The sequence below is a fragment of the Ixodes scapularis genome, unplaced genomic scaffold (genome assembly GCF_016920785.2).
Source record: "Ixodes scapularis isolate PalLabHiFi unplaced genomic scaffold, ASM1692078v2 PGA_scaffold6__148_contigs__length_123643588, whole genome shotgun sequence".
In the NCBI taxonomy this organism is placed as follows: domain Eukaryota; kingdom Metazoa; phylum Arthropoda; class Arachnida; order Ixodida; family Ixodidae; genus Ixodes; species Ixodes scapularis.
This window is the reverse complement of record NW_024609881.1, coordinates 73,896,777-73,968,865: the sequence shown is the minus strand read 5'-3', so window position 1 is coordinate 73,968,865 and position 72,089 is coordinate 73,896,777. Positions and strand designations below refer to the sequence as shown.

Here is a 72,089-nt window from a genome sequence, read left to right as displayed (position 1 = left end):
CGGCAAGATTCCTCTTGACAATGGTCCGAGATATGAAAGCTAACTGTGGTGTCATTTACCCACGGTTGTTGACAATATTCGGCTATGTAACTATATTAACAAAATACCAACTTTTTTTCTTGCGGGGCGAGGGGCATTGGCACTTCAAAATTCGAAGCCTATCCGATAAATTCGAATTGATCAAAATTTTTCCGACGGGTAATTTTCGGATTTACCCGAATACAGAGAACCCTGGTTAAAAGATGTTAATTTATTCATTTGGTCGGCGGCCTGGCTTTAAAAAGCCAGCCACCCAAATATGGCACACGAATAGAAGACTGCGTGTACGGCTGCAGCGATTTTGCACGTACCGTGTCACACCTAGTTTTCTGCCGCGTCTCTCCTAACCTTGTGAGACAAAGGACTCCTCCAACTGAAGTGGCGAAGCGGGTGAGTTGGTTCATGACTTATAAAATGAAAAGCGTTAACAAAGACGAGGACAAAGAGGAAGGCGAACAGTACAAGCGCTTACTCTCAACTGAACATTTATTTAAAGAAGCTAAAGCAAACTACCCCCGACAAAAATACACTGAATCACTGAGTGAGGTCACTCATCACCACGCGTCAATCAAAGCACTCTCTTTCTGATGCAGAAAGATTGACGGCTGGCTTACGCAGAAATCAGTGCCCTCTTTCTTTATGGCATGCGGTTCAAGCACTTCCCTCGCAGCTTTTTCACGGGTCCTCTTCACGATTGTGGCATTTTAAAAGTTGGGCTGGCACAGACTGTCTCTGTAATGAAGAGGCAGGTGTCCTCCAGTTGTTGAGCGCGAAGACAGGTCATTCTCGCAGCATCCTTCAATGGCGCCTGGAGTACGTCTCCAATTGGTGTGTTTGCCCTGTCCTCAGATTTGGTCTCTCAAATTTTGTCCGATAGTGTTACATAAGTTTCAGGCTGTTGCCTCTCGCAATCCTGACGCTGGCAAAGCAGCAGATATGGTTGTGGCAAACACGTGAAAAAAAAATTGGGTTGTGTGTATGTTTATACAGCCTAGAACTTGGTCTGCCTCACAGGGGCGACGAGTCTCCCAGCTGTAGATGAGAAATTTTGCCAGTGCGGCATAACCGCTAGCCTGGGGTCTTTAACGTGCACCACGCAGTAGTGATACACGACCGCACGCCGGTACGATGCTCATCCAGATCGAAACGGGAAGGGGTGGGGGTCAAACCCAGGACCCCTGGGTTCTGCAGCGCGAGCTTTCGCTCCACGTGCTCCGAGCTGGTGTGCGCTAAACCACTCGGCCACCGATCCTTTTTTTTTTTCTTTATTGCAAGATTTTGACAGTGAACAAAGATTCACAATGCACGATAAATTTCACTTGAACATGTGCAATATTATATTGACGACGCTAGTGAAGGCGACGATAGAACGTCGCCTGTAAGGTTTGGAGAGGCGGTGAGAATTGTTAAAATTCTCTCATCATCGACAGCTTCAAAAATGCAGGCAACCACTCCAGTTCCAGACATACTTTCTCGTAGACAGCTGCTATCAAGTTTATATTTTCAATTAAATAATACCGTACTGGACGGGCATCCAGATCCGCGTGACGAACTGCCATCCTACATCTCCAAATAGCATGCAGGCCCAGTAAAAATACAAGGTCATATGGGAAAGGCGTCCCTTCCACAGACAAAAAGCGTATTCCCCGAGCCGTGAGCGGTAGGTCTTCTTTAAGAGTGCGTTGGGGCACGTCCCAGAACAGGATAGCATCCCAGCAGTCCAGGAACACGTGCTCCACGGTCTCCGGTTTCTTGCACAAAATACAATCCTCGCTCCATGGTACAAACATGCCCTTTTTTGCTAACCATGTCTTTACTGGAAGCGTGTTGGTATGTAGTTTAAAATAAAAGTTTTTCACAGATCCGGGAACTAGCATTCTTTTCACGCGGAAAAGCACATCACGGTCAGTACTGTCGGAGAACAAAGAGCGATACAATGGGACGGGAAACAGGCATTCAACAAGATCTCGCTTCAGACGCTTTCGTGTGACAGAGTTTAAGTACTCTCTTGAGAATCGCACACTAAGAAATTGGTACGCAGAAACAACCTCTCTAAGAAAGCCCGTTACTTGGCCTTCACATGTGTCACACGTCGAAACAATGAACTCGGGTAACTCTCTGAACAACCGTACTTGAATGACAGTTCTCAGAAACTCGTCAGCCTGGTCTCGCAAAAAGAAAAACCTCGATACCAGCTGTCGTATGCAAAAACGCGACAAACTAAGCATACCCGACTTCACGCGGCGAAAAAGGTTATCTCGTCTAGTCCTTTCCCAGGTAGACTTCCATATGTACACGGCCATCACCCGGTGCATGCGTTGCAAATGCACACGAGAGCAGTGCAGAACCTGTAACAGGTACCAAATCTTTGCAACAAGAAATAAATTACACACTGTTGCCCGTGCGAAGATAGAAAATTCCTTGCCACCCCACTTCGCGGCTTTAAGACTCATCTCCTCTGTTTTGTTACGCCAGAGCTCGTTGCTTTCACGGTAATAGTTCAAAGGCACTCCCAAGTATACACCTGGCTCTGTAGACCACTGAATAGATTCAAACACACGCGGAGTCACGTCCCAGTGGCCGTGCCAGATCCCCAAGCATTTCGCCCAGTTCACAGCACACGCTGTCTGGGCGCAATATGATCTCGTGAGTTGAACAGCCGCTGCGACGCTTTCTCTATCACTACAAAAAAATCGCAACATCATCTGCGTACGCTAATATTTTAATATCACATGCATTTAAAGATAAACCACGTATGTTCCCACTCCTTATGACACTTAGGCAGTAGGGCTCAAGAAATATGGCGAACAACAACGGCGAAAGTGGGCACCCTTGCCGATCAGAGGATAACACAGAAATCCGTTTAGTTACTTGTTTGTTAATTACAAGACTAGTCGTGCAGTTACTATAGGCCATCTTTACTCCATCAAAAATAATTTTACCCACGCCAACATGGTTTAGAATGCAAGAAAGAACATCATGGGGCACTCGATCAAAAGCTTTTTTAAGATCGACTTGCAACAGAGCAACTTTCCGGAAATTAGCATCACATAGTTCCAACACACTACGCGCAACATGAATGTTACTCATAATCGTACGTCCCTTGATACCGCACGTTTGATGTTCTCCCACCACATCTCCAATCACCGATTGCATTCGTCTCGCAAGGATTTTCATTCGAATCTGATAGTCCGTATTAGCTAGTGTAATGGGCCGGTAATTGGCTACATTATGAAGTTTATTAGTGTCTTCACTTTTGGGGATAAGGACTGTGTGGGTAAATAAAAAGGAAGGGGGAAAAACTTGGTTTTCATAAAATTCGCGATACACTTGTAACAAAATACAAGCTAAATCTTTTTTATACTTTTTATCAAAGGCAGCACCCAAACCATCAGGGCCCGGTGATTTTCCGCTTTGCAAATTATCAATGGCTCTTTCTACTTCGGACACACCTATCGGCTGTTCTAACCATTCTTTTATTTATCTTTGGCAGAAGGGGCAAAAAATTTTCTGTAAAACCTTCTTCTTTTGGGGCCTTGTGGCTCAGTAAGTTTTCGTAGAATTCAAGAAAGGCTTTCTCAATTATGCTAGAGTCACGCGTCGTGGTACCCTGATAATCAATTTCAGTTATTTCATTGGCGCGTGCGTATCTCTTTTCTGTGGCTAACGCTCGTTTTGTTGGTGCTTCACCCGCGAGAAACTTTTCTGCCCGGGCACGTATTATCGCACCTCTGTAGTGCTCAGTATCTATGAGCTGTGGCTTGCTTTTTATTTTATTAATGCCATCTATAAATAACCCCGGGGGTTTACACTCTTCTAGAACAAGCTCCTTTAAAGTTGAGCGCAGCTGCTTTTCCTCTTTCTTTTTCTCGTACTTTAGAATGGTTGATCTTTCTATGGCGTCCATTTTAACTACTCGTTTAAATTCTTCCCATTCTCCGGTCATCTCGCTCCCGCAGAAGTTCCTAAAATTTTCAATCCTTGCATTTATCTTGTCGCTAAACACCTCGTCGTCAAGGAGCTCATACCCAGGATTCGAAGACACGAGCGCGCCGACACTACTTGCGCCATCTATCGGCAGCGGTGGCGGGACGGCCCGTAACTCAATGGGACGAACTATATATTTTTTATTTCACGAAATTCTAAGCGTCGCATTATTTTGCTCTCAGCGACCTTTTTTAGTAGATACCCTTTTTGTTCATTGTGCTAAATTTAAGGGCTGTATGTCTATCATAAATAGAGCCAACTGGCAATCGGAAAAAAATGCATTATCCTTATGGGGGTACTGTGATTTACAGAGAAATATTTGAGTTCAAACTTGATTTACAAACTAACCACTCCGTATCGCGAGTTGCTCTCTACGGTTATATAAGCTCCAGTTCCCCAGCTACATCATGGTACTATTTTCTTTGCGATCCGATAATTCTACGAAGTGCCCTCGTCATTAAAAGAACAAAAGGCAGGGCTCTCCAAATGAATTCAGGGCCGTTTAGAGTAGTAAAAAGCTGTTTCTCGCGCATAATGACAAATTAAATAAATTAATCTTACCATGTATACTACATGATAAATGTGCATCATTCATTCCAAGCACATATTTACCAAACCCCGGGGTTTGAACCTGGAGTTTCTGAATAAAAAAAAATATAAATGAAATTTGAATTAGTTTTACGGTGGGGCAAGAACGTTTCTCCGGAAGGTAAAAGCATTTCTCTGTAAGGAAGATACGATATTACATCTAATTTCTCAAATCAAGGTAAAAAATATATATTTACCAAGCAGCACTAACGCCACGCACACGAATAGAAAAATTATTACGCGGACTTCAACCACGCAGTTATAATAATGATGTGATTTTAAGTGCACTTGAGAATACATTTTTGACTTGCCGTTCTTGAACGAGTTATTTAAATATGATCTTAATATAATTAATTAAAATTCATCTTAATCCTTTGGGCATACTCAAGACAGAAAATGAGCAGCGTGTTATGAGCTGCGCTGGGTATTTGAGATTTTTTAAAACCTTTCGTAGGTACAATATGTCCGATGATCACGTGGTTGGGGCACGTGATGTCACAGTGTCGCGTCATAACGTCACGTCACGTGACACAATGTAGAGTTATGTCATAGTATCTTGACATCTTGACATCGTGATTTTTAGTGTCACGCCCTGGTGTCAAGTCACGTGCATTGTGTAGTATTGCGTGACGTTGTCAGATGGTTAGTATCACGGGACGACGTTATGCTGATGAAGTAACGGGGTCACACCTCGCTTATAATGTCACGTGACGATCGTGCGCTAAATTTGGCGGGTGATTTAGCATTTCTGCAATGCATTCTGTAACTTTTACATAGCGGGACCTAATTAGCTATATTTTGTGGGCGTTTGACGGTTTTTAGAGGCGGTTCTCGTGACAACTTGTCACGCTTTCTGAGCACAGCGGGATTACACGTATGAAATTGACCGCCTAAACGCGAAATCGCGCGAGCCGCGGGAGGTGTTGCCTTTGAATATGTTCTCGGCGAAAACGCTCCGCGCTCGTGACACGCGCAAGATGGTCGCTTTGCATGTCAGCTTCTTGGCAGTAGTGGCAATACAGATCTCTATTGTGTACTCCGTTCACCCCTGGGGTATCCACACGAAGGAGAAATCCCCCACTTTCCCCGAGGATCGCGCATCACGTGAGACATACGTCATCCCTTTTTGACGCCTCGCGTCGCCGTTCTCCCGTTTTCCTCCGTGGCGAAGGCGCGGAGGCTTCGTGCTGTCAGCACGAAAGCTACCGGCGTGCGGTCGTGTATCACTACTGCGTGATGCACGTTAAAGACCCCAGGCTAGCGGCTGTACCGCACTGGCTAAATTTCTCATCTACAGCTGGGAGACTCGTCGCACCCGTGAGGCAGACCAAGTTCTAGGCTGTATAAACACACACCGAACCCAATTATTATTCCACATGTGCACGCGGCAGAGCCGGGGACGGAGTTTCCCGGGTGGTTGACGTCACGACATCCGTCCGCGGAGTTCTCCTTCGTGTGGATACCCTAGAATCTCCGCCTTCAGCACGAGCTCGCTCGCTTCCACAGAGCTTTAGTTGCGCGTTGCGCGTTCACACTTGTGTTAGCAAGGGCAGTAAGCTCGCGCGGAAGGTGGAGTTTCTAGTCTCAGCTTAAACGGCGTATAGTAGGCTGGAATGCGGATCATGGGAACTTCGGTGGCGCCACAGGTGGACATTGATTGACCCCAGGTGATACACACAAGTCTAAGGGAGAAACACAAAGAAGGGGAATATTGAAGCTTGTACGCGGTGCTCGAAGGCAAGTATTTTATGATGTGCTGCGATCATTATATCAGGTGTTTGGAGATCGAATCGGTAGAATTCAAGTATTCGAGCGCAGATTACAAAAAAAGCGCCAGAGCACCACCGATTGTGCCGGCGTCGCTTGCTTCAGTTGCTAAATAAATGACACGTTCAGCAAATGAACGGCACGCTCCGAGCTTTAAATCGTCAAAGAAGCCCTCACTGAAGTTTAAAGCAAAGGCTCGCCCCAGCAATAGTCTGTGCAAGCTCCCGAAACGATGCAAATGTCCTCAGCAAAGGCCAACTTACCGCTTGCTAGCCTCTGACGACGTCCAGATCATGAACGGCTCCACATTGTCTGTCGGCAACTCTTGTCTTATTGAACCGCATCACAGTTTACACCCAACAAAGCCGCAACCCTCTACCCTAAACCACAAATCAGTTATTAAAATATATTAGTATTGTATCGCTTTTGATAATTGCGACGAGAATATTAACTTTCATTCCCACATAACATAAAAGTCTCATCGTCGAGAACAGCTTACTAAGGTAAGAAGTAGAAGTTTTCCCCGTTTTTCCCGTAAAGTTTCATGCATTCCCTTGTGTGAAGCAATAGTTGACGGTGGTGCCGCTCGACCCCAGCAGTAAATAACGGTAGAAAAGGGGGCGTGGTCCGCAAATATTGGGAAAAGGTACCGCTTTCAGGAACCTAGGGTCCTACCCTGAGTGCACTCTAACTCCCCACAGATGATAGCAGGCTTCGTCAAATTTTAGAATCCCGGAGAGCATTTTCGCAATTGCTTTATTTCTTGAGTTACTTTAATCGGAACATGGTCTCTCACATCAGAAACGGTCAAAAAAGTGCGTAGTTAAAAAATATGGGCAAAGGCGCCGCTTACAGGCACCTAGGGCTCAACGCTCAGATTACTGTAACCCCACACATATGAGAGCAGACTTGGTCTAGTTTTAGAATCCAAGGGAGCATTTCGGGAATCGGATTACTTCGCGAGTTATTTTATTTAGAACGTACTTTCTCCCTTCAAAAACGGCGAAAAAGGGGGCGTGGTCCGAAAATTTGGGCAAAGGCGCCGCGCTCAGGCACCTAGGGTTCAACCCTCAGAGTACTCTAGCCCCACACATATGAGAGCAGACATGGTCTAGTTTTAGAATCCAAGGGAGCATTTCGGGAATCGGATTACTTCGCGAGTTATTTTAATTAGAACATACTCTCTCCCTTCAAAAACGGCCAAAAAGGGGGCGTGGTCCGAAAATTTGGGCAAAGGCGCCGCGCTCAGGCACCTAGGGTTCAACCCTCAGAGTACTCTAGCCCCACACATATGAGAGCAGACTTGGTCTAGTTTTAGAATCCAAGGGAGCATTTCGGGAATCGGATTACTTCGCGAGTTATTTTAATTAGAACATACTCTCTCCCTTCAAAAACGGCGAAAAAGGGGGCGTGGTCCGAAAATTTGGGCAAAGGCGCCGCGCTCAGGCACCTAGGGTTCAACCCTCAGAGTACTCTAACTCCACACATATGAGAGCAGACTTGGTCTAGTTTTAGAATCCAAGGGAGCATTTCGGGAATCGGATTACTTCGCGAGTTATTTTAATTAGAACATACTCTCTCCCTTCAAAAACGGCGAAAAAGGGGGCGTGGTCCGAAAATTTGGGCAAAGGCGCCGCGCTCAGGCACCTAGGGTTCAACCCTCAGAGTACTCTAGCCCCACACATATGATAGCAGACTTGATCTAGTTTTAGAATCCAAGGGAGCATTTCGGGAATCGGATTACTTCGCGAGTTATTTTAATTAGAACGTACTCTCTCCCTTCAAAAACGGCGAAAAAGGGGGCGTGGTCCGAAAATTTGGGCAAAGGCGCCGCGCTCAGGCACCTAGGGTTCAACCCTCAGAGTACTCTAACTCCACACATATGAGAGCAGACTTGGTCTAGTTTTAGAATCCAAGGGAGCATTTCGGGAATCGGATTACTTCGCGAGTTATTTTAATTAGAACGTACTCTCTCCCTTCAAAAACGGCGAAAAAGGGGGCGTGGTCCGAAAATTTGGGCAAAGGCGCCGCGCTCAGGCACCTAGGGTTCAACCCTCAGAGTACTCTAGCCCCACACATATGAGAGCAAACATGGTCTAGTTTTAGAATCCAAGGGAGCATTTCGGGAATCGGATTACTTCGCGAGTTATTTTAATTAGAACATACTCTCTCCCTTCAAAAACGGCGAAAAAGGGGGCGTGGTCCGAAAATTTGGGCAAAGGCGCCGCGCTCAGGCACCTAGGGTTCAACCCTCAGAGTACTCTAGCCCCACACATATGAGAGCAGACTTGGTCTAGTTTTAGAATCCAAGGGAGCATTTCGGGAATCGGATTACTTCGCGAGTTATTTTAATTAGAACATACTCTCTCCCTTCAAAAACGGCGAAAAAGGGGGCGTGGTCCGAAAATTTGGGCAAAGGCGCCGCGCTCAGGCACCTAGGGTTCAACCCTCAGAGTACTCTAGCCTCACACATATGAGAGCAGACTTGGTCTAGTTTTAGAATCCAAGGGAGCATTTCGGGAATCGGATTACTTCGCGAGTTATTTTAATTAGAACATACTCTCTCCCTTCAAAAACGGCGAAAAAGGGGGCGTGGTCCGAAAATTTGGGCAAAGGCGCCGCGCTCAGGCACCTAGGGTTCAACCCTCAGAGTACTCTAGCCCCACACATATGAGAGCAGACTTGGTCTAGTTTTAGAATCCAAGGGAGCATTTCGGGAATCGGATTACTTCGCGAGTTATTTTAATTAGAACATACTCTCTCCCTTCAAAAACGGCGAAAAAGGGGGCGTGGTCCGAAAATTTGGGCAAAGGCGCCGCGCTCAGGCACCTAGGGTTCAACCCTCAGAGTACTCTAGCCCCACACATATGAGAGCAGACTTGGTCTAGTTTTAGAATCCAAGGGAGCATTTCGGGAATCGGATTACTTCGCGAGTTATTTTAATTAGAACATACTCTCTCCCTTCAAAAACGGCGAAAAAGGGGGCGTGGTCCGAAAATGTGGGCAAAGGCGCCGCGCTCAGGCACCTAGGGTTCAACCCTCAGAGTACTCTAGCCCCACACATATGAGAGCAGACTTGGTCTAGTTTTAGAATCCAAGGGAGCATTTCGGGAATCGGATTACTTCGCGAGTTATTTTAATTAGAACATACTCTCTCCCTTCAAAAACGGCGAAAAAGGGGGCGTGGTCCGAAAATTTGGGCAAAGGCGCCGCGCTCAGGCACCTAGGGTTCAACCCTCAGAGTACTCTAGCCCCACACATATGAGAGCAGACTTGGTCTAGTTTTAGAATCCAAGGGAGCATTTCGGGAATCGGATTACTTCGCGAGTTATTTTAATTAGAACATACTCTCTCCCTTCAAAAACGGCGAAAAAGGGGGCGTGGTCCGAAAATTTGGGCAAAGGCGCCGCGCTCAGGCACCTAGGGTTCAACCCTCAGAGTACTCTAGCCCCACACATATGAGAGCAGACTTGGTCTAGTTTTAGAATCCAAGGGAGCATTTCGGGAATCGGATTACTTCGCGAGTTATTTTAATTAGAACATACTCTCTCCCTTCAAAAACGGCGAAAAAGGGGGCGTGGTCCGAAAATTTGGGCAAAGGCGCCGCGCTCAGGCACCTAGGGTTCAACCCTCAGAGTACTCTAGCCCCACACATATGAGAGCAGACTTGGTCTAGTTTTAGAATCCAAGGGAGCATTTCGGGAATCGGATTACTTCGCGAGTTATTTTAATTAGAACATACTCTCTCCCTTCAAAAACGGCCAAAAAGGGGGCGTGGTCCGAAAATTTGGGCAAAGGCGCCGCGCTCAGGCACCTAGGGTTCAACCCTCAGAGTACTCTAGCCCCACACATATGAGAGCAGACTTGGTCTAGTTTTAGAATCCAAGGGAGCATTTCGGGAATCGGATTACTTCGCGAGTTATTTTAATTAGAACATACTCTCTCCCTTCAAAAACGGCGAAAAAGGGGGCGTGGTCCGAAAATTTGGGCAAAGGCGCCGCGCTCAGGCACCTAGGGTTCAACCCTCAGAGTACTCTAGCCCCACACATATGAGAGCAGACTTGGTCTAGTTTTAGAATCCAAGGGAGCATTTCGGGAATCGGATTACTTCGCGAGTTATTTTAATTAGAACATACTCTCTCCCTTCAAAAACGGCGAAAAAGGGGGCGTGGTCCGAAAATTTGGGCAAAGGCGCCGCGCTCAGGCACCTAGGGTTCAACCCTCAGAGTACTCTAGCCCCACACATATGAGAGCAGACTTGGTCTAGTTTTAGAATCCAAGGGAGCATTTCGGGAATCGGATTACTTCGCGAGTTATTTTAATTAGAACATACTCTCTCCCTTCAAAAACGGCGAAAAAGGGGGCGTGGTCCGAAAATTTGGGCAAAGGCGCCGCGCTCAGGCACCTAGGGTTCAACCCTCAGAGTACTCTAGCCCCACACATATGAGAGCAGACTTGGTCTAGTTTTAGAATCCAAGGGAGCATTTCGGGAATCGGATTACTTCGCGAGTTATTTTAATTAGAACATACTCTCTCCCTTCAAAAACGGCGAAAAAGGGGGCGTGGTCCGAAAATTTGGGCAAAGGCGCCGCGCTCAGGCACCTAGGGTTCAACCCTCAGAGTACTCTAGCCCCACACATATGAGAGCAGACTTGGTCTAGTTTTAGAATCCAAGGGAGCATTTCGGGAATCGGATTACTTCGCGAGTTATTTTAATTAGAACATACTCTCTCCCTTCAAAAACGGCGAAAAAGGGGGCGTGGTCCGAAAATTTGGGCAAAGGCGCCGCGCTCAGGCACCTAGGGTTCAACCCTCAGAGTACTCTAGCCCCACACATATGAGAGCAGACTTGGTCTAGTTTTAGAATCCAAGGGAGCATTTCGGGAATCGGATTACTTCGCGAGTTATTTTAATTAGAACATACTCTCTCCCTTCAAAAACGGCGAAAAAGGGGGCGTGGTCCGAAAATTTGGGCAAAGGCGCCGCGCTCAGGCACCTAGGGTTCAACCCTCAGAGTACTCTAACTCCACACATATGAGAGCAGACTTGGTCTAGTTTCAGAATCCAAGGGAGCATTTCGGGAATCGGATTACTTCGCGAGTTATTTTAATTAGAACATACTCTCTCCCTTCAAAAACGGCGAAAAAGGGGGCGTGGTCCGAAAATTTGGGCAAAGGCGCCGCGCTCAGGCACCTAGGGTTCAACCCTCAGAGTACTCTAGCCCCACACATATGAGAGCAGACTTGGTCTAGTTTTAGAATCCAAGGGAGCATTTCGGGAATCGGATTACTTCGCGAGTTATTTTAATTAGAACATACTCTCTCCCTTCAAAAACGGCGAAAAAGGGGGCGTGGTCCGAAAATTTGGGCAAAGGCGCCGCGCTCAGGCACCTAGGGTTCAACCCTCAGAGTACTCTAGCCCCACACATATGAGAGCAGACATGGTCTAGTTTTAGAATCCAAGGGAGCATTTCGGGAATCGGATTACTTCGCGAGTTATTTTAATTAGAACGTACTCTCTCCCTTCAAAAACGGCGAAAAAGGGGGCGTGGTCCGAAAATTTGGGCAAAGGCGCCGCGCTCAGGCACCTAGGGTTCAACCCTCAGAGTACTCTAGCTCCACACATATGAGAGCAGACTTGGTCTAGTTTTAGAATCCAAGGGAGCATTTCGGGAATCGGATTACTTCGCGAGTTATTTTAATTAGAACGTACTCTCTCCCTTCAAAAACGGCGAAAAAGGGGGCGTGGTCCGAAAATTTGGGCAAAGGCGCCGCGCTCAGGCACCTAGGGTTCAACCCTCAGAGTACTCTAGCCCCACACATATGAGAGCAGACTTGGTCTAGTTTTAGAATCCAAGGGAGCATTTCGGGAATCGGATTACTTCGCGAGTTATTTGAATTAGAACATACTCTCTCCCTTCAAAAAGGGCCAAAAAGGGGGCGTGGTCCGAAAATTTGGGCAAAGGCGCCGCGCTCAGGCACCTAGGGTTCAACCCTCAGAGTACTTTAACCCCACAGATATCATAGCAGACTTGGTCTAGTTCTAGAATCCAGTGGAGCATTTCGGGAGTCGGATTACTTCACTAATTATTATAATTAGAACATACTCTCTCCCATCAAAAACGTCCAAAAAGGGGGTCGTGGTCCGAAAATATGGGCAAAGGCGCCGCGCTGAGGCACCTAGGGTTCAAACCTCAGAGTACTCTAACTCCACACATATGATAGCAGACTTGGTCTAGTTTTAGAATCCAGTGAAGCATTTCGGGAATCGGATTACTTCGCGAGTTATTATAATTAGAACATACTCTCTCCCATCAAAAACGGCCAAAAAGTTGGCGTGGTCCGAAAATATGGGCAAAGGCGCCGCGCTGAGGCACCTAGGGTTCAAACCTCAGCGTACTCTAACCTCTCAAATATGATAGCAAACCTGGCGCCCAAAACTTTTGTCAAAGGGGCCGCGCTCTAGAACCAATATTGAACTGGGGCCCAAAGCCCTGAACGCTCTAGAACCAATATTGAACTGGAACCCAAATAAATGCAGAAGATTATTTAAAAAAAAGAAGATTTCGATGAACGGGTTAGTTTGCTAGTAATTTTATTGTGATAAAAGGGGGATTTAGAATAGCATTGCCTCCCTCGAGGTATTGCTGCCGTTAGCACGCACTGTGACTTTGAAGCGGGCCCTCCTGCACGCGCCAGAAACCGTACCGAGGCCAGTGGCCACTGTAGCCCGCAGTAACGCTCTGCTAAGATCTGCATATTCCTTATCACGATAAAAACAAATTAGAAAAAATTCATACTCCGGCTCTACTCACTATTTAACTTAAATCATAGCCTCTTATATCGGATGTTTCTGCAAATAATTTAGAAAGCTTGAAATCTTGTGAAGTTATTAAGATAATAAACTCTTTTCGGGGGAACTAACTGAAGCCACAGCGGACATTAAAAATTGCATACAAAAAAACATACTAATTAGCAAACTAATTTTTTTCCCGATTGGCTATCTAATAAGTGAGATTAAAGGGGCGGTGCAGCGGTATTCATTTGAAATATTTTTCACTTTAGATTAGCTTACTGGCACTAGGGGGACTCAGTAATACCCGCACTCAACGCCATTGTCTAAGAAACTTCCTTGTTATGGTGTAACTTCAAGGGTAAAAGCGAGCGTATTCTTTCAATCTCTCCTTCGCAGAACTTGGCGACGTAGCTGGGGGATCGCAGTATCCCCCAGAGACGGTAGTTGAATGCGGCTCATAGATGGGACCCGATCACTGCGTCAGCACTTGATTTGGGCTCTATAGTCGATAGCTCGACAAGCATTCGGGTTATGGTCCATGTCCAATCGCTGCAAAGGCGACAATAGGCGAACCATAGCAATGTCTGGAACTCAACACTTGTCTCCTGCTTTGTCGACTCCAGCGCGTGGCTATGATCAACATTGGCGGCATATAATCGGCTCCAGATCACGTGGCCGCTTGTTCTAGCTGGCAGTTGAGGGGGTCAACGCTGCTTGTTCTTCTTTATTTTTTCTGCGACGTTTATTACGTGCGGAGAAAAACGAGCGCATGTTTCATCGATCATAAACGTTAGGGATTCGCTCTATGTGGTATTCACGGAAAGTACAAAAATTGTTGCACCGACACTTTGAACGTTTGTTTTCTATTAGAGACTTTGTGAGAGTCATTGAAAATCCCTAGATCAGGAAATTTGAGGACGCGTGGGAGGCGCGGGAGTTCGCTAAAGTTAGCACACGTTCAGCTTGCTCAAGGTCGGCGATGCGAAATCACGAATGGCTTTAATATCGCTTATATCCTCGCAGACAAATATACGCACACACAGAAACGCACACGTGCATACACACACAGGCACACACACACACTCACATGCATATTCAAAGACGGGATTGTTGATGGACATGCACACACGTAGATATCTGAGCGGAATCACGGAAAGACAAATAACCAAAACAAAACAAAATTAATCTTTTCACCATAAACTACAACATCCGTTAAATCCGCCCCCCCCCCCCCCCCCCTCTCAGTGCAATAGTTTTGCACCCTCTCATAAACGTGACCTCGTCAATGCAGGATGGCAGGGATTCAACCCAATACATTTCTTGGTTACTACTCTCCCTTTGAGTTTTCTTCTTTTTTTTTTTGCTATGTCTCTACCAATAAAGGTGTACTGACAGACTATATCTCTACACTTTTAATGTCGTAAATGTGGTCAAACCCTTTAGTAGATCGCGGTTTCAGGCCACACGATTTGTAGCGGGAGCTTGCGCTGTCACTTCGATGTATGCTCTGAAGCAGGTGCTGGGAACACGCGTACATACTCACAAACGCAGACGCACATACGCACGCACGCGGATGCCGGACGCCTGGCGCAGGTCCGTTCAAGAAAGAACGTAAGGAGTGTGTGTATGGGGGGAAGGGGGGGGGGGGGGGGGCGGGTTACGAGGTCGCAGAGACTACATCAGTCGCTCACTGTTTCTGGGGCAAGCGGTCATGTTCGCCGCCGGCCTCGCCAAGGTCAGGCCTTGAGCTTTTTTGAGCTGAGCCACCTGGTCTCAAACGAAACTAATCCTAAACACAAGGGCACAAGGAGAAAAAAAACGTATTGTTAGGCAGCAGGGCGTGTACTCGAATAATGCACTTTGGACTCATCCCAAGCCGCGTATTTCGTTAACCCGTCATCACGTAAAATAATGAAAAAAGCAAATCTCAGACAAAATGGATTGAAAGCACTTCAGACTGACTGCATAAATTGGTTAACTTGTCGCGTTGGGATTTACTAGAGACGTGCTCGAAGCTGGTGTATTCAATAATTGAGAGTATGGATGCATGAAATCTCCGGAGTCAAAAGAACAAAAAAATAGAAACTGGGTTTGTCTATGAACAATTTATCGCGAAGCCTTTTATCTCAAAATCATAAGACCATCGTTGTGGGCTATTCTGGCGTTTACTACGATTGAAAAATTTGTCAAGTGGAAAGAAAATATTATTGACTTACCTATTCTTCACTTCGTTTTGCTGAAACAAGCGCCACAATAAAACTTAATTTTGGTGCACCTGCAAAGTATAATGAAAACATAGTTTTTAAAATTTTTTTACTTACTCGGGTGATACAATCTTTCCACGATTTTACCGAAAGCCTCAACCAACTTAAGGCATCTCTGTAGTAAATCCCAGCGCGATAGGTTAAGAAACCTATTTATGCGGTCAGTTTAAAGTGAGTTCAATCATTTTCGCCCATGCTGAATATACACCAACACAGAAGCCGAAGTGTGCTATGCGCGAGGCTCTCAACGCAAATAAACATTGCTGTTTTATTTTTTCTTTCCGAACTCGAAAAATGTCATCAAATATGTTAGTGCGCACCTGCAGAGCCGTATATGTAGCTGTGCGCATCTGGGCACTACACTAACCGCTTATTCACCCTGGAAGCGGATCCGCGTTCGCAAAGCAGTTGCGAACGCGGTTGTATAAAGATCCAGTACAATTGCACGCGCACTCGATGACATCAAGTGAGCGTGCAATTGTACTGGATCTTTATACTAGAGTGCCTTCATACACACACGCGCTTTTGCTTGAGTGGTGACATCTCAGCCATTTTTCCTCCCAATCGTTTTTTTATGCCTTTTGAAGTGCGCGCAATCCGGTGTCGCTCAGCTCGAGCGCGTAGCTTTGGCTAATAGATAGATGCCATTTTACCGCCCAAGTCACGCACCGAGTGCGCGAGAGCGTTACGCGCTGGCACATTCAGGGCAACAATGGATGTCTTCACCCTGAGACAGACAGACATGTAGGCACCCTACTTTATACGACCGCGTTTGCAACCGCTTTGCGAACGCGGATCCGCTTCCAGTAGGAATGAGCGGTAAGCGATACAGTGTGACGCCCCACACAATACCCTTTCAGAGTAAAATTCGAAGATGCGCCGTGGCAGTGCCCTTCGCACTCTTTTTAAATTGTCGAGATCCAGAAAGCCACATCGCGTGGTTGTTCGAACGAGTTCGGGACCGCTTCAGTCCGGTTTCATAAATTAATACGCATTAAAATTGATATTGCTTTGCGTAGATTACGCTGGCAACCACCACTGTAATTTTACGTTGTACTAGACGCTTTATTTCGCCACTCTCTGGTTTATGAACCGTCAATATCTGGCGTTCGATCATGCGCTTTTATTCAAATTTTTACAAAAAAACTCGCTGCATCTTCAGTGCAGTGCTGCGTTTGTGGTTGTGCATAGCCACATGACCGCAGACTCAGAGTCAATCTTCATTAAATCATGGTTGAAAAGAATTGCCGAAGCACAATGAGACACGGGCCATGCTCTGTGATGAGTAAACGCAAGAACAAGCTACCGTTGAGGAGGCCAGCACGTGCAGTGCGTGTAACCATACTCCATCTCATGAGTTACGTGCAGCAGAGGCAAAAGCACAGACGCGAGGGCCTGGCTTTCAGATTTGCTTTCCTTTCACGAGCACTCGCGAAGAGAAAGCAGATCTGAAAGCCACCTGCCCGCGCCAATGCCTTTGCCTCTGCTGCACACAACTCCTGAGAGAGTATACTTTCGCAGCATGCTCCTTGATTCCTGGGGAATTGAGAAAAACGTGTGCACCACCTAGAAGACAAGGCTTACGCCCCCGTCTCATGGGTCATTGGTGATGGATCCAGGCAGCCCCATCTCCTTGCGTCAGAATGGTCGTTAGCGCGTCTTGCAGCGTTTCCAAGGAGCGCGACGCTATCACGCAGTGACGCCAAGACGGACGCGTGTGCCGCTTTGCGGTCGCTCTTGTCAAGCGTGTTTGCCGCACGCGGCGGGTCGGAATCAACGTTATTTGAATAACGTTAACTAACGATAACGATAGCTAGCTATGACCTCCAACGCACAGCTTTTATTGATTACGCCCATGCGCTTGATTGAGCAAATAGGCGCCTGGACGGCTCTACGACGACGCGAACCCAGGAGAAACTTCCTATCGTGAAGGCCGGACGCGCTTGCACGAATTACCGGAAAAACTGAGCTCGCAGCTCCATGACGTATCAAATGAAGACTAACTCGAAATTAACTATTACATTTTGCATGAGACAAGTTCGATTATATGCTAGTCCTAAGCAACGACCGGTAGTGTTCCCGTGTGATAACATAAAAAAAAAAAAAAAAAAAAAAACGAAAGGCAAATCTCGAATATGTTTACGCGACTACCGTGGGCCCCAATATATTGTTTTCATATAGCCGGTCGTAGCATTTCAATCTGGGTATCTGCCGTAGTAAAAGGTAGCTCAGAGCATGAAAACAGATATTTAACCTCGGAATTTCCAACCAGGCTCCAAAGGGCGCTTTAATTTCAAAGGCGTGTGCATCGCGCAATTATGACGTAGTCATCTTCGACACCAATTTTGTCAGGTTTACGTAAATGCCTAGCCGTGAGAAATTCGGTTACACATACAAATTTCAATTTATTTGATATTGAAGTTCGAAAAAAAATGTAATATTTCGAATTTTTTTCTAATGCAAAGTCGAAAATTTTAAAAGGTTTGATTTCAAGTTCCAAGTCTGAATTTCACGGATGAAAATCGAATTCTGCACGAACTAAGTTTTCATGAATTCATCTAGAAAGTTAGCGAAATGTGTTCCAAATTTTACTAAAAACGTTGCCCAGATTATTATAAGCTTACATCAGCTCACTCGCGCCCTCCACGTTGTGTTATAAAATACTCATTCCTTCTCAGTGCTGTGGTACTGACGGTATTATCTGTATTGCTCGTTATTTGTGGAAACTTATGAAACAAGCGTTGAACTGGTTGAGCGGTTCATCGAAAAAACCCGACGCAGTCGGGTGAACGTACTTCCTACTTGCGAACTAATAGCAATCTGTTGAAACGTCGCCTAAATGCAACGCTGGCATAAGACAACTAAATATGCGGTACAACGCAGTCACATGAAGGCATCCAGGCTTCTCAAATATTTTCAGTTGCACTGGGCGTTTATTTTCGGCAGGATGACCCGTGGGATGGAGAAAACACTGAACACAGGCACAGCACCCTACACTAGTCAGGGTATAGGATGCAACCAGGCTCAATTAGGGATCCCCAGGACTAATACAACTGATCAGGTCACGATCGGTTGTTCTCGACCAAACCATAATGCCGCTCCCTGAATGGAAATATTGAACGCCCTAAAATGTAGCCGGTCACTAATGATAATGAAGTAAGCGCCGGTTCAGCGTTCACTGCAGCGCATCGGTGTCACTCTCCGCGCGCGTCTTCCCTTGACGCGAGGGAATCGAGGGACTCGCGTTCAAAAGCAACTAATGCTACGAAGGACGCTCCCAGCGAAGCGCCCCGGTTGAATTTTGAGCATGCAGATAAAGGATCTGTTGGCCTACAGGTTACCTCGGGGCAACCTACGGAGTTGTGCGCGCGAGAGGCTGTGCGCGGAAGTCAAAAGAAGAAGGTGCGGGGTGCGAGGCCACTCTAAAGCGATGAATCGGCGCTTTACAAGCATTTCGTTAGTGGCACGATCAGTTAAGGGTAAGAATCTGAGTGCAATTTCAACTTCACTTCATACATTGACATCTCGCATTATTGATATTTGTTGCCTCGAACGTATACGTTCGAGGCAACAGTTCACCCCTATATATAGGGGTGAACTGGGTTGGAACTTTCTCGAACTTTTGTTTAAAAGTTCGAAGTTCGTTGAACTTTTGAATTTAGCAGGGTCGAAAGTTCGGAAATCGTCGAATTTCTGAGCGTAGTAAATTCGAAAATTGGAAGGTTGAAAACAATCGGAAACCTCAGCGCAAAAAAGCCTTTGCAATCCTTTCGAAGCTTCGCAAAAAGTTCACGGAATCTCTAGTTCTAATGTCGCATACATGATGTGCTCAGATTACCGCCGCCGAAGCAAAATGGCCGTTCAGCCCGTCATTAGCCCTCACAAGTCGTAACAAATATTTTCACGCGAAGGCCTTAATGATACCACGTGGAAGAGTTTATTTACTCTGCGTATGAACTTGTAAACCGAACAGGAAATGCGCCTCCAATATAAGCGGTGAAAAATGCGTATATTATTTGTTTTTCTCGTCATTTTGTTACCTAAAGTAAATGCCTACTGATATAATATTTAGTGTGCCATCATCCATGGCACGTCTTGTGTTTAGCTTGAGTTTCTTTTTGTTCCGATCGGCTCAGTGACGCTCATGCTCAGTGTCGTTCTCCTGAACTCAATATGGAGGGTTCGAACCGCGGGCGACCCATGGCCAAGCAGTTTTGTGAGCGTCACTCACAGCCTCGGTATCCTTGCAACTTATAAGGTCCTCATATCTTGTCTTTTTTGTTGTTGTTATTTCTTTATTATTTAAATAAATTATGTATTTCCGGGCGTTTATTTTGAAAACTCTGAATAAAACAATGTAATATTGTTACATCGTGATAAAAATCGGTGGTGGGAAGAAAAACAATGAATAAAAATAAAATATACTTGGCGCACTCATTATGAAATTAATAGTTTGTGCGCCTAAACACCGCTCCAAGAAGTTCACATCAAATCTATATGCATTGAAATGACTAAATACACGTCCTACGGCGAAAAGAAAATTGGCTTGCTCTTTATGTTTATACAGCCTTGATGGAGATGCGCCTCAACGGGTAATCGGTCTCTTAGCTGTAGATGAGAAATTTAGCCAGTGCGGTACAACCGCTAACCTGGGGTTTTTAACGTGCATCACGCAGTAGTGATCACACGAACGCGTGCCGGTACGAAACTCATCCAGATCGAAACGGGCGGGGGCGGCGGGGACTCGAACCCAGGAGGTTTCCAGGTCCTACGGCGAAAGAGTCTCAGATCGTTTTTACTACAGCGGTACAGAGCATCTGGGAAGGGTGCAGAAAAAAATGTGCATCCGCTCCAAACTGCTTGTAAGAGCAGAAAGCAGACTGGCTGCTTCGTTATCTATTTTTTTTTTTTTGTTGCCTTTTCTTCCTTCGGTTATAGTCAACTTCCTCCGATTGTGGACACACGTATTGTACAGTCAATAATAGATAATTCACAATAGGGAGTAAGCACAATAAAGCAAAAGATTATGTCAACGTAAGCTCTAAAGCTTAAAAATCGACGTACTACCTGGGTTCTACTCTGTTGACCCTTACGCTGACAGTACGGTGGAAGCGACGGGCTTGTAGAATCAATCACCCGCCTTTCTTTCCTCACCTGACTCCCCTCTCTGTGCGTGAGTATAGACGAGAACGTGATCACGTGGCAAAGAGATGACGGTATGAGTGGTTTAACAAGCGCGTATCTTCCACCCCATTTTCAGCCTACGGGGTGAATAGGGTATCGGGAAAACAATCCGCTTAGCGTACACCGTCCGTCGGGCCAAGGCTGCGAAGAGAACCGACGAAGCGAATTTCACCCCCAGTGGTATTTCCGAAGAGAGGAAGAGAGGGTGCCCTCCTCGGGCGACGGGACCGCTTCTCAAGTGTCGAGGTGGGGTCGCCATCCCTGAAACCCGATGTCCTTGTGAACAGAAATTTGGCGTGGGATGGCTCTGTTGCAATATCCTTGGTGGTTTAACCCCCCTCCTTCGTTTCGCTCTCTGCTACTCTGAGTACATGATTATTTGCGTCGAAGGGCCATCCGCGTCCAGAAGCTCCTAAAGTATGAAGTCTCGGCAGGGAAGTCGTGGGCATAGCTAATGACACCATAAAAAACTTTGAAACTTGGGCTAGTTCAAATAATCTAAAAATAAGTGACAATAAACCAAAAGCTCTCTTCTTTCGCCCCAAAACTAAGTATTGTGACCTTCCATGCGATATTATTTCAAACTCCTCTCCTGTCGAACTAGTAAGTTCCTTTAAAACATTGGGGGTGTTATTTTCGAAGTACATGTCGTAGATCAAACACGTCGACATAGATCGTAGACCGAAAACGTCGAACGACACCGGCAAGTTTCTAAACTCGCCTGTGTCGTTGACACAAGGCGTGGTTAGACACTTGGTAGCACTCCATTTGATGTCGAACATGTAAAAACTTCCTGGGCCTACATATTCACATAGTTGTCTCGATATTATCTAAAGGGGAGGGAGAAAGAGGGGTGTATCTATGTGTGTGTGTGGGGAGGGGGGAGTGGGGAGGCGCCCTACCAAGTCTGAATTACCCGGCTTCCATATCAGGGGTGACAGTGGCAACGGCCATTGACGGTGGTGATAATGTGTGTGTACGTGTGAGGCGAGTCGAGAGCGTTTTTCTGGCCGCTCATCGCATTGTTTACTTCGAAATTTTGAAATTTTTAAAGGAGGAGAGGGGCGGGCTATCGAACCCGTCCCCTCTCCCTCTGTTCCAACGCCACCCCCAAGGTACATAAAGTTTTTGTTGTTTTATTCAATGTCATATTCATATGTTACGTTCAGTCGTCACAATACAGGATTGTTGTTAGCTCTTTAGTCGAACTGGCCGTTACCCTTTTATAGGCTTCATTAGGCATATTAGCTGTTAGCTGTTTGCAAGCATAAGGAAGGGGTTTGCTTTGTTCCTGTCCCGTAGGAAAGTAGGTTGAGGACAATGTAACCCTAAAAGTCTCAAAAAAGCGTTGTGTCTTGTTTGTCTTTCTTTTTTTTACAGCAAACTGCTTTTCACCCTGGAAGAAAAACAATTAGGCAAACTCGCGTCTTAGTTTTGGATAACTGACCGCGTATCAGAAAGTTTTCTTCAACTTCAGCGGTCGCAACTGTAAAATTCAGATGTAAAACTTTCTTGTTATGTGCGAATGTTTTTTTTTTTTTTTTTTTTGCCCCCTTAGAAGCTAATTACGAGTTTTGATTGTTTACTTCCATCCAGAAGAATGAAATGTGAATAGAATAAATACTAAAATTTTGTGCTCATGGAAACTACGTAGTGATCGTCAGGACATCACAATTTGTAGCGCGTGATAAAGGGGGCAAAGCTAGTTCTTTTAATGTTGAGACGTGAATCTGATAAGCTCATATAATATTCACAGCGAAGGCCTAGAAATCCGCTTTGAAATTGTAACGTTTACAAATTTCCTAACCTGAACATGAATAAAACAGCGTTAAGCGATTACTAAGTTATCCGATGAATCCACGTTCAGTAGAATCTTTAGTACCCCTCTAACACGAACGTTATTCATTGGCCTCTTTATGCAGTATAACAGCAGCGACGTTACTAGTGTTCTCTATACAAAACACATGCTTAGTTTGCAAAGCTTTCGGAGTCGAATATTTCAAGTGCGGCCCCTGAAAATCTGATTAAGAAGGTCTTGCGTTTTAGTTGCAAACCCAGGTTAGATGCGTAAGCATATACGCATATATTCGGAAACAACCATACTGCATCTTGATCTTCAGACCGATACACTCGAAAGTCAATGTTGCTATGATATTTTTGAAGTTTTGTGTTGCTAGGCACGTATTATTTGCCTTTAAATTAGGAAAATATAAGTTTGTCAGAGCTGACGGACCTATATCAAATAAAAGTAATATTCTTTTTCAACATCAGCAAAAAAAAAAAATCCCTACCAGAAACAGTAAGCGACTGGTTGCCTAGAACACCTCCTTTTTGAAGCGATATGCTCCTGTGCCCGACGGCTGGACCGCACGACCAGCCGACCCAGTTGACCACCGCCCACCCCACCCGCAAACTTCTCTCTCACTTCGAGGGGAGAAGGAAGGGGAAGACGAAGGGTGCCTAGCGGCGATCATCGGCTCAGCGCGTCCGACCCCGCTTCCCGCTTCTTCGCTTGTAGTCCGCTCATCGCGCCATCTGGGAGTTCCTGGGGGAACTAAAGCAAATGTCTCCCAATCCTGGCCTTGTGTAATTCATTTTCCAGTTGTGCCAATCAAATCGGTGTCGTTCTTTTCTTTTTGATCCTAACCCGAAAGTCACAAGGCAGTGGTCGCTAAAGCACACCTGCTCGACACTATAGTGTCTACACAGCGGAACTAGCTCAACTGACACGTATGCTCTGTCTAGCCGTGCGTGGCTACTTCCTTGGAAATGTGTGAACTGCACGCCCTTCGTGCCCTTTCCGCAATGTGCCACGTCTTCCAAGTAATGCTCATTTACCAGTTCATTCCTGACATCGCCACTGCTATCCCTCCGGCGACTATGAGGGGTCCTGTCTTCTGGAGCACATGTACTGTTAAAATCCCCCACCACCACAAGCAGTCGTTCGCACTTTAAATATTCCGCTATACTTTCAAAAAAATAACATCGTTCCGTCTCTACAGTCGATGCGTAGATACAAACTATACGAAACTTTTGATCTGAAAAGCAAATATCACAGTACACGACTCCCCCATCTTCACGCGAAGCAACATTCTCAACAAAAATACCTAAAGCATTTTTCAAAAAGATGCATACACCTCCCGACCTCCCTACCGCATGGCTTACGCATACATCGTATCGTGACTCAAATTGGCGCACCATCTGCTCGGTCTGCTCCTCGCTCTCAATCTTGGTTTCCAGGACCGCTATCACGTCGAGGTCGTTTTCCAAGAACAACCTTCTGAGCTTACACTGCCTTCGCCTTGCAGACAGTCCTCTTACGTTCAGGGTAGCTATACGCAGTGCGACCTCGAGCTGTTTCATAGCTTTAAAAACTTAGGAGCTTATGACCTTGCGCCAGCAAGGTCATAAGTAGCGGGGAACCAGCTTACTGTGACAGCCGGTCTTCACGAGCCCTCGACGGCGAGCGGCTGCGTGTCGTATAGCGTCCTTTTTTCCCGGCGAGCTCCCACTGATATTCCAGGCGTCGCAGTGCCTGCTCGCTGGCAGCAGCACTGCGTGCACCCAAGTCCTCTAGGCGCCGCTTCGAAGTGATCGCGTCCAGGGACATTTCCTCGCTGGGGCTGTTCTCCGGTGCCACTTCCTTTTCCTTACACGTAGCCGTATTCTCCGCTGCTTCCTCAACTGTAGCTGCATCCGAACCGGCTGAGCGCTCGAAATCTCCCGTGGTGTCCTGGAGCTTCGCGGTCGGCATCTCGGTTGGCGCTGTGACCACAAAAGGCTCCTTTTCTCCGTCAGGTTTCCCTTCGCACTCCTTGCTAATGGTTACCGTTGCCTTTGAAGTCGCCGACGCTACAGACGCTTGCGTTGAGGGCGCCGCCGCCTGTTCCGCCTCTTGTTCGTCCATCACAAGCTCGTTCGTTTCTTCCTCGGCCTGGCGTCCTCCTGCAACACGAGCGTAGGATCGAACGCAGTCTTGGCGTTCGTGACCATATCCCCTCGTCGTTGAATTTACACGAGTTTCCAAGCTTATTGGGAGCAGTAAAGACGACATGGATGTTGAACTTGTTGGCGATGCCATGGGAGAACCTGTGGAAGTATGGAAGCACGACAGGTCTCGTAGATCTTTCTCTGGCTCTTAGGACTGCTGCTTGTAGTTCAGTTTGCATTTGTTGTTCATCTAGGTGGTCGCTAGCTTCAGTCCATATTGTAATGTCATCTGCATAAATAGTAAATCGTGCCGTGGTGTCCCGTTCCAAGGCATCCGCTACCCTTGCCATGGCGAGATTGAAAAGCATTGGCCCGAGTATAGAGCCCTGGGGCACGCCTCTGTCAAGGTAGAATGTGCATGGCGTCCACCCCGGTGCGGTTCCGTGAAGGCGTATGGGTCTACTGTGAAGAAAGGAACGAATCCAGTTGTAGGCTCGTTGGCTGGGTTATCTCTGAGCCAGTTCATGAAGGATGACTTCCTGCCGAACGTTGTCAAAGGCCTTTCGCATGTCAATGGCCAGGACATAGTCAGGCATGAGTTTCCGGGATTTCCTGTTGATCACTCGCCGCAGAAGCCAGAGGCAGTCGTGCGTACCCATGTTGGGACGAAAGCCTGCCTGCGCCGGGTGAAGGCCCGGTTGGACGTATTCGAGGTAGTGTTGCATCCGGGCGAGTATCATTCGTTCGATAAGTTTGCATATCGTTGGCGTAAGTGATATGGGGCGTAGGTTCTCGGGCTTGGTGGGGTCCTTGTTGCCTTTAGGTATCGGATAGATGAGCGAAAGCTTGAGTGTATCAGGCACAGAGCCCTGTTCCCAGGTGTCATTAATGATGTCAAGTAGCTTTTGTTGTGCTGAAAGAGGAAGATTTCGAAGGTCTTGCCAATTGACGTTGTCGTGTCCTGGGGCTGAGCGAGCCTTACTTTTCAATAGTGCCGCGGTAAGCTCCCCCAAGGTGAAGGGAGCGTCAAGCCCTGGGTCAAGGTTTGTTATTGTTCGCTCCGGAAGATCGGGTGCTGGGCTCTCGCGAGCGTGCGGGAAGAAGGTCCGTATTACCTTCGTTTCCACCTCCACTGGGTTGCCTTGCAGTAGAAGGCCTTTCAGTGGGGGCTGTCCTTTCTTCTTCCCGAGCATGCTGCGGAGAATGCCCCATAGGCGCTGAAGCCCAGGAATTTCTCCAAGCTTCGCGCAAGTGGAGTGCCACGTCTCCGTCTCAAGTAGCTGCTGGTGGGCTTGTATGGTTTTATACTGATTTTTAAGCTGCATGAGATCGCGGTGGCGCTTACCGCCATAGCGGTACCGGTGCGTGAGTTCATGTACTCTTTTCCAGAGGTTTGCAAGGTGTGCGTCCATGCACGTTGTTGTCTCGTCGCATTCAATCATCTCTGACGCATTACAGGTTCGTTTGAACGTTCGAAGCGTCGAGTTTGGTTTCGTTGCTCCTCCTTTGCTCGCCCTTACGGTAAAATGGACTACACATTTATACGAGCTCCTGGAGAACCCGTAGGTTTCTAATGGTTGCCCCTGGGATGACAGCAAAAATATTTGGCATTACTCAATTCTGTTGTTCAGTTGTCCCCTTTTTTTTTCTTTCACTGTTACGAGCAGCGGTTTTTATTTTATATTGCATATTGCGCAGCATCTGTTGTGGAATTTAAAATTTACGCGTGCAGTTAAGCAATCGGTTCCTACCTAATTTCTAAATTCTAGTTAGTCACAGCAGACTAGATGGCGCAAGCTACCACCTGATACGAACGGAATCAGTCATACTACTTATCCACCCATTCAGACATCAGCCATCTATGTCTGTAGCCCCGGTATGAACGGAAGCGCCTATACAGAAAGCCAATACCCAGCTCCACAGCAGCCACTATAGGTGAACTGAGAGTCAAGTTAGTCTCTGCGGGTCTATCGGAGTGGCCACACTTTACGTTACAATATATTGCTCTACCATGAGGCCCCAAAAAGGGCAATTTTTTTCTGACATCAAAAAGAAGCTTAGAAAAACTAGTAGTATATGTAGAATCAATACGCCCCCCCCCCCAAAAAAAAAAAAAAAAAAAAAAAAAAACGGAATTTGAAGAAGACAAAAACAACCACGAAACCCTATAAGAACTCACAGGTTAAAAGAAACGCAATACGTAACTTAGAATAATCCCACTTCGTGTTTTCTTCTTCACTGTCCGTATCGGCTAATGGCGCAATCTGATTGGCTGAGAAGCCATGATGAGAATCTCTGGACTCGCCGCGCCCCTTCATTTCTACGGCATGCCATTGCTAGTGTGATAATAATTTCGCTAACTTAACGCGATTACCGTTTAGCAGGCTCCTGGTCTCATACATGAATGCTTTGTCAACAATTAGCGAATTTTTCTCAAGTAGCTAAGAAAAAGAATCCCAAATATTTGTTGGAACTCCGATAAACGTACACAAATATTTGGCGCGACAAAAAAAAAAAAAAAGATTTTCGTAACATTATTTCGCGTGGGAAAATATTGTCTTAAAAATGCCAAGTCAAGCAATATTTTATTTTTTTTTCTTTTTGCGCTTTGACGTTACTGTTGTTGCTTCACCAAAGACCCGCGATTGCAGACACTTTTATGCCTGTTGTGACATGTCCCTTATTAGTAACTCCAGGCTCGGGGCCTTTAAAAGCAGCATTGCGAAAATGGACGTTGGTAAAGCGGGTGTCACGAATAACAGTTAATCGATATGGCAGTTTACGTCAAGCAAAGAATAAAGTTCTCTTATTCATTTTGTTTCAATCTTTAGAGAAGAGAAGGACACGCAGCTGGCTGAAAAGCGGCACCATCACGACGTGGATTGTAATTTAGGTTGTAGATAATAATAAATAAATAATGGTGCTTTGAATCAAAACTGAATTCTTTAAAACGCTCCAATAGTTCGGAATGTGAAAGCACATTGTTAAAAGGCCTAAAATTATTCGTTTTTTTTCTAATTTAGGTAAGTGCAAAAATGAAAGATTGGCCTAAAAAGTGCCAACTGCCAACCCATTCAAATGGTTATGCTAACGCCTACAAGCCATCAAGCTAACGCTGAAAAAAGAAATGCGCATGAAAATATATAATTTAAAAAGCAAGAAGAAAAAAAGCGACATTCCGCCATCTCTTTTTCGTCAAAGCGAGTGGCCACAGGTAACGCCGAGATTTAAGAACAGTACTGCTCTGCTACAAGGTCACTTCGCAAGCACCGGTCACAGTGACCTCAATTTTGTCACTCCTAAAAAAAGTTCCCTTTCTTTCTGGCACTCTTTCAAGCATTGTTCCACCCTTCTTCTGCTGCAATGCCCCATTAAGGGGACACAACCGACACCCACTCCCTCCTTAAGCGCGGGGGGAAAGGGTAGTGGCCGGGCCACTCACATGACTCAATTACCGAGGTTCAACGGTGACCTCACATCACTCAAGGGTCATCACTTTTATGGAAACAGGAGACTCGGCCCAGTACGATTTCTTAACTCGACCCTCGAGTATTTAATGGAGCAAGACATGATGACACCGGAAAGAACGTCACGCCCGTGCCCGTACCCAAGCTGTTTCTACAGCTCTGGCAGGACCTTCAACCTGCGCCGACATCTGGACAGAAAACACCCAGGTTACAGGGCTCGGCATCCTTGCAGCAGCAACGGCTGCGCGGTGTGTCGACTTTACGGTACTCCCGTGGAGTACACCAAGACCATCCCTATGACACAAGTGGGATCAGCGCAGGGCAGCCCTTGGAGCGAGGGGATCTTAGGATTGACACCGGTGAGCAACCAGCCGATCTTCTTTCAATGCTGCCCGCTGGACTTGACGGTTTCTCGACACTTGGTTTCATCTCAATCTGGAGCCGAAGACCAGCCCCTCGATCTTTCCACACGGAGCGTAGACGACTGCCGCGGTGTTTTCACTCCGCGTCCTCAAAATCCTGGCAAGTGCAAGCCTTCGACGCCGCAACACGTATATCCCGGAAGCTACCTGCAGACGTCCATGATTCAAGAAGATGCGAGAGGAGCCACGTTGCCTAGCGATGAAAGGCACCTCATGGATGGGGCCTACATTTCCGCTTCGGATCCTCAAGCCTTCGGGGAATGTTCTGCTTTGACCTCCCAACCGGTGTTTCCGATGTGGAAGCTGGACGTTTCCGAAGCGGAACCTTGATCGACGCAACATTCCTTGGAGCCTTGATCGAGGCAACATTTCTCGCCATGACTATTATCCAATTTTGTATTCCGTGATACTTCATTCTCTATTGCATGCCTTCCTTTTTTGTTGTAAGCGAGTGAGATACGGTCTACGGCGATTTGAGTTCATTTGTGTGCGTTTCCAGTTATAATGTTCCGGTGAGTCGGCATCGCAGAGATCCGTAAACCTCTTTGTCATGTGCCTCTGTTGAACCAGAAATAAATACGCTTTTTGGTAATGCTCTGAAATCCTGTGTTGCTCGTTTGTCAATTCATACTATGCACCTTTCCCAACAACGATTAGCCAATAACGGTGGTCTCGACAGCAAAGGAATCTTTGGAAGGGTTAATTTTCACCTCTACGCCTACTTCAACGCTAAGTGGCGGAGAGAGATCAGCAAAAACATGAAATGAGGAATTCACCTGCACACCTGTAAACAGTATCTGTATTAATTCGTTACCAGCCTATCCATGACTGGGCAAGTGGATCATGACGAGCTAATCGAAGGTGGTAATTCGCACTCGGTAATGTCCGTACAGCAGGCACTCAATGCTCCGTTCTCGACAATCCTTTAGTTGACAAGAATTAGCTAGAGTAATATCAAAAATTGATGATGCCGGGTATTTGAACCCAAGCATATCCACACGGTTCCCACTTCTAAGGCGTAAGTTCAGAAGTAATGAAGCAATTCCTGAATAATAACCAATTAAAGATACATGGCTTGTTTTCAAGTTGTTTCTTTTGTGCTTCGTGAGGAGAAAAAGCCCTCTGAAAATATTTTTTGCCGAAAAATTTGGTAGGCTTTGGCATACGTACGTTTCATATACTGAGACATCCTAGAGGTAGACTGGAGAGTTTCAGTAATAAAAATGAAAACAATATAAATCCGATTTAAGTTACACACTTTTTTTCGCCACTAGTGGGATCAGCGCAGGGCAGCCCTTGGAGCGCGGCCATCTTAGTATTGACACCGGTGAGCAAACAGCCGATCTTCTTCCAATGCTGCCCGCTGGACCTGACCGTTTCTTGACACCTGGTTTCATCTCAATCTGGAACCGAAGACCAGCCCCTTGATCTTTCCACACGGAGCGTAAACGACTCCTGCGGTGTTTTCACTCGGGTTTTATTACCATGAATCATCACCAGCTCGCTTGTTTTTTAAGTATTATTTCAGTAACACGTATATCCCGCAAGTTGCCTGCAGACGTCCATGAATCAAGGAGATGCGAGACAAGCCACATTTCCTAGCGGCAAAGGTACCTCATGGATGAGGGCTACATTTTCGCTTCGGATCCTCAAGCCTTCGGAGAATGTTCTGCTTTGACCTCCCAACCGGTGTTTCCGATGTGGAAGCTGAACGTTTCCGAGGTGGAACCTTGATCGACGCAACATTTCTTGCCATGGATGGCAAGAAATGTTGTTCACGCTAGCTCGCTGAAACAGTTCATGGATGATGTCGAAACGCTCATGATGTGAACATACCATGTCTCATCCACTCCGTTTGTTTCATATACTTTTTATCCTCTGTATAACTGTTTTTTCTGCACTATGGTTATGCATCTGTGTTTTTTGTACCACCCTACAAAAATCCTCCTATGAGGATTAGTAGTATCGATAAATAAATAATAATAAATGGTTATAATCCACTTTTGTATTCCGTGATAGTTCATTCGTTTTGAGGTCATTTGTATGCGTTTCCACTTAGTGTCACGGTGAATCGGCATCGCAGAGATCCGTAAACCTCTTTGTCATGTGCCTCTGTTGAACCAGAATTAAATACTCTTTTTGGTAATGATCTGAAATCCTGTGTTGCTCCTTTGTCAATTTATACTTCGCACCGTTTCCAAAAACGATTTGCCGAAAACGGTGGTCTCCGCAGCAGAACAATCTTTCGAAGAGTTAATTTTCACCTCTACGCCTACTTCAACACTAAGTGGCGGAAAGAGGCACACCGTAGGAGAGAGGTCAGCAGCAACATGAAACGTGGAATTCACGTGCACACCTGTAAACAGTATCTAGATTAATTTGTTACCAGCCTATCCATGAGTGGGCAAGTGGATCATGTCGAGCTAATCGAAGGTGGTAAGTCGCACTCGGTGATGTTTGTACGGCAGACACTCAATGCTCCGTTCTCCACAATGCTTTGAGTTGACAAAATTTAGCTAGAGTGATATCAAAAATTGATGATGCCGGGTATTTGAACACAAGTATATCCACACAGTTTCAACTTCTAAACTGTAAGTTTAAAGATCATGAAGCAATTCCTGAATAATGGTAATAAATGGCTTGTTTTCAAGTAGCTTCTTTTGTACTTCGTGAGGAGAAAAAGCCATCTGAAAATATTTTTTGCCGAAAAATTTGGTAGGCTTTGGCATACGTACGTTTCATATACTGAGACATCCTAGAGGTAGTCTGGAGAGTTTCAGTAATAAAAATGAAAACAATATAAATCCGATTTAAGTTACACATTATTTTTCCACCTGATCCCCTCAAAGCTGGACATACTTGGTCCAGCGTTTCTCCAGCCTTTCGATTCCATCGCGGCAGTTACTTTCGTCGAAATCCCAAAAATAACATTTCCCGGTATCCTTTACCTCTTCACACGACAGCAATATATTTCCAGCCAGGAAGGTTTTGAGTTTCGGCTATAGCTTGAAGTCCGAGGGAGAGAAATGAGGTGAATACGGTGGATGCGGCAGGATCTCGAACTTTTGTGCTGTCAGCTTTTACGGAGCGGCTGCACAGTCTTGAATGTGCGGGTGCGTTAGCGTGGTGAAACAACACCTGTTTCTTCACCACTCCCGGGTGTTTTTCTTAAATTCCTTCATTGCAGCTTGTCCAGAAGTCTTATGTAGTATTTACCAGTTACAGTTGTTCCCTTTTCAAGATAATCAATGAGCAAAATTCTTTTGGCTTCCCAAAACACTGACGCCATCACCTTTCAAGCCAACTGAATGGTCTTTGCCTTCTTCGTAGGCGGTTCACCTGGCCCAGTCCACTGTTTCGATTGACTTTCTGTTTCCGACGTGTAACGATGGACCCACGTCTCGTCCATAGTTACAAATCATCCACTGAAGTCTATTGCATTTGTCTGAAACACAGTTGCAAACTGTCAGCTGACATTCGAGCTCGAACGTGTTTTTTCTCCGGAATGAGCAAATCCGGCACCCATATTGCAAAAGGTTTCTTTATTACCAATGCATTGCGTATGTAACGTGATGGCCAAGAAGCGACAGCGTTCCGTCTTAGGCTACCATTTTTATATCTGTCAGCGTTCCCCTGGCGCGCGCTCCCAGAGCGCGCTTCTTCTTCTTCGCCGTGGAGATACTAGCGATCATCACACTCTCCCCCTTCACGAGGAAGTTGCCGTCCCGGCACTAGGAGTCTCACGCTAGAAGCACTCAATCGCGATACCGCGCGGGTAGACTCAATGTTTCTCGTGGCCAAAGGACGTATCGCTCTACTGGCTTTGCCTGCTGTGGCACGTCTACAGGCATGTCCGTTGGAGTGACGTCATCAGGGGGCAAAAGAACGACTGAAAGTTTATCGTCGTCCAGGAGTTCGGCACCGTTCGCTGGTGGCGTATTTGATGGCGTCCGTCAGTGCCCTGGTCACCGTTTTCTTCTACTTGGTCGTCAACGTGAAGATCGTTGTCGAGGGTGTGCAACAGCGGTCGGTTCTCATAAGCGTCGGCCAGGTTCGGATCCTCAGCTGCGTACAGATCACCTTCAATGTCTATTATGTCTGGGACTGCTGGGTGAGTAGGAGTCGGGTCGTCATTTTTGTTTTTTGTGATGATTATATCGGGGAAGTCTTTGAGTGCTGGTGCAGATAAAGGCAGGTCGTTGTCCATGAAGTGTGACACGGCCACTTGATCCCCCCTGTTGGTGCGGCTTGCCGATGTTTTTCCGAAAACAAAAGAGCGCGCGTGAGAGGAGAACGTCTCCCGTTTTCCGTGGAGGCGCTGCACATTGGTGAGCGGTCTTGTGAGCTGAAATCTATACTTTGTTTCACCTTATGTTGTACCGCAGGAAAGGTTGTAAGTGCGAGCTTCTTGCTCTGGGGCAGATCTTTGCGGTACAAGCTCTCGTGCAGTAAGGGCAGCTGTCAACGCTATGAGCTCGCGCTTCCAGCCTTCGCTGCGGTACAACATAAGGTGAAACGGAGTATAGACAATTGCAAGCATGGCGCCAGAACTGGTGCCCCATGCATGCAAGCGCGTGCAACGCGCGGGTGAACGTAGCTTTGGCAAGCTCGTAATCGCACGGGCGTACATGCTCGAGCAGACACATGGCGGCGGCCAGTCGCCCAGCTTGCAATCGTCTATATAGAAGATGCCCAACGCACTCTTGCTCCGCTACCCAGATAAAATATCTGCCTGTCATTAGGGAGTTTTCGTAGATCGTTTTCGCTGTCCCGCAAGGCACTCCGCAACCCGCTACGATAGCGGGAACTTCACAGTCAAGGCTGTCGGCGCGCAGGCGCAGTAGCAACTTCTTCGTTGCGGAACGCTTAGCGGAGGGGGCAGCGCGGCCTACGAAAACTCCCTATTGGCTTCGTCGATACCGAGGCGCTGCCGCGGTTGCAGAAGGCAGCAAAACTGGCTTTCCCCCCACCTATGCACCGCTGTGCTGGGCAAAAATATCGCAGTGTCACTCTGGGCTCGTGTGTGTGGTTTGCGTTGGTATTTTGGAAGCTGCCGGAAATGTAAATGCGCGTTCTAGTTCTGAATGCCAGACGGCGATGAAATGTGCCAATTCCACTCGTGAAACAAGAAATCCTGCAGTTGATGAAGTACAATGAAGTCTCTTCCGAACTTGAGTTCGCACCGCTGACTTACAAGGCTGGCGCCTTCGTTTGCGAACAAAAGGTGACCATTTTTATTTGTAGAAATGGTCGTAATTTTAAAGTAATTAGCTGAAACATTCAACCTAGCAAAGCAATAAGAATTTCTCAGTGAAAGCAAGGAAGGCTAATGTATAGAACCCGCTAAACTTTACAGGTGACGTGTCCTGAATGCAAGCGCAACTTAAGGGAAATGCATCACATGACGGAGCATATCAGTCCATGTTTAGCCTTGACCAAGGAGGACTCAGCTATCCACGAGCTAAAGCTTTCTGGCTGTGCAAGCTCGTCTGCACCTTTGTCGAGAGGGCTCTACAGTCGGCAGAGATTCATGGTTGTGGAAAGATCTGCAAGGTCCTCTCGAGCGCTGTGCTTCCACACCTTATGGATTGCCCGCTGATGTGGTGTGTTAACTGCCGATACCCCTACCACAACGACGACCTCTGCGAGCTCTTTCTCAGAAAACTCCTCAGACCTTTTTTGGCGAACTGGGCTGGTGACCTAAACAGCACACTAGAGGATATATTGAGGCTTTCGCGGAAGCCTCTTTCCCGAATGGTACTCCGCTTGTGAACTACATAGGACTCCCTTGGTCTGTTTCTTTGTGAGCAATGAAGTTTATATTGCTGAAGTTATGCACGCAGAATCCGATTTTATATTGTCCTTCATAGACAAATAAATGGCACAGCTCGCGCGTGCCAGAGCGTCGGTTAAAACCGGGAATCATACGGCCTAGCTATATCCAACTAAAACTCCTATATTACAGTGGTGATAGAAACGGGGCGAAAGTTACGGGAACAAGAAATTGACAATTCGCTCATACTGCCAGCAGAATGCAGCTTTAACGCGCAGCCTGCAGCTGAGTGAGCTTTTCGCAGAAAGAATCAAGTGCTTTTATTCTACACAGATGTGTCACATCATTCATGCAATTTAGCACTCGTTTCAATTGTGACCTGCGGCTTCACAAGAAAAAAAAAAATCTAAATAGCCACTCCGGGCCCGGCCCGGGCGTACTGCTCCTCTCTCACTATACAGGGTGTCACAAAAGAAAATTTACACGGTCTTTTTTACCGCAAAAATAAACTAGGCAACGCCGAACGCTCATTCTCCGCCCAAAGGTAGCGCTAGAGGTCACAACCAGATGCCAAAGTTTCAGCCCGATCGGATAACTTAATCAAAGTTATAAGTGATTTTCTGAAAATTTCAATGGGAAAATGGCGGCCGACGGAGTTTTCAAACACATGGGGCTCTATGGCACCAGAAACCGAAAACGGGCAAAAACGAGCGCCATGGCTGGCGCTGTGGGGTAAAGTAGAACTATCGCTCTCACCGGCGGAGTGAGGCATACGGCAGGCCGCTCCCAAGGGGGAGTCCTAATCGAGTGGCCGTGAGTGTGATAATGTCCTGGCAGGCAACAAGACTAGCTCCTTCCCATCGGCTACCCGCTTCAAACGGTTGTGGTGTACAAGCCGCCGCTTCCTTTTTCCTGTTTCTTCCTGGATTCTGTACACGTTGTTAGGAAGCTTCTTGAGGATTACATAAGGTCCCAACCATGGCAAATATAACTTCGAGGATTGTCCTCGCGGCACAGCGGGAGAATGTAAAAGAACCCTGGTCGTGCTGTTGTAGTGGCGCTTCTGTGCACCCTTCGCTTTCATGCCGTTTACAATTGCGTGGTCGCGAGCCCTTTGTAGTGTTGTCAGTGGGCGCGATGCGTGTTGTACATAACTGGACGTCGACGCCATGTTAGTATGGACGTGCACGTCGAGCAGCATGTCAGTTGGTATATTCATCTGTCTACCGAAGAGCAGATAATGAGGACTGTAACCAGTCGATTCATGCACGCTCGCGCGATAGGAGATCATGACGAGAGGGAGCTTGATGTCCCAGTCAGTCTGTGTGTCATTGACGTACGCACTCAAGCTGTTCATCAGCGTGCGATTGAATCGCTGAACCAATCCGTCCGACTGGGGGTGGTAAAGGGAGGTCCTTGTCTTTCGGATGTCCAAAATTGAGCACATTTCTTGAAAGACGTTGCTCGCGAAAGCTCTGCCTTGGTCAGAGTGTTGTGCTGACGGTATCCCGTAGCGACTGAAGAAGTTGTGGACGAGGCTATTGGCGACCTCCTTGCTTTCTTGAGTCTTCAGAGGGAACGCTTCAGCCCATCGAGTAAAATAGCCGCTCACCACCAAGATGTACTTGTGGCCTCTTTCCGTCGTTGGAAACGTACCAGTGATGTCAATAGCAACTCGCTCAAAAGGGAAGGTGGCCGCTTCCTGAATCAGTGGTGCTCGTGGGCTGGGGTTTGGTGCCTTACGAGCGGAGGACTTAACACATCTCGAGCACCAGTCGGCTACACTGGGTGCCCCCCCCCCATTCGAATCCAGAAAAACCTTTCTGCGGCCTTCTTTAGTGTCTTGGCGCGCCCAAGATGTCCGCCCCCCGGTGTATCATGAACGGAGTCTAGGGCCAGCGGTATTCCTGTCTCGGGGATCACGTGAACAGGGGTTGACTCTGGTGTTTTTGCCCACATGAGGCAGCAGTCGACGAGCCTTAGCTTCTGCCGGTTGCGGAAGAGCACTCCCGCGCTACATCGACAAATTTCTCCTACGGCGTGCCTGCAATCAGGGCGTCGATGATGGGCGAAAGCTGCGGGTCACGTCGTTGTTCTTCTCGAAGTTCTGTCGTGGTGAATGAAGACTGTGCAACTGTGAATAGCGCGACATGTTGGCCTTCATTCGCCGGGGAAGGCCGTCGGGACAGCGAATCTGCATTTCCATGTTGTTTTCCCGGCCGATGCGAAACAATAAAGTCATACTCGCTGAGTTGGTCACTCCAGCGGGCGACAGGGCCTTCCGGTTCTTTGAAGCTGCGTAGCCATTGAGGCGCGCTGTGATCCGTCCTGCATGTGAATCGCCGTCCAAGCAGGTAGTGCGTAAAGTAACGGACAAAATATACCAAGGCCAGCATTTCTTTCCTGGTCACACTGTAGCGGCGTTCAGGCTTCGTGAGGGTACGACTGCCGTAGGCGATTACCCTCTCCTTCCCATCCTGTACATACGATAGTTCCGTGCCGATACCGTTTTCACTTGCGTCCGTGTCGAGGATAAAGGGTAGGTCGAAATTTGGAAACGCCAGAACTGGAGAGTTCGTGAGGCGCTGTTTGAGCTCTTCGAAGGAATCTCGGCACTGTTGCGTCCGGAAGAATTGAACTTACTTCTCCAACAATTTGTGAAGCGGGGCCGCGATGCCGGCAAAGTTTGCAACAAATTTCCGGTAGTACGAGGCAATTCCTAAGAACGAGCGAAGATTCTCGACGCTTAAAGGCTGTGGCCACTTCGAGACCTTTTCTGTTTTTGTCTTGTCGGTTCCGATTCCTGTAGCCGAAATTTTGTGGCCCAAGTACAAAACGCTGTTGCTGAAGAAGCGGCACTTTGAAAGTTTCAACTTGAAACCTGCATCTCAACGGCTTCAGAACTTGTCGAAGATGCATGACAGGTTTGGTTTCCGTTCTGCTGAAAATGATTAGATCGTCGAGACAGCAAAGACAGAAGTGAAATTTTCCCACGATTATTTCCATCAACCGTTAAAACGTCGCAGGAGCGTTGCACAGCCCAAATGGAAGGGCATTAAATTCGAAAAGTCCTTGACGTGTGGCAAACGCTGTTTTCTCTCGAGACCCGTCGACATCTCCACTTAACAATATCCTGACGCCAGATCGATGGTGCTGAAATATTAAGCGCCGTTCAGGGCTTCGACAGTGTCGTCGATCCTAGGCAGTGGATATCAGTCCTTGTGTGTGACCTCGTTGAGCCGATGGTAATCTACGCGGAAGCGCAAGTTTCCGTCCTTCTTTTTCACCAGAACGACGGGCGCAGCCCATGGGCTGTTAGAAGGACGAATTACTCCCGTGTCCAGCATTTCATGCGTTTTCGTGGTCACAACTTCGCGGCGGTTTGGAGGTAAGTGGCGCGGGGATTCTTTGATTGGGCCGGCCGCACCAGTGTCGATCGAATGCGTCAGAACTGACGTTCTCCCCAAGTCCCAATCACCTTGAGAAATTACATCCTCGAAATCAAGAAGCGTACCTTCGATCAGTTTTTGTTGATTACTCTGGAGGTGTTGTGATGCGGCAAGCTCATCTTGCAGCGGGGTGAGTGTCCATTTCTCTCTTTTCGTCGCAGAGCAGACACTGTCTCGCGCCGCCTAGACGTGCCTCTTGTCAAGTGGAGCAGCGGAGTACTCACCTTCAGGGTGGTCAAAAGCGTGCAGGGTTCCGAGACTTGTACCCTTGAATAGATGACCGGCTCTTCGGAATGGTTGATGACACATACTGGTAGCTTATCGGACAGTGTCAACACGCTCCAGGTGACTTCAGTATTCCTTTTCACGAGGAGAACCGGGCGAAGTTCGAGAAGCCCAGTACCGAACTCTGCCGTATTCGGTGAAATGGTCCCGAGAACGATGGTTGCGGTCCTCGGTGGTAGGACGGACATAACAGAAAGCTGAACTCTATGGGTCTGGGCACACGGGCTCTCTACTTATCGTTCGAGTTTTCTTTCGCTGAAGTCAACCCGAAATCGGTGTTTTATTAAAAAGTCAAGTCCCAGGACGAACTCATGTAGGATGCCGGGAATAATAATGACAGGATGGCTCACAAAGAGATCTGCAACCTCAATGTTTAAGCTGCATGTTCCCCATACTTCGAAGGCGACGCCGTTAAGGCCAATGACCCCCTCTCGGTGAGTGAACTCAAGGTCAGGGTGGTCGCGCGAGAGCTCAAGTCACTTGTCGCTGACGACCCGGAGTCGACAAGCATGTTCATGGAAATTCCGCCCACTTTCCCCTTCACTGTTACTTGGGGGTGCGGAAGAATTTCCTGATTTCCACGTTCTACAAATGTAGGGTTGTCACTTCGCACTGGCGCACGCTGGTCAAAGTTTGCGCACGATCTTGCGAGGTGGCCAGTACCGCCACCCTAAGACATCGTGGTCGCTTCCTAGGCGTGTTTCCGCGGGGAAAGCTTTGGCTATGCTCCCGGAAGTGACTCTGCGACTCGATGAAACTGTTCACTGTGGCGCGAAGGTCGGCCACGCTGCTGGACAACGCTGCAATGGCATCGCTCGTGGGTCGCGTGGTGGCTTCTGAAGTGTTACCCACGGCGACGCACAGTATTGGTGTCCCCGTAGCCGCAGACAGATGCCCAATGGATGTTAGTCTTGAGGCTATATCAAGAGCTTTCTCAAATGTTGGAGGGTCAGCGGCGAGGACTTTGTCACGCAGCTTGGATTGGAGACCCACAATAAACTGGTCCCGTATCATCGAGTCGCCCACCTGTAGGGACACCTCTGGATAAGCCTGTACAAAGAGGTCCACGAGGTCCTACGCATGGACGTCTAGGGCTTCCTTGGGTTGATGGCCGCGGAACCGAAACTGTGCCGTAGACACAGCACGCTGGCCCGCCGACGCCAAACGAAGTGTCAACGCCTTCACTAGTGCGGGAAAAGTGGCCTTGTCTTGGTCGGGAAAATGCTCGAAGACGCGGAAGGCCCATCCTCGGAGGCGTGTCGGCAGGTACACCAACCTTTTGGCGTCGTCCCAACCGTTGGCTGCCGCGCAAGTGGAGAAGAGCTTTGCCCATGACTCTAAGCTTCCCTCACCGGTGAGGACGTCCGGGAGAACGGGGTGTACAGGTTCGGTGGCCATCCCACCGCTGCCACCAATTGTAATGTGATGGCCAAGAAGCGATAGCGTTCGGCCTTAGGCTACCATTTTTATATCTGTCCGCGTTTCCCTGGCGCGCGCTCCCAAAGCGCGATTCTTCTTCTTCGCCATGGCGATACTAGCGATCATCACACGTATGATATGGACACAGCTCGGGGGATCGGTGGCCGAGTCATTCCATTTTCGAACGCACGAGCGCAAGGAAGTGAAATCATAAGCTCCGAAGGAGCGGCGATGATGGCCCTCGCCGGCCGCGGTGATACTGTTTTTCCCGGCTCAAGTGAGTACAGGTTTTTGTTGCCCCAGCTTCCATCAGGTGATTCAATGAAGAAAGCGGTCGTCCTTCACTGCGACATGGCCGGAAGGCCCTACAGGATTGAGGATTTCCGGCAACCGCTCGATGAACTGGGGGTCTTCAGGGAGGTAGCCGGAATTGGGGCGTACCAGATGTCCCATGTCTGGCTGCTTGACCTGAGGTCCGACGCGGCCAAGCTCAAGCTGGTGAACGCAGGGCGGCTCGCTGTCAAAGGACGCACCTGCATCGTCGTGGACCCCTCCAGGCAAGAGGTGCGCATCAAGTTGCACTGGGTGGCGTTCGACGTGTCGAACGACACCATTCGCAAGGCTTTCTCGGAGTACGGCGAGGTGAAGGACGTTGCGTCCGATCGCTGGAAGGTGCCGGGCTTCGAGGGAGCCGAGTCTACCACCCAGATAGTGCGGCTGGTACTCTGGGAGGGTGTCAACCTTGACAGCCTCCCCCATCAGCTGCGCTTAGGAGGCGGCTTGGTATTGGTCGTCGTGCCTTGGAGGGCTCCAGTATGCCTCCGGTGCCGTAGGACGGGGCATATACGTCGAGACTGCCGGGCTCCCAGGTGCTCCGAGTGCCGCGCCTATGGCCACGAGCCTGACGACTGTGTCCGCTCCTACGCCCGAGCCGTGGGACGAGGAGTCAACGAAGACCACGGCGACGACATGATGGACGAGGAAGAGGCGGAGAGAGCGGCCGCGCCCGTGAAAACCCAGGCCGAACAAGCCAAGAGCGACGTCGCTTCCGGCACCTCCCCCGAAGTGAGCAACCCCGTGCTGCCGGACAAGCCGTCAACTGCGGCTCCTGCAGATCCCCCTGCAGTCGAGCGCTCGACGGTACCTCCAACAGGGAGCGCCGGCGGCGCAGCTGGTGCTTCGCCATTGCCAGACGAGGTCTCCATCACACCAGAGATGGACGTCGAGCTGGGCTCTGCGAAGCGTAGGTTCGAAGACGTCACGGACACGACTGGTCAGGAACTTCGGCTGCGTCAGCTCGAGCGCAGGTGGAGAATGGTGTCGGGCGGGAGCGGAGTGGATGGCCACCAGCGGTCCGGCGCAGACCGCGGAGGACCACGCGACAAACTGTCGCAGTGAACGGCAGTGTAGGCGGGTTGGTCCTCACTAACCCATGGTCTCCTTACAAAGTCCTGTCCGAGTAGCGATCCTTAAAGGGACACTGACACCCCCCAAAATTTTTTTTTTTTTTATTTTTTGCCAGGCGCTTCAATATGGTGTCGGAGGACTACCCAATTAATATTTTGCAACAGAGTAGCGTATTTCTTTAATAAAGCCAAAAGACGCAACTGCTCGAAACCGAAACCGAAACCCGACGGAGGTCGGAGAAGTGGAGAGAAGAGAGTGACTGGCGGAAGTCACGTGGCTACACCCGACCGTGCGTTTTTTTTTTTCTCCTCTCCGGTAGCAGACAACACGACGTGCGATGCGGTATGCGGGAACTGCTTGCCGTGAGATTCTTTTGCAGTTATGTTTGTTCCGCTCGTTGTTATGTACTCCAAGATGAGTTGTTTTGTACATTGAGGAGTTGGAGATGAGTAGTGAGTGCCCGTGGTGAATTTCCATGATCGGCTCCGAAAAGAATAAACCCAAGATGATGCGTGAAGAGCTGGCTCACACGTCCTGCATCCGAAAAAAAAAGTGGCATTGTCGAACGATCAACGGGATCGGGACCAATGGCTGGCTGCAATTCCTGTAGAACATTTACGGGCACCTCGGAAAGCGGACGCGACCTGATTTATATGCTCCTTGCATTTTGTGGAAAGTGATTACATTGAGTTCGCAGGTGTCAAAACGGAAATCCCATACCGTTTAATTCAGCGAAGTATCGTCCACAACATTTGTTTGTTATTTTTTTGTTTGTTTCTTCAGTGATGATTGTAAAAAAAAGAAAAAGATATGTAAACATCGGAAAATGTATGAAAAAAAAAAAAAACTCACGGGGGATCGAACTCGGTCCTACCGCGTACGAAGCGGACGTCTTTCCCACTGAGCTACTGGGGCTTTTTTTTTTTTTTTTTTTTTTTTTTTTGGAAACATTTATTTACATTTATTTACACAATATCAACAGTGTTCAATTTTGAACAAATTATGTACAATATATACAGGTGACGATTTTTGTCAATGACGCAAAAACTTTAAAGCAAGCGATAGGTAAATTAACTAAGGTGGTAGGGCACCTGCGTGACCTTTGCAAGGGTGACAACTTGCTACGGTAATATGTTCTCCACGAGTAGTTGCCTGTTATATAATATCTGGCGACTGACTGAGGTTTTTAACTATTTCTTTCCATTCATCGTTCTCTTGGCATGCGAGTATGCTGTGGCCAACTTGAATTGCTATGTGTTTAAAATTTACCCAGGAAGGCTTTGCAGCTCCCGCTTCGGTATCTACTTTTCGCGTCTTCCATAAGCTATAAAGGCCTAGTACAACTAAAACATCTTGGATTGTATCCAGGCTTTCGGCAAAATGTAAGTACCGAAAATTTTTTTCAACCACTTCAAAGTCCTTTTTCAGTGTCCTTTTGAAAACGTCCCAAAAAAAGACAGCGTCTACACATAAAACGAAAGCGTGCGTGAACGTTTCAGTTGTTTGGCAAAGACGACAGTTGGTGGTTCCATATACTCCAATGCCGCGGGAGTCGAGCCACTCTTTTACTGGTATGGTACGTGAATGAAATCTGTAAAAGAAAGTCTTGCACTTGGGAGGAATTTGCATTTTCATGACTCTTTTTAGAACATCCGTTCTGCAATTTTTTGGAGGGTCATAAGGGTGCAGGCGAAACACTGGGTCCGGAAACAACGAAAGCAGAAGTTTCCTTACCAGTAATCTTTTTGAGCACGATGTTAGAAAGCTTAGGTCAAACCTCGCTCTTAGGAACTCCAACGTGTCTGCTACTTCTTTATAATATCCTCGTAACGATATTTTACTTGTGGTTAGTGAATCATCAGCTGGTGGTACTAAGTATTTTGCCAAAAAGAACTTTTTGCACATCTCCAAGAAAGGATGCTGTTCGTGTCTAAAAAAATTCCATCTGGCAATTAGTTGCCCCACAAAGATGTGACCCAGACCAAGCCCCCCGTCTTGAATTTTCCGAAATAAGTTTGTTCTTCTCATTGGCTCATACGGTGACCTCCAGATGAATGTCGCAAATATCCTGTTGAACCCGTTAACTGTTATTCTGGAACAATGCATAACCTGCAGAAGGTATGTTAGTTTTGACAAAAAGAAAATATTGCAAACGGCAACTCTACCAAAGGTTGACAGATATCTGAGGTTCCACATGCGTGCAGCTGATTTGACATTTTTTCCAACGTTGTCCCACATTGCCTTTGGATTGTCCACTGCGTTCAGCGGTACTCCACTAGAAACATCTGTTTCTAGTGGATCTCTTTCCTTAGTAATAATTCAGCTGGTAAACTGTAAGTTGGAAAGTTTGCTGTCGATTTTTCTCTAGCAAAAGCACTCCCGGGTCGAAGTCGGGAAGCACCACGCTTTGGGGACATTCGCACCTAGTAAAGAAATCGTACGCGTGCATATTCAACTCGAAGTAGACACGTCGTGCTTGACGTTTGCGCGAGCGATGTCTTCAGCCACGAGAAGGGAGCGACGGCTCGGCGACGTCTTCGTGCAAATCGGCTTGGTGGCCGGGCGTGTCGTACGGGATGAATACCAATTCTTTTGATCAGTCCCAAACTTTGCTTTTAACGGTAGACAGAATTCGCCGGTACCGCGAACAGTTGTGAAATAGAGGTCCCACGCCCGTCGTCCGCTGCCATCGCCGTCCCCGCGAGTCCCACGATACGCGAAACGACGAACGCACAGAATGCTTCCGGTTGTCTGTGGAACTTTTTTTTTTTCAATCAACGTATTTACAGCTTTTTAGAAGCCACAAAAATGGGTTTCGTATTTTTTTCTATTTTTAATATTGAGTGTGTGCCTTCAGTGACCCACGACTTTGATTAAATTTGGTGGTCGCATCGATACCTTAGAAAACGGCCCGTGACCGCGAAAAAGAGAGTGAGCGAGACTCGAACCGGCCAATTCTTGATCGGCGGTTTTCGGGCGGAAAGAAACCGAATTTCGAGCCGCAAATTCTGTTCTGGGTAGTTGAGCCCTCATATGTCACGTACAACTAACAACCTCGGCGAGCATAAATACCCTGTCAGTGTCCCTTTAATGTCCGAGGCCTCTCAGATCGCAGGAGGCAGAGGCAACTCTGCCGTCTAGCAGTCGAACAGGACCTCGACATCATCGCTGTGCAGGAGACCAAGGTCGAGAGTGAGGACCAGACCAACTTCATGGTTAGACCTTTTTTGGCGCGTTACGAAGTGTGTGTTAGTCACGCGGTTGGGTCGTCGGCGGGCTGTTTGTTGTTAGTGCGCCAGAGTTTGAGTGCAACAGTCGAAGCGGTGACGACGTGTGATTCAGGGCGCTTTGTTGTATGTGATTTTTCTCTTTCATCGTATGATTGGAGGGTAATTTGCGTGTACCCCTCCAATAAGGTTGATGAGCGGCAGGAGTTTTTTTATTTCATGCATCAGTGTTGCAAAAGTGATCGCCTCATTATTTTTCTTGGCGATTTCAATTGCGTCTGCTCTGCTGGGGACAAGTCCAGCTCAACGTCCTATCGCGATTTAAGCACCGAGAGCCTTCTGAGGTTAATCAACGAGTCCGGCTTTGATGACGTCGGGGAATGGTTGAGGAATTGCCGCGAAATCCAGTACACCCATTTCCAAGGGTCGAGTCACGCCCGTCTAGATCGAGCGTACTTTTCTTTAGATTTGATATCATTATGTTTTGAATATCGCGTGCACCCTGTTTCCTTTAGTGATCACGGTCTAGTTTCCTTCTGTATGCGTAGTAAATCCCAAGCCAGGAAAGTCTTCAGCTGGGAATTATGGAAATTGAACGCGAAACTGTTGGAGGATGACGTTTTCACTGCCCAAGTGCAGGCCGTGGTTGAAACACTGGAGAGCCAGAAAAAATTAGGGTATGGTGTGACATGGGAGCTTTTTAAGCAGGAAATAAAAATAAAAGCGTTAGAGCGGGCAGGCGTACTTAAAAGCACTGAAAGAAGCAACGAAATGTTATTGCGTAATAATTTGTGGATACTGCTAAAGGAGGAGACTTAAATGCACTTAAATGCAATCTCGCGCCCGTAGCGGTTCTTGCTACGGGCGCGAGATCGTGGAGGCGTTCGCCATAAAAGAGGCGCCGAAGAACATTTCCTCGGCCTCGTTGTCGCTGTCCGAGAGAGGGGTGACATTCCTGAGACCGGAGTTGACGGCCTTGGCGGGCCGGGCGAGCGCCCCTTGCTCTTGAGAGGGAAATCGGGATGCTTCCTTCCTTCCTTTCCTTTCCGCGGTCTCTGCGCTTTACTTTCTCCCAGTTTTTCTCCCGGGTCCTTGTCTTGCCCCCTTCCCCCCCCCCCCCCCCCTCCGCCCTCCTTCCCCTTCCCCCTCCTTTTAACTTTCCCTCTCCTCCGAAGGCGAAGCGTCCGGCAATAAATTCATTTGTTTGTTGAAAGTTGAAAGATGTGTTGTCCCGTCCCCTGTTTTTACGTATAAAACTCTTTCTAAACCTATAAAGTATTGCTTTCGTACTTATTTAACTGCGGCATTAGCGTAACTCGTGGTTTGCAGTGTCTGGTCGTGGTGCCGCTTTGTTCTAATCATCTCAGGCTCACTTTGGTTGGTGCACCGAAGAGCTTCCTTGAAGTTGGTAGTTCTTGCGCCGTGCTTGATGATTCTGTGCTGCACTCTGAACGGATCTCGCGTAAGCGTGCACTTCCAATGGACGCAGATGTTGCTGTTCAATGCAAGAAAAGTGGCCCCAGATTTGTTTCTGTTCGACCACGGCTGTCATGAAAACACCCAAGGAGATGCCGTATCGGCGAGCTTGACACTAAATCAAAGCAGCTTCTTTACTGGGCATTCAAGGCGCATGTTGATATAGCGGTGCAGCAACGAAATTTTAGGTCTGAACGACTGTAATTCAATTCGGAGTGACTTACTGCCAAAGAATTCGAAATGTTGTTTTGAAGCCTAATCTCGTTACTTTTCTGAAATAAGTCTACTGTAATGTAATTACTTCCTCTCTAGTAATTTGTAATGTAATTAAGTCACATTTTTTGTATTTAGTGAAAGTAATTAGCAAAGCAATTCAATTACTTTTGTAAAATAACTTAGCTACCTTTGACTTTAGCATTTTCATGTAAATGTTCGCCTCTTGGGAACTCAGGCTGAATGCCTTAGGGGCGGCTTGAGCATCAAGTTACGTGCGCTCAAATCAAGAGAACGGTTCTTAATTTGTAAAAATTGGTTGCGTTTGTCAGTCTTTTTTTATTATTATTGTCTTTTATTTAAAAAGTAAACTACCCCCCCCCCCCCCACACACTTTCTCTCTCTTTTTTCCAGTTTTAACTTTAGCCAGCTCTGACTCTGGTTTGCAGCGGCGATTCCGCCAGCCTCAGCAAAAAGGTTCTCGACCCTTGAGCGTTAAATAGCCAGTTTTGGTCCTGGAAATTTCTTCTGCGCATACAAAAAAAAAGAAAAAGGACAACTCGATACGTCGTTCACCTGAATTCTGTGTGCAGTCAACACCTCTTAAACTAGGAAGGCCTCAGCGTTCTTTCCGCATGGCCGAAATAGAACACCATTGGGCCGCGCTAAAGAACGGAAGGGAAAAGATCACGCGGGGATTTACCATCATAGCAACGAGTTATTACTGATGCAAGCGGGTTGATTCTCCTAAATGCAACTGTGCACAACGTTTGAGTTAGGAAGCTGTTTTTTTTTTTTTTTTTTTTTTTTTTGTTGTTGTTTTTTTTAAACTGGCAAATTATTGTTGCATAAAATGATTGATGTATATGGAAGAACCGCGTAGGTGTATAACAAGGTTTCGAGAAAGATACGGTTTACTTTTAAATACACAATTTTGAATTACCTAATTATCCCCGCAAATTGAATTATTTATGAAGAATGCTTGTCAAACATTAAATGATACAGAATTATAGAAAACGGCATTACATACCACATGATCAACACGGCGCAGGTAGTAAACGAATGTAATAATTGCATTCTTGCCTGAAACACAACACCGCGGTTTTTAAAATCAAAAACTAGTGGTTTAGTGTTTCTTTTGACCTAGAGTTATTGTTGTCTGTGCTAGGAAATTATACAAAGATTCTAATTTGTCCTAAGGTGGAGTTTACCCCGTTTTGCAGTTAGAATTGGCTAAAATATTGTGATGTATCTTCAAATCCAAGGTTCGGAGATCTGTCTTCCAATAAACGTGGCTGACCGTACACTGCAACGTGAAAAGCATAAAACGGTTGTGTCCTTCGTCCCATGCCTGCTAGCAAGTATGAAAATTTCTGATTAGCCGGTAACGCAGTCATGAAAACGGTGGTGTAGGTACATTAATGCCGAAAATGTATTACATTTTTCTGCGTATATACAAGTCACATCACGTCACCTTATCTGTGCCTGGCAACAATTAGTTAGACGAAGACTCGAAACATCTTTTCTTGTACAAAACATAGTGATCTTATATGGCATCTGCTTTTCAGTAAATCTGGGCAACAACGGAGCCTCAGAAATAAATTTTCTGCGTGAATGCAAGCCGTTTACAGGGATTTTTTGCAAAGTCTACTTGCATCTACACCACAAATCAAGCTGACGTTATGGTATATCTTACCTATAAATCCCGCGAATGAAGTCATCCTGTGTAACCATACAGACTATTTGTGACACAAAGACACGTCACGAGCAAAGCACGTCGAGTTGCTGATGCACAAACAAAACAGTTGGAAGACAGCACAAACGTTTCGACGTAAATGTACTACATACATACCTCTGCACGCGCACACTTGTGTGACCATCTTCACAAACGTCGAGAGAAGTCACCGGTACCGACCACCACCACCGGCACCATGGCCTTCCCTTACCGCCATTTTTGCATCCCGACTCGCAAGCGCCGAGGTCTTCCTAGTTTAGGTGATGGTGTAGCCAACGCTAAAAGCTAATGACGTTAATTTAGCAGCGATAAACGTGCAACATTACGGTATTAGACATCTTTCTGTATGTCTGCTGTCATCAGCTAAACCTACCAAACATTCTGAATGTACCATGACCTTAAATATTTGGGGTGTGTGTGTGTTAGTATTGTCTGTGTCTAGCCTGGATTTCGCTCTGTCATATATTGTGCGAAAGAGCATAATCAAGAAGGTTACTGATTTGAAAGGTAGCTTTATTTTTATTGCCTAAATGATTTCAATCAATTATTTATTACTGCAGTATCAACGTAAACATTCAGTCTCCATCTGGTATCCTGCCCCTGCTAACCTTACGGACTCGCTTAGAGTCCCCCAAAACAGGACCGCGGGTTTTATTTTCCAAAATAAGAACGTCGCTGCTACATCAAATTCATGGAACGTTACTTGCTACCAGCATCACACGTCGCCGCAGAATATTGTTCTTTTTAACAGAAGCTATACTCACCTCCATTGCTTACATCACTATGCCGACTTCGCTCTTTTTGGCTTAAGTGTTATTAACCACGTGCTTTCTATTTTCTACTGTTGCATAGTTGGTTTATACTTTAGATGTGCCACGTAAATATATGCACAAATTTGAGACCCCTTATTGTTCTTAATTTCAATTTATGTCGCTGATAATCTGTTGCATACAGCGTCACTTCATCTCTTTACATCTACAAGAACCCTTGATGCAGCAGGACTATAAATTTGCGTAAACGTTTATTGCTATACGTATATGTTAGTGCCTCCAAATGTGGGTCAATTGTTGCCATACTAAATCTACTTTAATTGTTCAATTGCCTTTATTCTACTCGCTTAGCGTCGGTAAATGAAACAAAAAATCTTTATCATTCCTTGCTATGCGCTATCAATTACCTGCGAAATTAACTTAAGGCCAAGCGGTTTTGTTAGCCAGCTACGGTTGATTACCGCCATTGTAGATAAAACTTTTTATTTTTTCTATGAAAATTTTATGATTGCATTCTTCAAATTTCCGCCATTGCGCGAGTACCCGACACTGGAAAGACACCGCCCACGTTTCCATCAATTTAACAATATAAAAAAGAGAAGTGGATTATATAGATCTCAATAAACTACAGCTTTCTAAAAAGAAACTAACAAAGAATGCGACAGTCCTAAAATCCAAACAAAAACCAAAAGGTCAAGAATGACAATATACCAGTACTTTATACTAATTTTTGTCGATGTTTTTCCAAACATTACGAGAGAGCTTTCATGTCTATTTTAAAGCTTCCGAATCTCCCAGCACAATTCCAAATGATTAAAAAGTTCGTCCGGAAGAACGAGGCGGCCACAACATTGGCAAGACACCAAGTGGTACTGACATTCTGCGAAATGTTTCTCCAGGTGCGACAAGGCGTTTTCAGCTTCACCAGAATCGGTGGGAGGCTCCGAGACGTACTGACAACCCCGAGAAGCGTTGGGACAGCGGATCCTGTTGTGGGTCACCGACAGCGCCGCCCAGGGAACGCTGAGCGGCAGTCTGTCTCGGAGCACCTCGCTGTCATCCAGCGGGCACCTAGTGGAGTCGTCGCTCAAAATGCGCCGGTAGCAGCGCAGACAGTAGAAGTGGCCGCATCCTGGATTGACCGGTGTCTTGGAGACCAGGCCGCAGAGACCGCAGACGATGTCACTGTGCAGGGGGCGCGAAAACTGAAGGGGCCTCCAGTCCAAGAGGGTCGAAAAACCAAAGAGCACCCTGGTTTCCTCCGAGACCTGGTGTATCGCCGCCACTTTGGGCATAACCTGCGCCCACAAACGAGCGAAGGGAACATGGTCATCGCCACCTCAAAAGGATGCCGAAAGGTGTGTGCGAAAAGGACGAGGGGGGGGGGGGTGCATTTATGTTTTAAGATTTTAAAGCACCCCTTCCCTTTTAGCCGCAGGCACGCAAGACTCTACAAGTGAATGAGTATTGTATCTCAGAAACACGTGACTGGCTTGCCCTCGAAATAGTGCTGGCGTCACGGGCTCGCCCATGCACTCCAGATGGGGACAGACCGTTATCAATTGTATCTGGGCGTCTGGGTCACAGTTACCCGAGGGAAATGAGGCGATAATTTGCAAGGTCATGAACTGCAGGCACTAGAGAACCTAATGAAAAGTGAACAAATGAAAGCGTAAAGCGGCAAAGCGCTGTCAACATAAAAAAGAAGCCACTTATTTATTTCCTCAACCCAATCGGATAACTGTCGGGCTTCCTTTTTCAGGAACCATTTGCCTCCTTTCATTCGCGTAACGGTGACACTGACAGATGTCATAATGACACTTTGTTTGCGTCCTCCCCGTCTTTTCTAAAGAGACGAGCCCGTAATATCACTACTACTTCGAGCATAAACTACCAACTATGCGCTCCAGAAAGAAAAAAACAATGCCTACAAAGGAGCTCTAAAATCCGCGTGCCCTCGGAAGTTTGGATCACAAAAGTGTCCTAGTCAATCTTCGCCGCACATACTTAGCACAGTGCCCTCCTCAATAAACGAACTTCCCGCATTCGTGATTTCGCACTCTGCCCGCAAAAGATACACTCAGATTTAACATCCACCGGCTTGAGACGCACAGTTTTGCATCATCAGATAGCCGTAAAAACAAAAACAAAAACCAATTCCTATCCCAACTGTATTTTTTTTTTTTTTTAGCGCAATAGGCGATATGCGTTAATTTGAACAGCTTTCTGTCTCTGAGTTCGGCGAAGTCTGACGAGAAGTTTACGTAATTCCTTCTTCGGGAACCACGCGCAATACAAATTGCTGTTCACTTGAACCTCCGGTAGGAGCATAGAAACAGTGACATGCAGCTCACCTCTGAGTTCATTTCAAGGACGCAAAGCTTCGCCTTCTGTTGAATACACGACCTTCAACAACCTCAGCGATTTGGATTGGATTGGATTACGGCAACTGAACCCTTTGTATCCGGCAATCAATGTCTACAAAGAAATAAAAATTGACGACGAACCAGTGTTACCAACTCGGGAACTAAAAAAAACAGCAATTGACCCCTCAATTATGACGTCACCGATCCAAACAAACCGTTGTTAGAAAAGTCGTAAGGGACGAATACATAGGACTGCATTTCGCTTCGTAAGAACGATTAGTCAGAAATTGGACATGAAATTTAAGTGTCTTGAAATAATAGATCAAGAAAGCCTAGATTTCACACTTACCACGACAGAAGTTTGCCGAGATGCGGCTGTTTCTGAAATATTTACTACGGCAACTTCCGGCCCTCCCGTCTCGAGATAGCCTCTTGTGAACGACGAATGCATGACGAACGCACACGGAATGAATGAAGTCTGCTGTTCGCATCAGTTTCAATCGTTTGCGCAATGACCTGATTTTAAGGTTGCGTTTATTTTAAACATGGCAGGTATAGGAAAACTAACCAGGTTTACAAAAAGAAATTGCGTTCGTGTGCGATAGAAGACGTTGTTTGACGAAAATCGTCACATGTATGAAGATCTGCTAAAAAAAACAGCGAAAAAAACATCTGTTTGGGCGTAATATCAAAGCAGCGTTAGGCCCTCTTTTTCATTTTTCTTCTAACGTGCACTTTAATGAAAGTGCAATTAATTCGATTTTAACATGAGCAGTTCAAAACACCAAACTTGCTTTCTTTTTTTTTCAAAACATATTTTATTAAAACGTGTTAAAAGTAATTCTTTCGCACCGGGTTTTCAGTTGTTTTTAGTGTTTTTTCGAGATTCCTATACCAGTCTTTTGTTACCAACCATGGGCGCAGGGTAGGGGCGGCAACTTCATTCGGAAGTTCGACTCAGACTCAGCTCTGTCGGTACGAGTGTGGGTTTTTCCGGCGTCGTCGAACGTTCAAGAGGTCCAGGGAACTATATACGCGAGCTGAGTACTGTTCTTTTTACCAAGGTAAGCTGGGTGTCAACGTCTGGTGGTTTACATAATATACATAAGGTTTCATGCTTTCATGGTTCTCTTCTTTAAATTTAAAAGTGTGCACATCTGTTTTGTTTTTATCGCTGTTTGTTTGTATTTGGGAGGGATTACTGATTCAGCGTCAGAAGTCGTCAAATATTGGTGTCGAACAAAAATTTTAGCGCTTGTTAGGCTTATGTTAAAGAAAAAGGAGACGGGCGTAGGATTCCCCGACCTCCGAAACACATTTCCGTGTCTCGAATATTTTTATATCATTTTCCTGTCGATAAGTGAACGAAAAGGAGTGCGGTTTATTTCCGTAAAGTATTTTTTTCTTTTTTTTTATATATATAAGGACAGTTCCAATTTAAGGTTTTTCCATAGAGTTATTACAATAAACGCTAGAAGCTACGCTGGCGCTAGAAGCTACGGGACTTCGGTTGTAAATTGAAGCATACAGCATGCAATCTACATTTCTAGCCTCCCTGTGTATTCCGATAGAAAACGCGCGTGAATTGTTTCTTCGCCGAAAAATAACATGAATAACTTTTGTCATTTCGGTTGTACCGGACAGTATGCACCTTTATCGGTATTGTGAAAGTGTAATTGCTTTAATTACAGCATTTTTCTCCACCACTGAACCATGTTATACTTCGCTCTATTTCAGGTCCATACCTCTGTTTCAAGAAACGTATGTGAAAACGAGCGACGATTCTAAGCAAAATAACGATCGAAAGGAATGTTGAGTGTGTTCAAGGTTTTCTGGCATTTCGGTGGTGCATATATATTGCTAATATGCCCGTCCTGTCATTGGATGAAAATGACGCCGTCGTGCACCTTTATGATCGGTTAAAGAAACATTCTGTTGTGTATTTAATCTTTACATAATATATACATTACAGCATACAGCGGGCACAACCGACCGGGTTGGGGCCAGAGCAGTCGAACGTCTCGTGCATGCGCGCGTGCACCAGTTCACCGGCATCCCTGGATATCCTCGGTTGCCAACACACAACATCCCTCCCCCCTAGGTCACATAGTCCTTTAGGTAGTCGGGACGTCGCCGTTGTCGCTGGGGACGATTTGACGGTTCTTGCGCAGGCGCTGAAGTTGGCAACACTGTTTGGTGCCTCGGTTCATGGGGTGAAGCAGGTGAACGTTGTGGGGAAGCTGGAGGTGTTGCCACTGGGGTTGACTCCTCAGGGAAGTCCGCTTGACTCATAGATGGTGGGCACTCTTCCACCGATTCATTCCTAAGCGATGGCTCGCTTGGTAAGGAGAGCTGCTGAGGTGACAGCTCTGTCGTAGGCTCCTCCTCGTCCAGGTATGTGCTCCACTCCCGTCTCCGGATTTGGTCCACGTGCCGCTTCCAGAAACGACCGTCGATGGTGCGAACCTTGTAAGACACCGGACCGGTGATCTCAGTGATGATACCGGGTAGCCACTTGGGGCCTGCTAAATAATTGCGGATGAAGACTGGTTCTCGCGGCTCGAATTCGCGTACACCTTGTCTTCCCCGCAGCGCTTGTTCCTCTTGCTTGTCCACCATCTCTGCTTGTAGGTCTGGGTGAAGCCGGTCCAGTGCAGTACGGATTCTCCGACCCATCAACAATTCCGCCGGACTCTTTCCGGTCGTTGAGTGCGGGAGAATATGCTGACTCAAAAGAAATCGGGCCAACTTGGTGGCCATGTCGCCTCCTTCCATGCGCCTGAGGACTTGTTTAGTTTCTTGGACCATGCGCTCCACTTGGCCATTTGACGATGGATGATATGGCGCCACCTTAACTTGCCGGATCTGGTTTCTCTGCAAAAATTCTTCAAATTCTTGTGAGACGAACGCTGTCCCATTGTCCGAGACTATAGTGTCGGGAACACCGTGTGTTGCGAACAGCACTCGCAGCCTTTGACACACTGCTGCTGACGACATGGATGCTATCTGGATGACTTCCAGCCATTTCGAATGCGCATCCACCACCAGAAGAAAAACCTTTCCTTGGAAGGGTCCTGCAAAATCGATGTGGATTCGGGACCATGGGTTTCTGGCAAATTCCCACGGATGCAGTCTTGCACGTGCAGGTTGCGGCCTTGTCTCCTGGCAGGGCAGGCAGGTTCGGACCTTCCTTTCGATATCTTGGTCGATACCCGGCCACCAAACTGTGCTTCTGGCAAGCGCCTTCATGCGGACGATCCCGGGATGCGTGGTATGCAGCAGCTCCAAAACCTGGTCTCTCGCTTGCTCTGGAATAATGACTCTACATCCCCACAGCAGGCATCCCCGATACTCCGACAACTCGTGCTGCCGTCGAACAAATGGCTTGAACTCGTCCGGCAGCCTGCCTTGAGGCCATTCAACCCCCGTCCAATGTCGAACTCTGGACAAGGTTGGGTCGTTCCGGGTGCATCGGGCGATCTTCTGGGCATCCCACGGAATCTCCGGCGCAGTCTCCAGCATCCGGACTTCAAAAAGTTTCTCGTCAGTTGAGCTGTCTTCCACAGTTAGAGGCAGTCGACTCAGTGCATCCGCGTTCCTGAGCTGATGAGCAGGCCTGTACTCCAGCTCGTAGTCGTAAGCCGACAACATTAACGACCATCGCAACATCCTCGGCGACAGCACTTGAGGCATCGGTTTTGCGTGATGCAAGAGTCCCAGTAGAGGTTTGTGATCGGTCACGATCCGAAAATGCCGACCGTAGATGAACTTGTGGAACTTTCGTATTCCAAAACCTATCGCCAGAGCTTCCCGGTCTGTTTGTGCGTAGTTCCTTTCGGCAGCTGTCATAGTTCGAGAGCCATAGGCTACCGGTACCTCCCGGCCTTCGCTATCAACGTGGCTGAGTACCACCCCAAGTCCGTACGGAGAGGCATCACATGCCATGACTAGTGGCTGGTGGACACTGTAATGGGCAAAGAAGAACGCAAAAAATAAAGCACGTGAGCTACGAAAGGTGTCTTTTTATTATTTTCTATGTCGGGCAGTTTTTATCAGGCACCTGGTTTCTGGCTTCGCCTATTTACAAAGATTTGGAGCGTGGGGGTGATGATTTGAACCCAGAACAAGCATCTTCGCACATATTCATGAGCAGAAAGAGTTACTTATCCAGTGTTGCTGCGTAGTTCTTGCCGTCTCTCTTGCTTTTCCACATGTCCTTCGTTCGTTCGGCACGTATATCCCCGATGCCGGAAAGCGTCGACGCCGTGTTCGCGCTAACAGTGTCCGACAGTGCACATAAATACATATACGAAAAAAGAAGCGGGTTTAACACCGTTTTTCATACCACGAATTTCAAATAAAAATGCTGTAACCGACCAATTATCTCATCTGCGTGACTGAGAAATGTTACAATGTGCCTAGTACGTACAAATTATTCGTGATATTAATTGCTCTTATAATCGAGCGCAGAGAGAAAATCCGCTCGCTTTTTCCTATAGAAATGCAATACCGGAAGTCAATTTCTGATTGCTTGCTGTCTGCTTCAAAAGGCAACAGCACACTAGCGCCAGCTGAGCCTGTAGTGTTTATTGTAATAACTCTATGGGTTTTTCGGTGCTCCTGGACTTTCATACAACAAAACTCGAAATTAATTTTCGGAGTTTATCGGTGTACTGAAAAGACGGAACTATGATGGCGCAGTCAGGTAACACGTTAAAAACTCCACGCGAGCAGGCCTATTTCTCCTTCGCTGCTGGTTTCCATTCAAACCAGTGCTGACGTCACGGCCGGCCTCGCCCATGTAAAGCTGCGAGAGGGGGAAGGGGGTTGGGGGGCGGGGGGGGGGGGGGGCGATGGCGATCAACGCAAACTGTTGTTGTCAGTTGTCAGGGTAACGTTTGTCTGAGGGAAACGAGGGAAGGATTCACAAAGTCACCAACGGTGGGCGCTCAAGAAAATTAATCAACAATGAACAAAGGATACCATGACACGGAAAATCGCTACCTCTTAAAAAGAAGAGACTTGTTTCTTTTCTCAACTCTGCTTCACACAGGGCACAACCGCGCTCGTCTTTTGCAAATCATGTCCCTTTTTTTATTTCCCCGACGGTGGTGCATATAGAAGGGATAACTGCACTTTGTGTTGATGGGCTCCCCTCGTCTGCTTCACAAGGACGAGTCCGTGACGCCTGCTCCAGTGCGATCGCAAGCCCCCACCCAAAAACTCCTGGGGCAAGGGGGCGGGGAGGGGGGGGGGGGGGGACGCTCGCTCGCGTGGTGTTATTCACTTCCGCCACTGTACACTACTAATCACACTCGTGCGCTCGACTGGTGGCATTCGCGGCAACGATTCTAGTCACGCGAGGAACCATGGAAAAACACGCTCAGGGGCGTCTTGCCCACTCTAACGGGGGCGCTGAACGCGGGATGTTGCTATCACCCACTTCATAAACATAATAAAACCCTATCAATAGAAAATAAAACAAAAAAAGAACTTGGCGACGCCTAAGCTTCGCTTTTAAAGGGGCGCTGCAGCAATACTCAATTGGTATGTTTTTCACTTCACACGAGCTCAATGGCAGTAGTGGGACTCAAAGATACTTGCACGCAACACCACTGGTCAAGAAACTCCTTTGTTGCGGTGTAATTTCAAGGACAAAAGGAAGCGTTTTTATTCAGTCTCTCCTTCGCGAAACTTAATGACGTAAGTGCGCGGTCGCAGTGACGATATTTGAATGCGGGTCATAGATTGAACCAACGCCTTCATTGAACCCGGGCACTGCGTGGGCACTCGATTTGGGCTCGTTATAATCGATAGCTCGAGAAGCATTCAGGTAGTGGCCCATGTCCATTCGCTGGAATCACGACAATAGCCGAACCATGACAATGCCTGGGACTCAGTGCGTGTCCTGTGCCTTGCCAACCCCAGCGCGTGGCTATGATCAGCATTGCCCAGGCATATAATCGCCTCTCCATCACATGGCCGCTTGTCGTGGCTGCGAGTTGAGAGGTGAACGCTGCTCGGTTTTCTTTAATTCTTTCTGCGACTTCGACTGTGTGTGGTGAAAAACGAACGAGTGTTTCACAGGTCATTAACGTCAGGGATCCGTTCTAAGCGGTATTTGCGCAAAGTAGAAAAATCGTGACATCGCCGCTTTAAGAGTGGAAAGCGAAAACACTTTCGCTTTCCACTCTTCAATTGTGGGACTGGGGTGCCGCATCCGAAGTTCGAAAAAACGCTTTTTGTTAAACCAATCATAAAGCCATGCAAATTTCGTCCCAACTTTTCCAACTAGCACCCACCTCCCCCATGTTATTAGGGAGTTTTAGTATAGACGTATACCAAATTTTCGAGCACGTTAGGGCTAAATTGCGCGCTTTCTTTGGCGCTCATACGCATAGAGTTTTGGAAATTGGGTTGTGTGTGTGTTTATACAGCCTAGAACTTGGTCTGCCTCACAGGGGCTACGAGTCTCCCAGCTGTAGATGAGAAATTTAGCCAGTGCGGTACAGCCGCTAGCCTGGGGTCTTTAACGTGCATCACGCAGTAGTGATACACGACCGCACACCGGTACGATGCTCATCCAGATCGAAACGGGCAGGGGTGGGGCTCGAACCCAGGATCCCTGGGTTCTGCAGCGCGAGCTTTCGCTCCACGTGCTCTGAGCTGGTGTGCGCTAGACCACTCGGCCACCGATCCCCCCTAGAGTTTTGGAACAGCGTTTCTTCACCGCGACGCAAAACGCAAGCATCTCGCTCTTGCAACGTCACTAAGCCACAGTAGCCGGGCCGGCATAAATCACAGAAATAAGAGGTCACGTTTCCCGTGATTGATAAGAGGACAATACTTTGCTGGATTCCGCTGTGTAATAGCACGTTACACTTGAAGAAAAAAAAAACGATTTCCCCGAAGCGCGACTTTACAGTACTGCGTGACAGTGAATCTAAACTCGTGTGAACTCAAATGACTAAGCAATAAGTTTTTGTAAATATTTACATTCTGGTGTAGCCCGCTCACAAACATATTTGCGTATCATTTTTCCGGTGACAAGTTACACACTGTTGTGGGAATACTTACGCCCTCTGAAAGAAAAATAAACCCCTGATACTGCAAGTTCATTCAAAATTAATTCAGTGTCTTTTTTTTTTCATCTCACTCTTGACTACTTTTCTAATTTGCATTCTTAAACTGCTATCAGTTTTGTACGGATTTAATTATTGATTTTGCTCCTATTTTTTAAGTACCATTTTCACGTTGATCCGCCCAGTTATAATATGCCATTTCGAGCGAAATTTAAATTGAAAAAAGAAATATAAAACTCTCCCAGTAGGGCCGTTTTTTCGTATTTTTTCCAACCGGTGACGTCACCACTTCCCCTCCCCCCCCCCCCCCCCAGCCCCCTACCCTCTCCTCTCTTTTTGAACGGGGTCTTTTCATCGAACCTGGCTTTTGCCGGACCCTTCGCAAATGCACTGAACCCGTTGACCCACTTTTCAGGGTGACGCCCACAACCTGCGATCACCCAACGCAAGAGAGTTCTTTGTTCGCGGCTTGTATCAAGGTCAAAGCTACAACGAATCTCCTGAAGCATCAAGCTTCCGCACTCTAGTGCACGCATCAGTCGCGCCTAATTGTCTTACGGAACAGAGGAGACTGCTAGTTCCACCAAGTCAATGTGCACTCCGTTTTCTACACCATCACCTTTGACACGTGCCAGGACCTCAGTCGTCGTTTCAAGCTAAGAATCGCAGTTTTCAAGACACGCATTCGTACCTACTGCGATTTCAGTTCGCGATCGTTTTGACTTTCTTCAACCGCCAGGTAATTCTCAAGGTGAGCCGCCAGCGGGAAGACAGCTCGCCGCACGCCAGCGGGCGTTATCACCGGACCATCTCTCCAGACAAACAGATGCAGTCACAACCAGGTACCACGCGACGTTTTTGGCGCAAGCAGCCGTATCCACGACGCAGGGTCCGTTCGTCGCGGGTGCAAGCTCCCCTCGACCAGATACTCGATCTTTATTTGTCAAGGAGGACCTGCCGCTGGCCTCCCATGCCCTTGGCGTCCGCGAACTTCATCGGAATCGGCTCCGTTCCGCCATCTATGCATGGGCCCGTTGAACGTTCTTTGACCATATCGGTCATCCTAGACGTGGCTCACTACACCGGATGCCCAGAGTGTCGGCGTTCTTTTTCCGACCAGCGTTCCCTCACTGGACATCGCATCCTTTTTCACGAGTTCTCGCAGTTCGATGCCGTGAGGGTGGCGGTTCAAGAGTTCTTTGTGTCCTTCAATCCTCTGTTTGATTTCCTCTATAGCAGCTCAAACGCACTCGTGGGCCTCCTACCATTACGGCACCCCTTAGTATGAAGTGTATATTTTGGTAAATATGACAGCGTCTGAGCATCGCACGGCCCGTTTTCTATGTACATGCTGTTGCGAATAAATTCCCCGAGTATTACAATATCCTTATCAAGTTTTATATTTCTTTATCCGGTCCCGCTTTTCATTTCTTAACAGGATGGCTGTGTTTTTGCATATATTAACAAAACTATAAGGTCCAGTAATAGGTCGCACATAATAAACTGTTCAGTGTAGTTTCGAACGATATGAAAAACACTAGGCGAGGAAGTGTCCCGATAAGCTTACTGTGCTATCCATCAAAAAAAAGATGTCAAACATTAGCGGCTGTTAAGCTTTTGGTGTCATTCGCATCTTTTACTATGTTAATGCTAAATCCAGTGCTGAATGTAATGGAATACAGCGACAATAGTCAAAATATAGCGTGGCACATATCACCTGGTTGGCAGGAGGAGCAATCAGTTTTCCGTCGTTTGTTAGCTTCGCAGGATGAATAATGAAAGGCGGTTGCTATTTTATTTCACCAAGCACTACTGCTAATGGCCTTGACCAAGCTGGATGGATGTTACAGGTTGTAGCGGGCGGTAGATTGCAGCGCCTAGCCTAAGTCTAAAAAGACAACAATATGATTCGTCCCGCCTTTCTAAGCCAATTTTCTCCGCTAACTATCATCAAACCGTGTGGGATATCACCAGTATGACCCTCCGCGATGAGGAAAAAAGACTAAAACGCATCACTCCTTGCGTCTTCTCCCTGGCGAGAGAGTCACCAATTTTCCTCTTGTCAAATCTTGTCGGCGTTACCCCAGCACAGGACCCCCTGGTAAACAGGGTTGAGACTTTGGGCCGGATCCACGAGGGAAGGAGTCCCAATTTTCCTCTGTCCCGCCTGTCCCTAGCTGTGTTCGTTATTTCTGCATCCTTCAATTTTCCCTAGATAATTTCCTCCAACGTTCAAATAGCCACTTTTTAATGTTATCCTTTTCTTTACCGCCCTTCCATCGTCGCCAGCGAAACCCAGGGCCCCGGCCATTTCTGTTATCTCTTCAGGGAGGGCAGCGCGAAGCCCCGTGCACTTTGCAACCATGTGCGCTAGTGTCTCGCTATCATTATGGCAGTCGGCACACAATGTGTCTGCCTTCGGAAATTTAGCCCTAACATCCTCGTCCTCAAAATTTTCGTAATCACCTCAAACAGTAATCAGTGTTGCCAGATTGAAAAATTGGGCTACATGTTTTTCTAGTTGGCGTCAAAATTTCGTTGTTGGCTATGTGGCTATTTTGCTATTTTGGGCTATTTCAGAGGATGCAGAGAAACTTTGGTCGAAACCTCAGGTTTGACGTAGAACTCTGAGGTTCGACTAGTTAATTTTTGAACTTCTTATCGGCTTCAAAGAAAATTGTTCCTCTTTTGTCCAGTCGAGAACTCTGCAAGCGTTGCGCAGACAAGCAATGCTTGCTGAGTTCAAGCGGTCTCCCCACAGCGCAGTGGCGCAAACTAAACAAATTGCACTATTACCACAGGCCCGGTAGCGCGTCTTCTACCCGAACCGAGGCTGAACTCTCCACACGCTGCTTTAGTGCCCGTATTTGAGAATCCTTAGGCACCCAAGTTCCTAAGAATGAGAAGTCTGCAGCTTCACCGCTAAACAATTGACTACCTTGCAGTCGTCAACCACCCCGAGAAAGGCCTGTAAGCAGGTATGGGGGAACCTCATATCCTGCACAAAGTAAAGGAGATGGGCGGGATAATGGTATGGACCTTAGATATTGGGGTTCTTGTTTGAAACTCCCAGTGTTCTCCTTTAGTATTTTGTTCTTTTACTGTACGGTCATATCTCCCGGACTTCACTATAAAGCTGTCTTTGTGTGTTGTGTATTTCTGAAAACCCACAAAGGAAGGGTCAGTGCTGCACGAATTTTTATCCTTCCGAAACCTATTTTTGAAATGTTCAAAGTCACATAATGTACACAAAATGGGGGGCATCTGAGTGTTGTAAAAAAGAGAATGCAACGTGTTTTGTATGTGTGTGAAAATTGCCAATAAAAAGCTTTAAAATGATTTTTTTTTTAGATTTGGCTATTTTGGCTATATTTTTTTACGGCTCTGGCTATATTTGGGCTATACTCCCCAGCGATTTGGCGATTTTTTGTGGGGCCATCTGGCAACACTGACAGTAATGAACTTCCCAGTGAACTGTCAACCACATTTTCCTTTCTTGTGTTCTGTTTTGCGTCCTGTATATTCTTAGAGCTGATTTTTCCTGCATTCTTACCTCCCACATTTTTCTCTCTGCTTTTTAGCTCACTTTTCCACTGAAGTTGTCTGCTCAGCCCCATCACAAGTGTGTACCGTATAGGACGATTCTGGGATTCAGGTACACTGACTGACAGCTGAAGAGACGCAGATTGTGCAGATTCCCGGCCACTTTATTTTCGCGCTCCTGCCAATATGACTGCGACATCGCCTATTGAGAAAGTCGAAGACCGAATGACCGATTTAAAATTATAATCGCAATAGGCCATGCCTAGGTATCGCAGGTTATGGCGAAGGTGAGACGGGTAAAGCGCAACCACATGGAGAGTGCTTCAAGCATCCTCTGAGCGTCAGTTGCGTTGACGAAAAGCTATTTTCTGTTTCTCATAAATTCAAGCTGACGCTACAAACACCAACGGATTGTCTCGAACGATGGTTTTATTTTACGAGCGTGCGGGCATTCCAGGTTCGTTTGAACGTTCGAAGCGTCGACTTCACTTTAGCTGCTCTTTTCTTGCTCGCCCTTACGGTAAAGTCGAGTACACATTTATACGAGCTTCTGGAGAACAGGTCTTTTTGTAATGGTTGTCAGTGGGGTGACAATAAATATTTGGCATTGCCCAATTCTCTCGTTCAGTTGTCCCCTTCATTTTTCTTTCACTGTTAAGTGCAGCGGTTTAGATTTTATTTGCATATGGCGCAGTATCTGTTCTGGAATTTAAAAGTTACGCGTGCATTTAAGCAATCGATTGCTAACTAATTTCTCAATTCTAGTTGGTCAAGGCAGAGAAGATGGCGCAAGCTACCGCCTGATACGAACGATATCAGTTATATTTGTTAGTCACCCATTCGGACAGCAGCCATCTAAGTTTCTAACCACGGTGTGAACGGAAGCGTCTATACAGGAAGCCAAGACCAACTTCAACGGCAGCCACTGTAGGTGAACTGACAGTCAAGTAAGTCTCTGCGGCCAATCGGAGTTGCCACACTGTACGTTACACTATATTGCTCTACCATAAGCCCCCCAAAAAAGGCAATTTTTTTTTGCAACATTAAAAAGAAGGTTAGAAAAACTAGTAATATATGTAAAAACAATACGTGCCCCCCCTCCACCTCAAAAAAGAAACGAAACAGAAAAGCCGGATTTTGAATAAAACTAAACCTAAAACGCGAAACCCTATAAGCACTGACAGGTTAAAAGAAATGCTAGGCGTTACTTAGAAGGATCCCACTTCGTGATTTCTTCTTCACTGTCCGTATCGGCTAATGGCGCAATCTGATTGGCTGAGAAGCCATAATGGGATTCTCTGGACTCGCCACGCCCCTTCATTTCTACGGCATGCCATTACTAGTGTGATAATAATTTTGCTAACTTAATGCGATTAGCGTTTAGCAGGCTGTGCATGGTTCTCATACATGCATGCTCTGTAGGTACAATTAGCGAGTTTTTCTCAAGTACCTAAGAAAAAGAATCCCAAATATTTGATGGAACTCCGATAAACGTACCCAAATCTTTGGTAAAAAAATTATTGTTCCGCGACAAAAAAAAAAATAATTCCTTAACACTATTTGGCGTGGGAAAATATTCTCTTAAAAAATGTCAAGTCCAACCAAAAAAATTTTTTTGTTCGCTTTGACGTTACTGTTGTTGCTTCACCAAAGGCCTACGATTCCAGACACTTAGATGAGTGTTGTGACATCTCCCTTATTTGTAACCCCAGGCTCGGGGCCTTTAAAAGCACCATTGCGAAAATGGACGTTGGTAACGCGGGTGTCACGAATAACAGTTAATCGATATGGCAGTTTACGTCAAGCAAAGAATAAAGTTCTCTTATTCATTTTGTTTCAATCCGTAGGGAAGAGAAGGACACGCAGCCGGCTGAAAAGCGGTACCATCATGACGTGGATTGTAAGTTTAGGTTGTAGATAATAATAAATAAATGATGGTGCTTTGAATCAAATCTGGATTCCTTAAAACGCTCCAATAGTTCGGAATGTAAAATCACATTGTTAAAAAAGCCTAAAATTAGTCGTTCTTCTTTTTCTAATTTAGTTAAGTGCAAAAATGAAAGATTGGGCTTAAAAGTGCGAACTGCCAACCCATTCAAATGGTCATGCTCACGCCTACAAGCCATCCCGCTAACGCCGAAAAAAGAAATGAACTTGAAAATATACAATTAAAAAAGCACACACACAAAAAAGAAAAGCGACATTCCGCCATCCCTTTTTCGTCAAAGCGAGTGGCCACAGGTAACGCCGAGATTTAAGAACAGTACTGCTCTGCTACAAGGTCACTTCTCAAGCACCGTTCTCAGTGACCTCAATTTTGTCACTCCTAAAAAGTTCCCTTTCTTTCTGGCACCCTTTCAAGTATTGTTCCACCCTTCTTCTGCTGCAATGCCCCATTAAGGGGACACAACCGACACTCTCTCCCTCCTTAGGCGCGTGGGGAAAGGGTAATGGCCGGGCCACTCACATGACTCAATTACCGAGGTTCAACGGTGACCTCACATCCCTCAAGGGTCATCACTTTTATGGAAACAGGAGACTCGGCCCAGTACGATTTCTTAACTCGACCCTCGAGGATCTCATGGAGCAAGACATGATGACACCGGAAAGAACGTCCCGCCCGTGCCCTTACCCAACGTGTTTCTATAGCTCTGACAGAACCTTCAACCTGCGCCGACATCTGGACAGAAAGCACCCGGGTTACAGGGCTGGGCATCCTTGCAGCAGCAACGGCTGCGCGGTGTGTCGACTTTATGGTACTCCCGTAGAGTACGCCAAGACCATTCCTATGCCACAAGTGGGATCAGCACAGGGCAGCCCTTGGAGCGCGGGAATCTTAGGATTGACACCGGTGAGCAACCAGCCGATCTTCTTCCAATGCTGCCCGCTGGACCTGACCGTTTCTCGACACCTGGTCTCATCTCAATCTGGAGCTGAAGACCAGCCCCTCGATCTTTCCACACGGAGCGTCAACAACTCCCGGGGTGTCTTCACTCCGAATCCTCAAAATCTTGGCAAGTGCAATTCTTCGACGCCGCAACACGTATATCCCGGAAGCTGCCTGGAGACGTCCATGAATCAAGGAGATGCGAGACAAGCCACATTTCCTAGCGGTGGAAGGTACCTCATGGATGGGGGCTACATTTTCGCTTCGGATCCTCAAGCCTTCGGAGAATGTTCTGCTTTGACCTCCCAACCGGTGTTTCCGATGTGGAAGCTGAACGTTTCCGAGGTGGGACCTTGATCGACGCAACATTTCTTGCCATGGTTTGAATCCACTTTTGTATTCCGTGAGAGTTCATTCTATTGCATGCCTTCCTTTTTTATAAGCGAGTGAGATGTAGTCTACGGCGTTTTCAGTTCATTTGTATGCGTTTCCACTTAGTGTCCCGGTAAATCGGCATCGCAGAGATCCGTAAACCTCTTTGTCATGTGCCTCTGTTGAACCAGAAATAAATACGCTTTTTGGTAATAATCTGAAATCCTGTGTTGCTGCTTTGTCAATTTATACTGCGCACCGTTCCCAAAAACGATTTGCCGATAACGGTGGTCTCCACAGCAAAACAATCTTTCGAAGGGTTAATTTTCACCTCTACGCCTACTTCAATACTAAGTGGCGGAAAGAGGCACACCGTAGGAGAGAGATCAGCAACAACATAAAACGTGGAATTCACCTGCGCACCTGTAAACAGTACCTAGATTAATTCGTTACCAGCCTATCCATGAGTGGGCAAGTGGATCATGACGAGCTAATCGAAGGTGGTAAGTCGCACTCGGGGATGTCTGTACGGCAGACACTCAATGCTCCGTTCTCCACAATGCTTGGAGTTGACAAAATTTAGCTAGAGTGATATCAAAAATTGATGATGCCAGGTATTTGAACCCAAGTATATCCACACAGTTCCAACTTCTAAACTGTAAGTTTAAAGGTCATAAAGCAATTCCTGAGTAATGGTAAATAAATATAAATAACTTGTTTTCAAGCAGCTTCTTTTATACTTCGCGAGGAGAACAAGCCATCTGAAAATATTTTTTCCGACAAATCTGGTAGGCTTTGGCATACGTACGTTTAACATACTGAGACATCCTGAAGGTAGATTGGAAACTTTCAATAATAAATATGAAAGCAAGATAAATCCAATTCAAGTTACACATTATTTTCCGACCTGATCCCCCCAAAGCTGGACATACTTGGTCCAGCGTTTCTCCAGCTTTTCGATTCCATCGCGGCAGTGACTTTCGTCAAAATCCCAAAAATAATATTTCCCAGTCTCCTTTACCTCTTCACTCGACAGAAATATATTTCCAGCCAGGAAAGTTTTGAGTTTCGACTATAGCTTGAAATCCGAGGGAGAGAAATGAGGTGAATACGGTGGATGCGGCAGGATCTCGAACTTTTTTGCTGTCAGCTTTTACTGAGCGGCTGCACAGTTTTGAATGTGCGGGTGCGTTATCGTGGTGAAACAACATCTGTTTCTTCACCACTCCCGGGTGTTTTTCTTAAATTCTTTATTTGCAGCTTGTCCAGAAGTCTTATGTAGTATCTACCAGTTACAGTTGTTTCCTTTTCAAGATAATCAATGAGCAAAATGCTTTTGGCTTCCCAAAACATTGACGCCATCACCTTGCCAGCCGACTGAATGGTCTTTGCCTTCTTCGGAGGCGGTTCACTGGGCCCAGACCATTGTTTCGATTGACTTTCTGATTCCGACGTGTAACGGTGGACCCACATCTTGTCCATAGTTACAAGTCATCCACTGAAGTCTTTTGCATTTGTCTGAAACACAGTTGCAAACTGTCAGCTGACATTAGAGCTTGAATGTGTTTTTTCTCCGGAATCAGCAAATCCGGCACCCATATTGCAAAAGGTTTCTTTATTACCAATGCATTGCGTATGTAACGTGATGGCAAAAAAGCGACAGCGTTCGGTCTTAGGCTACCATTTTTATATCTGTCTGCGTTCCCCTGGCGCGCGCTCTCGGAGCGCGCTTCTTCTTCTCCGTGGCGATACTAGCGATCATCACACTATCCCCCTTCACGAGGAAGTTGCCGTCCCGGCACTAGGCATCTCACACTAGAAGCACTCAATCGCGATACCGCGCGGGTCGACTCAATGTTTCTCGTGGCCGAAGGACGTATCGCTCCGCTGGCTTTGCCTGCTATGCACGTCTACAGGCATGTTCGTTGGAGTGACGTCCTCAGGGGGCAAAAGAACGACTGGAAGTTTATCGTCGTCCAGGAGTTCGGCACCGTTCGCTGGTGACGTATTGTGCTGGCCTCCGTCAGTGCCCTGGTCACCGTTTTCCTCTACTTGGTCGTCAACGTGAAGCTCGTTGTCGAGGGTGTCTAACAGCGGTGGGTTCTCATAAGCGTCAGCCAGGTTCAGATCCTCAGCTGCTTGTACCGGTGGTAGACTTTCGACCGCATCGACGTACAGATCATCACCTTCAACGTCTATTATGCCTGGGTAGTCTGGGACTGCTGGGCGAGTAGGAGTCGGGTCGTTATTTTTGTTTTCTGTGATAATTATATCGGGGAAGTCTTTGAGTGCTGGTGCAGATAAAGGCAGGTCGTTATCCGTGACGTGTGATAACGTCCTGGCAGGCAGCAAGACTGGCTCCTTCCCATCAGCCACCCGCTTCAAACGATTATGGTGTACAACCCGCCGCTTCCTTTTTCCAGTTTCTTCCTGGATTCTGTACAGGTTGTTAGGAAGCTTCTTGAGGACTACATAAGGACCCAACCATGGCAAATATAACTTCGAGGACTGTCCTCGCGGCACAGCGGAAGAATGTAGAACTCTGTCGCCAGATTCGTAGTCTTCTTCACTGATCGTGCTGTCGTAGTGGCGCTTCTGTGCATCATTTTCTTTCATGTCGTTTACAATTGCGTGGTCGCGAGCCCTTTGTAGTGTTGTCAGTAGGCGGGAAGCGTGTTGTACATTACTGGAAGTCGACGCCATGTTAATATGGACGTGCACGTCGAGCAGCATGTCAGCTGGTATATTCATGTGTCTACCGAAGAGCAGATAATGAGGACTGTAACCACTCGATTCATGCACGCTCGAGCGATAGGACATCATGACGAGAGGGAGCTTGATGTCACAGTCAGTCTGTGTGTCATTGACGTGCGCACTCAAGCTGTTCATCAGCGTGCGATTGAATCGCTGAACCAATCCGTCCGACTGGGGGTGGTAAAGGGAGGTCCTTGTCATTCGGATGCCCAAAATTGAGCACATTTCTTGAAAGACGTTGCTCTCGAAAGTTCCGCCTTGGTCAGAGTGTAGTGCTGACGGTATCCCGTAGCGACTGAAGAAGTTGTGGACAAGACTATTGGCAACCTCCTTGCTTTCTTGAGTCTTCAGAGGGAACGTTTCAACTCATCGAGTAAAATAGTCGCTCACCACCAACATGTACTTGTGGCCTGGAAACGGACCAGTGATGTCAATAGCCACTCGCTCAAAAGGGAAGATGGCCACTTCCTGAATCAGTGGTGCTCGTGGTCTGGGGTTTGGTGCCTTACGAGCGGAGCACTTAACACATCTTGAGCACCAGTCGGTTACACTGGGTGCCATTCGAATCCAAAAAAACCTTTCTGCGGCCTTCTTTAGTGTCTTGGCGCGCCCAAGATGTCCGCCCCTCGGTGCACCATGAACGGAGTCTAGGGCCAGCGGTATTCCTGCATCGGGGATCACGGGAAGAGGGGTTGACTCTGGTGTTTTTGCCCACATGAGGCAGCCGTCGACGAGCCTTAGCTTCTGCCGGTTGCGGAAGAGCACTCCCGCGCTACATCGACGAATCTCTCCTACGGCGTGCCTGCAAGCAGGGCGTCGATGATGGGCGAAAGCTGCGGGTCACGTCGTTGTTCTTCTCGAAGGTTTGTCATGGTGAAAGAAGACTGTGCAACTGTCATGAGCGCGACATGTTGGCCTTCATTCGCCGGGGAAGGCCGTCGGGACAGCGAATCTGCATTTCCATGTTGTTTTCCCGGCCGATGCGAAACGATAAAGTCATACCCGCGGAGTTGGTCAATCCAGAGGGCGACTTTGCCTTCCGGTTCGTTGAAGCTGTGTAGCTATTGAAGCGCGCTGTGATCCGTCCTGCACGTGAATCGCCGTCCAAGCAGATAGTGCGTAAAGTAACGGACGAAATTGGTGTCCCCGTAGTCGCCGACAGATGCCCAATGGCACAGTATTGGTGTCCCCGTAGTCGCAGACAGATGCCCAATGGATGTTAGTCTTGAGGCTATCTCAAGAGCTTTCTCAAATGTTGAAGGGTCAGCGGCGAGGACTTTGTCACGCAGCTTGGATTGGAGACCCACAATGAACTGCTGCCGTATCATCGGCTCGCCCACCTGTAGGGACACCTCTGGATAAGCCTGTACAAAGAGGTCCACGAGGTCCTAGGCATAGACGTCTTTGGGTTGATGGCCGCAGAACCGAAACTGTGCCACGGACACAGCACGCTGGCCCGCCGACGCCAAACGAAGTGTCAACGCCTTCACTAGTGCGGGAAAAGTGGCCTTGTCTTGGTCGGGAAGATGCTCGAAGACGCGGAAACTCATCCTCGGAGGCGTGTCGGCAGGTACACCAACTTTTTGGCGTCGTCCCAACCGTTGACTGCCGCGCAAGTGGAGAAGAGCTTTGCCCATGACTCTAAGCTTCCCTCACCGATGAAGACGTCCGGTGGCCACCCCACCGCTGCCACCGATTGTAACCTGATGGCCAAGAAGCGATAGCGTTCGGTCTTAAGCTTGTTTCACATGCAGCGATTTTGGCCCTAAAGCGGCGCGATTTCCGCCGTCGCGGCGCTCGTGCCGCAGAATATCTGGTGCTGGCCAGAGCGCCGCGACGGCAGAAATCGCGCCGCTCTAGGGCCAAAACCGCTGCATGTGAACTAGGCTTGAGGCTACCATTTTTATATCTGTCCGCATAACCCTGGCGCGCGCTCCCAGAGCGCGCTTCTTCTTCTTCGTTCTGGCGATACTAGCGATCATCACACGTATAATATGGACACAGCTCGTTCAGAGGAGGTGCCCTGCCCTCTGCTTCCTTAACATCACAGACTTTTACGCGGCGCTCTTCCAAATCCAAGTCGCGGATTTTATCCGCAATTATTCTGATGTTGTAGCAGTCTTGTACGGAACGGCGTTCCAAGGAACGGCGTTCCTGGAACGCGTTCCTTTTAGGAGGAACGAAGGAACGCCGCCGTTTCATTTTGTATTGGTGGAACTGGAACGGGAACGCGTTACATTTTTACTGGAACGGATAGAGTAACGGCGTTCCTTTTTTTCGTCCAGTGGGGTAATTTTCATTTTATTTCTAACAGGGAAAGTATGAAAGTACAAAAACAATATCGTTACGAAGAGCAGGATCTCGTTAACTTTTTGGCTACTAATCTTATGGATTATTTTGTGTGGTCTTCGCTTGCAAACAGTTTTGGGTGCAGGAGACCTGGTAAGCATTGATTCTTTTTTGAGTGCCCAAAAATACAAAAAGCGAAACGTTTAGTCGTAGGAGAAGACAAAGAAAGAGAGTTGTTTCAAACTTAGCTACTTTCTTTGGTTCCACGAATCCTCATACACCCAGAAATCTTATTCCAACTACAGCCATTTTTGAACTTCAATAACGAAACCTACGATTACAACAAAATCACAAATTGACAGCCATCGGACTCACCCGTCTATCCCCAACATTGATCACTTAAAAGATGCACAAACAAATAACCTTTATTCCTTCTCTTGTCCCCCACCTTCAGACTGAACAACAAATCCAACCTTCACAAAAAAATATTTGTAACCCTACCCCCTCCTTCACTTGCTCGTCTTGCGGACAGCAACATCGAGAAGCAACTGTTGTAAAGTTCTAACACGGGGCTTTGTTAATTGAAACGTGTGAGGTTGTTATAAAACGCTCGTGCAATCTTGGGTAAAAGTACATTCGGCTCGTCTGAATTGTCCACTCCAAAGATGGACATGGTTAATAGCCAAGATTTTTAACATGAGTGTATCAACAAATGAAACCCTGCTTCCGCGTGTTTTCTTCTCCTGGTGCCTTTGTATCACGGCATCCAAACTCGTATACTGATTATTAATGGGTAGATAAAAAACTCTACTTGATTTAACTAAATATGGTAATTAGCAAAAAAAATACAAATGTAACGTATATGTAACGATACGTTTCATTTTTTTTAACTTTAACGGGAACGAGTTCCATTTTCCCATAGGGAGCTTGTAACGGGAACGCGTTCCAAAAATCAGAAGGAACGAGGAACGAGCTTTCGTTCTTTTTTTTGAGAATAAACATCTTTATTATGAGAAAGCGATGGGGAGGAGTCCTTAGTCCAAGACGCCTTGAGGAACGTGAACAACACTGTGTTGTAGTTCTTTGGATGTCCTGAACATGCACAGGTGTCCGTACGACCAAGTGCTTGAATTCGGAAATCCAAACAGTAACGGTGGAAAGCGGAAGGGGACGAGTGCCCAAGAACAGCATTCAACCTGGATTTGATTTCCGTCGCAAATTCTCCCTTCACATAAAAGAAAAAATTGCTGACTGCTTTTAATTTTTTTTTTCATCATTGAAAATGTTTATAGTTGTTCGACTAGAATTTTTGTCAAAGCCAGAGTTCTTGAGATATCCATCTGACATTTGTGACCATTCCATACGAAAGAGTTGCCTACCCAGTGACATACGAATATTTCGAAAACAGCCCCCTAGCGATGATTCTAAAAACGTTTTTATTCTAACCTATATCACCCGGTTATACTGCCGACGTGACTAGCGCCATTTTACCGCTATTTACGTCATTCGCTAAAATGATCACGTGGGGGGTGGCAAATATGGTGAACTCAGACGGTGTTGACCAACCATGTTTAGGAATATACAGCTGTTTATTTATTTTTATTTTTATCTAAATACCTTAAGAACCCTAAGTAGGGTATTAGAAAGGGACCAAGAAAACAAGACCCGTTTTTAAGCCTCCTGCGACGGTGGAGGACCAACTCTGCAGCAGTGCATCCGGTCCTCCGACGCCCCAAGAGGCTTCAAAGCCCGTCTTGTCTCTCTCGGTCTTCCTCGGTTGCAAGTGTATAAACGACGCTCGAAACGACTTAGAAGGCGACTAACCATTCAAAGGTTACGGCAAGTTCAGCGGGTAACTAGCGGTTCGGCGCAATGGTTGACTACCAGAGCTACCCAAGCACTCACTTCATTGAAAGGCTGGGGGGCTCGGAGGGGGATTTATGAGGAAGGCTGGGGAAGGGGGGGGGGGGGGGGGGGGGCACTACTGAGAGATGACGTTCGGGCAAAACTTTGCCCAGATCAATTTTGTAGACCTAATATTTGCAATTCCACCAAAACCTAAACTAGGGGCTAATGTATATCAATATTTTCATTGAAAAAAAATTTGACCTTGGCGCTCTTAGAAAAGAGAATCCCCCCCCTCCCCCTCCTCAGTTAAAGCCGGCCATGTGAATGAAGAACACATTAAGAAAGAGTTGTAAACTTAAATATTGTGGGAATGTTTTAAAGAGGTGAAGTGGCTCGGAGTGATAAACCGGAATCCCGGTCAACAAAATAAGTGACACTCCCCGCTTTCGTCAGGTTGCCGCCATGGTACTCAAACATGACTGCTCGTCACGTGAAACAGCAAAATACGTGCTGTCACAGGTAAGATGGCATCGCCCAGAAATGCTGGTCCACGATCAGCTACTGGCCCTCGCTGCGCTGGTGCTTCTCGGATGCGTCGTTCGTTGTCGTTGGTCCAAGCGCGTGGATTTCAGATGAGGGAACTGTGACGTGAAGTTGGTCGGCAGCGATTCCGGAATTCAGCTTGGTCTCTCCCGTAGGTATAACGTGGAAATGCTGAGTAACTGAACTTTTAGTTCACGTTTCGCTCGCG

At 47.0% G+C, this 72,089-nt stretch overlaps 1 protein-coding gene across 1 annotated transcript; it reads right to left on the bottom strand.

Moving 5' to 3' along the window:
- Positions 1-52,660: 52,660 nt before the first annotated feature.
- Positions 52,661-65,274, bottom strand: LOC121838521 (uncharacterized protein K02A2.6-like). Its single transcript, XM_042294812.1, has 2 exons — positions 65,256-65,274; positions 52,661-53,868 (listed from the first exon to the last, which is right to left on the bottom strand). Exons 1-2 carry the CDS (start codon positions 65,272-65,274, stop codon positions 52,661-52,663), a joined length of 1,227 nt encoding a protein of 408 aa, XP_042150746.1.
- Between the last annotated feature and the right edge of the window lie 6,815 nt (positions 65,275-72,089).